Source organism: Bos indicus x Bos taurus, chromosome 7 (assembly GCF_003369695.1).
Source record: "Bos indicus x Bos taurus breed Angus x Brahman F1 hybrid chromosome 7, Bos_hybrid_MaternalHap_v2.0, whole genome shotgun sequence".
Taxonomy (NCBI): domain Eukaryota; kingdom Metazoa; phylum Chordata; class Mammalia; order Artiodactyla; family Bovidae; genus Bos; species Bos indicus x Bos taurus.
In genome coordinates this window covers 69,340,946-69,413,034 of record NC_040082.1, presented here as the reverse complement: position 1 = coordinate 69,413,034, position 72,089 = coordinate 69,340,946, and the positions used below count along the sequence as shown (strand labels likewise).

Genomic DNA, 72,089 nt, shown 5'->3' with positions numbered 1-72,089 from the left:
GGGTGACCACAGTGTAAAAGACAGAAATAATCTTGTTGATATCTGGTGACAGGGGGGCACTGGGGCGGACATACATGGAGATCATGGTTCCGTAGTAGATAGTCACAACAGCTAAATGGGAGCCACACGTGGAAAAGGTTTTCATTCGGCCAGAGGCTGAAGGAATTCTCAGTACTGATGATACAATAAAAACATAGGACACCAGTGTAAGAATAAAGCAAATGCACAGCACAGCAATTGACAGGATAAAGATTACCATCTCAGTGACATAAACACTGGAACATGAGAGCTGCATGAGGGGAGGGAGGTCACAGAAGAAATGATTGATCTGGTTGGGCCCACAAAAATCCAACTTGGAAATCATTAGAGAGGGCAGAAATCCTGTGCCAACTCCTGTCAACCAAGAGATAGCCACCAACTTGGTGCAGATCTCAGGCCTCATCAGGAAAGAGTAGTGCAGTGGACTACAGATTGCCAGATATCGGTCATAGGCCATCACAGCCAGAAGAAAGCACTCAGTAGCCCCGAAGAACACAAAGAAGTAGAGCTGTGCTATACAGGCGTGGAAGGAGATGGCTTGGCCCTGGGAGACCAGAGTGGCTAGGAGAAGGGGCACAATGGTGGATGTATACCAGATCTCCAGAAAGGAGAGATGTTTAAGGAATGTGTACATAGGTGAGTGCAGCCGCTGGTCCTGGCTCACCACTACAATAATGACAATATTCCCTGTCATTATGAGGAAGTAGATGAACAAGAAAATGATAAAAAGCAAGGTCTGCCACTCAAGAAGGTTCTGGAATCCCAGCAGCTGAAACTCAGTAACAGTGGACAAATTTTGAGACTTCATTGCCTGTAGAAGAGGAAAACATTTTGGAAAAGTATTGTTTGCAAGGCATAAAAATATTTAGAAATACTGACATCTTGAACTTCAGAGACTAATTTTTAAATTAGTTCAGATCTCTAGGTACTGCATTTTAGGACAGCAAATGCATGATTTCATCTTGCTTTTAAAGAATACATTTTGAGATTAGAACCTGAATGTGGATATGAAGTCTTGTAAAGAACTGCAGAAAACTTCATTTGTTGGATTCTCTGAATTCTACAAGTGGTCTCAGGTTCAAAGACATAGGCCAAAAAGGACTCTGACTGAAATCAAACTTAGAAACCAACAATAAGAGCAAAGTTAAAAAAAAGTCAAGCACATAAGGAAGCAAATACCTTCCTTTTCTCATATGTGGGCTTTGTCTGAAAAAGAAATTAGACACAGCATAACTCCTAAGATACCTTGGAAAAGTTTCTCCTTTCAAACAATATTTAAGGATAACCTGCTCTCTGTGTGCATATGTGTATGTACACTTTTGTGAAGCTTTGTACTGAGCTAACTTGTACCTTCATTGCTGTCCTTGTCCAGCTGGATACCATGCTCAGCCACTGTAATCACTCCTTTCTGTATATACTTCAGTTCAGTCACTCAGTCATGCCCGACTCTTTGCGACCCCATGGACTGCAGCACGCCCGTCTTCCCTGTCCATCACCAACGCCTGGAGCCTACTCAAACTCATGTCCATTGCGTTGGTGTATATATTCAACAATAAATTTTTTCCTTTGAAAGTGAAGTGAAAGTGAAATTCGCTCAGTTGTGTCTGACTCCTTGCGACCCCATGGACTATAAAGTCCATGCTATATAGTCCATGGACTTCTCCAGGCCAGAATACTGGAGTGGGTAGCCTTTCCCTTCTCCAGGGGATCTTCCCAACCCAGGGATCGAACCGAGGTCTTCCGCATCGCGGGCAGATTCTTTACCAGCTGAACCACAAGGGAAACCCAAATTTTTCTTTTGCTTTCATTCAATTCATTGTCATAATCAGTTTTTGTTAGTCAACATTCATCTGCCATACCTGAGTTTTCTTTCTGTAAGGGAGGTGAGAGGCAACAATGTAGCCATTTTAAAATTTACAACCAATACATTCCAATGCATCCTTATTGCTTGGAGCATTCATTCTACATTTCCTTTATCTATTCACTTTCCATTTTCCTTAGTGATTGTATCATAATGTTCTTCTCTTTTCAAACTCCCAACACTTTCTTGTTGTGTATCTATACACTCAGCAAAATATTAATGCCTAGTGTACTATTAAATAGCAACAACAACAACAAAATAACCAGAAAAACAAAACTGAAATCCTCCAAAGGGAACATCCAAACTCTCAGGCCACTAAATTCCCCAACTACCTACCTGAGTTCCTGTGCATCTGCTCCCCATTTCTTTCTCTGAATAAACAGTGTAAGCCCAGATTAAGGCAAATCCCTCTACAGGTGCTTCGGGTGTTGCATCCTCCCACTTAGCTGAAGGTATTTCTGGTATTACTCCCCCTTACTCCCCTTAATAAACAGTAGCCCCCTCTCAGTTGGATCACTTCCTCAGCTTGTCAGCATGCTGACTTTCTCTCTCTTTTATAAAGGCAACCAGAGCAATAAAAGGTCTTGATGCTCTTCTTTTCTCCAAATACTACCTGCATTTGTCTGTTCATTTTAACCCCCTCCCTTCTGGAAGGGAGTCTCTCTTCACTGCCTGTATTCCCTCTTGAATCCACTGAATTATGCTTTGCCCTCTTCAGGACACCAAAATCATTCTGCTGCACTATTGCCCTTCAATCATTCATCCTCGTTCCTAATCGTCCTGATGTATTGATGGTATGGCACATTTGATTTTTCCCTCTTTCTGGGGCTACTATGCATGACCATGGGCTCTCTGAGTTCAGCTATAGATTTTTCTTTTCACATTTTATCCATTTCCTTTTTTCTAGCATCTCCATATCCTCTAACCTGTAAAATACATCACTTTGGGGCTGAACACCTCTCAATCTACCTCATTTCCCTCATGATTTCAAGCAGTCTCTTGATTTTAAATGCCGTTGCGCTTGGCCTTTAACCCCCTAAAGGGTGAATCAAGCCTGAATATAAGACTCATGTAAACAACTGCCCTATTTGAAGTGCATACTGACACATTCAATCAGCATCTGAAACAAAACAAACTATCCTGCATTCCTGCCTCACCCCCCAGTCTCCTCGAAGCAAGTCTCTCTCATCTCATTAGGTCCCTCTATCCTCCCATTTGCTCAAGCCATAGTTAAATCTGATTCTTGTTTGTCACAGACCCAGTATTGGATTTCTCACCAAAATTGCCTGGCTTCACCTGAAAGTATATCCAGAAACTGTTCATCATTTGGCAACTACATCGCATCCTCTCTGGGGGGAAAAAAAGTTCCACTTACTCTTACCTGGATTGTTCAACAGACTCCTTGCAGTCCCTCCACAGCTACCTGCCCTTCCTTCTTCAGTAAATCCTCAGTAAAGCAGCCAGAGTGAAACTTTTGGCACAGAGCTTGCCATTCCTCTGCTTAAAGCCCACAGCAACACCCAGATTCTACAGGAAACATAAATATCCCTGAACTGTTCCTGATAAGTAAATGAAACAATGTGGCCAATCAGCTTATTTATATGTTTCATAGTTCTCTATTTTTGCTATGTTTTGTTTTCACCTCTTATACTTGGCTAAAGTCACTAGGAAAATTATCTTCATTTGACAATGAAATAGTCATATAGAGTAAAAATGGTATTTTAACAAAATCCATGTTGGGCTTTCCTGGTGGCTCAGACATTAAAGAATCTGCCTGCAATGCAGGAGATTTGGATTCAGTCCTTGGGTTTAGTTGACCCCTGAGAAGGGAATGGCTTTAGTATTCTTGCCTGGAGAATTCCCTGGACAGAGGAGCCTGGTGGGCTACAGTCCATGGGACTGCAAAGAGTCGAACAGGACTGAGGGACTCACATTTTCACTTTCATGCATTTGTTACCAGGGACACACTAGTGGATCTCTCTTTTTTATCTTTTTTTTTTTGTAAGTATATTACCATGGGACTCAATTAAATATAAACAATGAGTAGATTAAAAAAAATAAACATGGAGAACAATAAGGGCCCACAGGGAGCTCACAGGGAAAGCAAAGGAGCATTGTATTATGACTGACTAAGTTTATAAGGCATTTGGCCCAATTTCCTAGTCATATAAAATTTCTCCAGTAATGCGCATCCAAGGGAACAAGGAAGCTGAACTTTACTAATCACCTTTCTTTGGTTAAATACTTTCAGAAATGAGGAACTCAACCCCTAATGAAATAATGATAATTTACTGATTATTTCCAAGAGTTAGAGTCACCTTAACTGCATTAAGCTTTAAAAAACAAAAAAATCTGTTTTCTAAAATGCTGTACTGAGTTTACTTAGCACTAGAATAAACAGTGTAACCTCGGATCTAATGCTATAGCTTTATTATGAGAATTATACATATGAAATTATACACAAATAAATATAATCAAGAATGTTATTGTTTTTATATGCAATGTCGCACAGTCATCTAAATGGCCTTTGGCATCTCAAGACATTTTTGATTACTTTTCAGCTATTACAGTTTTATATGTTAAACAATTTAGGTAAGATCATTTGTCTCAAAGTAGATAGAGTATCAGCAAAGGCTAAAATTGCCTTGGTCATGAGGAATAGTCTTTAGAATTCAATATATTCACTCACAACAACCAAAATAAATTTGTGTCATCAACACCAAATGTACCATTTAGATTTCTTTAGGAAAAACTTCGAGTCTGTCCACAAGAACCTCCCCTACCTGTCAATAACCACAGCATGAAGAGCCCTAAATCATGGGTACCACATGCACCTTGCCCTCCTGGAACCCAAATGCGGGCTGTGCTTTTTTCTTGAGTGGAAATTTGCCATCTTCTGTTGGAGTTTGATGCTGTAGGAAGCAGACTTTTCCTTTCAATAACTCTGTGTTTCTTAGGGACCTGGCTCTTCTGAGTACTCTGTTCCCCAGATATATATATATAAATATATATATATATTTTTTTTCCCTGTAATTTGCCAATCAAGCTAGTAAACAATGGAACCAACCTTCTGAGATTCAACAGTTCCCACTGAGGTTTATATGTCAGTAACACTCAGGATAGATGCAATTCTTAAATTCTTATGAAAGTATATTTTTAAAATTTAACTTAATATCAATCCTAATGATGTTTGACTAAAAGTTAAATCAAATTAAAAAGTATTTTTTAAATCTAACAAGCAGGTAATTAGTGAGAGGACTGAATGTATGACAGTTGGGTTTTGTTGCATGGTGTTTCTTCATCAAATTTTAATTACAGGTGTGGCTAAATTAAAAAAAAAAGTCATGACTGAAATAATTGTCTTCATTCATTCAATTAAAGCAATCTATATACAAGTTCCAGAGAAGGCAATGGCACCCCACTCCAGTACTCTTGCCTGGAAAATCCCATGGACGGAGGAGCCTGGTGGGCTGCAGTCCATGGGGTTGCAAAGAGTTGGACACAACTGAACGACTTCACTTTGACTTTTCACTTTCATGCATTGGAGAAGGAAATGGCAACCCACTCCAGTGTTCTTGCCTGGAGAATCCCAGGGACAGGGGAGCCTGGTGGGCTGCCGTCTATGGGGTCGCACAGAGTCGGACACTACTGAAGCGACTTAGCCGCAGCAGCAGCAGCATACACAAGTTCATTCTGAGTATTACTCTGTCAATCTAACAAAAAATATACAATATGTGAATCTGAGAATTAGGAGATGAGTTGAAAAAGAAAAAGGTTTTAATTCATCCATAATATAGCAGGATTAAAAAGCCAAGTGTATTAAAGTCTATTTAATTAAGAAGATCTAATTTATTAAGATCCCCTGGAAGAGAGCATGGCAACCCACTCCAGTATTCTTGCCTGGGGAATCCCAAGGATAGAGGAGCTTGGCAGGCTATAGTACATAGCATTACAAAGAGTGGGACATGACTGAAGCAATTTATTAATATTTATTAACATCACATGCAATTGATTAATATTTTAGTTGTTTATATCTTTTAATTTAAAATAACATATTAAAAGATTGAACAAATGAAAAAAGAAAAACAAATTACAATTGCACATGTTTTGGATGGGTTTATCATTAATTTATTCAGCAAATATGCATTTGGAACTTACTATGTGCTTGGAGCTCATCCAGGCATTGGAATTCACCAGTGAATCACACAAACACTATAGTCCGATGAAGTAGGCTGACATAATTAATTATTGGTGTTTGACTTACTTAATATAATTTTAAAAATATTTAAACTAATGATTTTAAAATAATGTGATTCCTGTGTATATATATTTTAGAAGACATTGAAAAGGGAAGAATATACAGATTAAAAACGTATCCTTTTAAATACCTATAGTACTGTCTCCCAGATTTAAACACCTTATATTTTACCTTCCATACTTTTTTGTGTCCCACAAGTGGAGTAGTATAATTGAGTTAGTACTATATAGCCTGGGCTTCCCTCCCGGTTCAGTTGGTAAAGAACCTGCCTGCAATGCAGGAGACTCAGGTTTGATTCCTGGGTCAGGAAGATCCCCTGGAGAAGGAAATGGCAACCTACTCCAGTATTCTTGCCTAGAGAATCCTATGGAGTGTAGCCTGGGGTCACAAAAGTCGGACACGACTTAGCGACTAAACCACAACCACCAACACTGTATAGTCTATATCTCGGCATGCACGCATGCGTGCTAAGTCAAGTTGTGTCTGACTTCAGTTGTGTCCGACTCCGAAACCCTATGGACTGTTGCCCGCCAAACTCCTCTGTCCGTTGGTTCTCCAGGCAAGAACACTGGAGTGAGTTGCCATGCCCTCCTCCGGGTATCTTCCTACTCAAGGATCAAACCTGCGTCTTTTATGTCTCCTGTATTGGGAGGTGGGTTCTTTACCTGTAGTACCATCTAGGAAGCCCCAATATCTTGGCGTATTGACAGATAATTTTTTAAGCCTGAATCTTGCCCCTTTTTTGCAGAAAATTTTATGGATAATTTACATTATAGGTCTTTTCACATGCTGTTGAATTTTGGGAAAATAATTAACATTTATAGACTACATGATAGTTCACTCTTTGGGGTATGGTTTTCATATCTAATCCTAAATCCAGATCTTGTAATCCCTGCATGTTTATGGAAAGATATGAGACCTGATAGGGCATGTAGAGCACACCAGAAGCATCATCAAACACTACACCTAGAATTAGAGCTATCAGATCAGATCAGATTAGTCGCTCAGTCCTGTCTGACTCTTTGCGACCCCATGAATCACAGCACGCCAGGCCTCCCTGTCCATCACCAACTCCCGGAGTTCACTCAGACTCACATCCATCGAGTCAGTGATGCCATCCAGCCATCTCATCCTCGGTCGTCCCATTCCTCTCCTGCCCCCAATCCCTCCCAGCATCAGAGTCTTTTCCAATGAGTCAACTGTTCGCATGAGGTGGCCAAAGTACTGGAGTTTCAGCTTTAGCATCATTCCTTCCAAAGAAATCCCAGGGCTGATCTCCTTCAGAATGGACTGGTTGGATCTCCTTGCAGTCCAAGAGCTAAGACAGGGTAAATTTGTATACCTTGCATTTGCTCACATCTCAAATTTCTCATATTTAATATACAAATGTGGTTTACAACACTTCTTTAGAGAGTGATTGCAAATCTCACACAGGACATTGCATATATTATTTAATTTATTCCATAAGCTATAGGGGGCCCTTACTCTATGAAGCCCAGAGTAAAAGACTCTGGAATAAAAATGTGAATGAGATAATATTCTTTTCCTTAAATCTATCAAATGACCTTAAAAATTCTTAATGTAAATCCATTGTAAAGTATAACATTAGGGAGTAAATCTACTTTTGTTAACATGTACATGTGATGATTGGAGCTCATATGCACAGAAAACAGCCCACGGGCAAGCATTTTTTCCACTGCACAGATCAGTATGTTAGAAACCCTGGGTTCTCACTCACAGTCACAAGGAGACTTCTCTGCTTCACATTTTCTTTCTGAATTCCCTCCAAAGAAACAAAGAAGACTCTGGAGATGTCAGCACCCCTTACAAAGCCAATGAATTGTGTCTACAGAGGATATTAGACAACCTTAGCTCAGTGAATGATCAATATAGACTCTGGGGAAAAGGAACAATAAAAATGAAGGATATAACTGCTGAAATGAAAATCAACAATGGGATACTGCTTAGCCATATAAATGAATGAAATAATGCCATTTGCCACATCATGGATGGATGTAGAGATTATCACACTAAGTGAAATAGGTCAAACAGAGAAAGACATATATCATATGACATCACTTATATATGGAATCTAAAATAAGATACAAATGAACTTATTTATAAGACGGAAACAGAGTCACAGACATAGAAAAGAAATTTATGGTTACCAAAGGGGAAAGAGGGGGATAAATTAGGAGTCTGGAGTTAGTAGACATAAACTATGATATATATAATAAATAACAATGTCCTACTGTATAGCAGAGGGAACTATATTCAATGTCCTATAATAAATCATCATGGAAAAGAATATGAAAAATAATAGTTATGTATATGTATTTATCTATATCTATACTATATCCATATCTAGCTATCTAGCTGAATCACTTTGCTGTACACCAGAAACTAGCACAACATCATAAATCAACTATATTTAAATAAAAGACAAATTTTTTTTTATGGATTGAAAAACTGAAAAAAAAAAAAAAAAGTAAAAACGAAAAACAGAGATCCTTTTAAAAACCACAAGCAGGAAGGAAAGTGATGGCTCAGTTGCTTTTGAGGTTTGTTCTGGCTGGCTTTTTTTTTTTTTTTTTTCAGTACAGGGTGGGCTGAATTTGGGACTGCTGCTACTGCTAAGTCATTTCAGTCGTGTCCGACTCTGTGCGACGCCATAGACAGCAGCCTACCAGGCTTCCCTGGGATTCTCCAGGCAAGAACACTGGAGTGGGTACTAGGAGATTATAAATTCTCAAAGCTGAGGTAAGGGTATGGTCATAAAACGCTGGGAGCCTTGTTTAAAAAGACTCAGACTAGGAAAGAAAACATGGATGCCCTGGAGAGATGGTTTCAGGAGCCCAAAGTCACTATGTCAGGAAGTCAAGAAAGAAGCAGAGAGAAATGGTCAGAGGAGGAGGATCCTATATCCTTAGAGAAGGCAGAATACATGTGAAGTGTAGTATTAGAGAAGGATGATGGCAGGAAGCGAGGATGTTAACGAAAAGATTTAGAACTGTGCAACCTGAGACTGAGTCAGAGAATGGAGTTAGGGTAAAGGCGTAGGTGCACTAAAATGTGATTGTATCAGCACAAAGGCATGTTTTATTCACCCAGGAAGAATGATTGTGAGGAAATATAAATTTAATTTGCTTCTCTGGAGGCTCAGACGGCAAAGAATCTGTCTGCAATTCGGGAGACATCTGGGTTCAATCCCTGGATTGGGAAGATCCCCTGGAGGAGGACATGGCAACCCACTCCAGTGTTCTAAAGTAGGTGCATCAAAATTCGATTGAATCAGCACAAAGACATGTTTTATTCACTTCAGAAGAATGATTGTAAGAAAATACAACTTTAATTTAGACCAACTCTATTAAACAAGAAAGTATTCAGGGAGGCCTTTCACATAGCACTTGTAAATACAACGACATCTGAGTATAATGCAGCTTACTACTTACCACAAATGGGCTATAAGGAAATTTTGCTTTTTTTAAGGACAATCCTACAGAGGTCATTCTTATCCTCCCAAAGCTAGAGACAAAATAGAGTTTAAATTCAATGACTGAAGAACAAGTCAGGGAAGAAGTACCATCTGATATTAGCTCACTCACTCTCCTGAAAATCACTTTGACCTCCACATGCAAGGCTAGTGACCTTCCCTTAGCCTTTGGCGTGTGTGTTCGGTTGCCCCACTAGTGTCCCACACTTGCAATCCTATGGACTGTAGCTCTCCAGGCTCCTCCCTCTGTCCATGAAGGTCTTCAGGCAAGAATACTGGAGTGGGTTGCCATACCCTCCTCCAAGGGATTATGTTGCATTATAATGTTTTCAAATAAAAGAGAAATGTGCTTCAGCATCTTTGCAAGTCACAGTAACATAAATCAAAGTCAAAATCATATATGAAAATCATATATGTTAATTGTAGACAAATATGAATCTCACACTGAACATATAATGGTCATTGAAAATTTTCCTTCATTAGCTTCTAGGATGAACTGTACTGATTCTATTCATTCATTCATTCACTTGTTTATTCAACCAGTATTTATTGGGTATCTTATGTGCCAGTCATTCTTCAAGTTAATGGGGATACATTATTGAGCAAAATAGAAAAAAAAAAAAAACAACTCCTGCTTACTTTCTAATTATCCATCCCTTTTGTTACTTGTTTTCTTTTTCTTTAATTAGATATATTTACTACACACCAGGACCTGTATCAAATGTGTGACATTGTTTAGCCCATTTAATCCTTTGAACAGCCCTGTATGAGAGGCATTAACAAAGTCAGTCCTCATATTTTAGAGGAAATTTGGTATAGAAACTTATTTCAAGCCTCTTATCTAGCAAGTAGCACAGTCTTCAGCCTGGAGCCAGGGTCTGCTTTTCTACTAAGGAGCCCTCTGCCCTTTTCCTTTCTTTTATAAATTCACATCTTTAATGTTCTACTCATAACTGTTTCTGTTTGTTCTCAAAGAGTCTATTGTATTTATTTTTAGAATCTATTTTAATTATCCACCTGGAACTTTCAGCAGACAGCCTCAAACTGTTTAGACCTTTCCATTTGCCAAAGTTCCAGGCCAAGCCCTGGTCCTTAGAACAAGGACCTGCAAACCTCTCCAGCCTCTTCATCACACCCTTTTGTCGTGGTGAAGGGGCTTGAGTAACTCAGTGAAGCTAGGAGCCATGGTGTACAGGGCCACCCAAGATGCACAGGTCATAGTGAAGAGTTCTGAAAAAAAATGTGGTCTGCTGGAGGAGGGAATGCCAAATAGAAGGGGGGAAAGTGGAAGCAATGACAGACTTTTATTTTCTTTGGCTCCAAAATCACTGAGGATGGTGATTGCAGCCATGAAATTAAGACACTTGCTCCTTGGAAAGAAAACTATCACAAACCTAAACAGTGTTTTAAAAAACAGAGATATCACTTTGCTGACAAAGGTCCATGTAGTCAAAGCTATGATTTTTCTAGTAGTCATATACAAATGTGAGCACTGGACCTTAAAGAAGGCTGAGCTCCAAAGAACTAATGCTTTTGAATTGTGGTGCTGGAGAAGACTCTTGAGAGTCCCTTGGACAGCAAGGAGATCAAACCAGTCAGTCCTAAAAGAAATCAGACTAAATACTCTTTGGAAGGACTGATGCTAAAACTCCAGTTCTTTGACCACCTGATGTGAAGAGCTGACTCATTGGAAAAAATCCTGATGCTGGGAAAGATTGAAGGCCAAAGGAGAAGGCAGCAGAGGATGAGCTGGTTAGATAAGATCACTGACTCAATGGACATGAATTGAAGCCAGGCATGCAGCAGTCCATGGGGTCATAAAGAGTTGAACACAGCTTAGTGATTGAACAACAACAACAACAAAACCTCTCTGAAGCTGCAAGGACCTGAGTCATCTGCCTCTGCCACTCACTCGGAACTTATCTACTGCCACTCATCCTCATCGTACACATACGTCAGCCTGCCTGGCTGCCTCATGTCATGGGGTACATCCTGCTCCCTCTAGCAATAGTTCAGCTTATATACTCTGTGCCCTCTGACTGTTCTCCTTGCCAGAGCTCCCTTCCTTTCAACTTCTATTCACTCTTCAGTTATTAACTCAGAAACTCCCAAGGGCCCAATCTGACCACTGCCCACCCTCCACAACCCCAGCTTGTTCAGAGCCCTGTAATATTCTTGCAGCACTGGTGAGTGTCTTTTCTCCCAGTTTTTAGTTTAGAATTGTATGAGTTCTACTTATAGATCTTAAGACTCCCTTGAGCGATGAGCCATTTGTTTTTTGCTTACTCTTGTGTCTGAGATTCTGGCAGCTTGTGCTGAGGAACAAATTGAATGATTTGCTATAGGCATGTCCATCATCCCTTCAAACTCAACGAAATAAAAATTGCATTTTGCATAGATGACAGATGTTTCCCACATTTGTCTACTTTCCTGATGACCTAATGACCTCACCATATTCATCCCAAGTAGGGATCACACCCTTTTGTCAAATCATCTTTCTTCTATGTGTATCTCAGCCTCCCCCAACTCACAAGTGCTGCAGCACTGATAGGCTGTAGTTAGATTATTTTTCCTAACCAATGCCTTAGCCTACAGCTTTGCCACTTCTAAAATAACACATGTGCAGTCATTATGGGACTCACTGAAGTTGACCAGATTTTATTTAAATGCTTTGAATTGTTGTTAGGCTATAGACTTATCATTATTATACACACATTTTTTGGGGGGGGAGGGGGCATCTCCTTATAACTTACCAATATATTTCTTTATTAAGAGCTAATTAACAGGAAGTAAAAAAAATATGCAGAGTACATCATGAGAAACGCTGGACTGGAGGAAACACAAGCTGGAATCAAGACTGCTGGGAGAAATAGCAATAACCTCAGATATGCAGATGACACCACCCTTATGGCAGAAAGTGAAGAGGAACTAAAAAGCCTCTTGATGAAAATGAAAGTGGAGAGTGAAAAAGTTGGCTTAAAGCTCAACATTCAGAAAACGAAGATCATGGCAGCTGGCCCCATCACTTCATGGGGAATAGATGGGGAAACAGTGGAAACAGTGTCAGACTTTACTTTTGGGGGCTCCAAAATCACTGCAGATGGTGACTGCAGCCATGAAATTAAAAGACGCTTACTCCTTGGAAGGAAAGTTATGACCAACCTGGATAGCATATTCAAAAGCAGAGACATTACTTTGCCAACAAATATCCGTCTAGTCAAGGCTATGGTTTTTCCTGTGGTCATGTATGGATGTGAGAGTTGGACTGTGAAGAAGGCTGAGCACTGAAGAATTGATGCTTTTGAACTGTGGTGTTGGAGAAGACTCTTGAGAGTCCCTTGGACTGCAAGGAGATTCAACCAGTCCATTCTGAAGGAGATCAGCCCTGGGATTTCTTTGGAAGGAATGATGCTAAAGCTGAAACTCCAGTACTTTGGCCACCTCATGTGAAGAGTTGACTCACTGGAAAAAATTCTGATGCTGGGAGGGATTGTGGGCAGGAGGAGAAGGGGACGACAGAGGATGAGATGGCTGGATGGCATCACTGACTCGATGGACGTGAGTCTGAGTGAACTCCAGGAGTTGGTGATGGACAGGGAGGCCTGGTGTGCTGCTATACATGGGGTCGCAGAGTCGGACACGACTGAGCGACTGAACTGAACTGAACTGAGAAAAAATAAATTTTGACAAAAAAAAAAAAAAAAACTTTAACAAATCAATATGTCATAAAAAGATAATAAGGTCATGGGGCAGTTTAGAAAATAATTGAAGGAAGGAGCTTAGCGATTCTTGAAATTTACTGACAGTGAAAACATGAGAGTACAGGCTCCAATAAGCGACCTTACGAGGGATTTCGTTAGAAATGATCAGTTTCCTAGGAGGCTAGGATTGCTAGAATGTTAATTTTATGCTTGTGGTTTACTGTGTCTGAGTTGCAAGTTTTCACTGGGCGTGGCTCATTTGGACGCTTGCCAGTGGATAAAGCCCATCTTGTGTCTGCTTCTCATGAGGCTGTGGGGTTCCTCCCTTCTGCGTCAGAACACCAGGAAAGATAGTGCAGGCAGCTGGGAAAGACAGCTGTACTATCTTAGGGGCCAGGCAAGGCCCAGCAGGCCATGGCCTCGGGGTCCCCTGGGGAGCGGCTCTGCGAGGAGGCCCGGTGCCCAGTGTGCCTGGATTTCCTGCAGAATCCCGTCAGTGTGGACTGCGGCCACAGTTTCTGCCTCAGATGCATCTCCGAGTTCTGCGAGAAGTCCGACAGCGCACAGGGCGGCATCTATGCCTGTCCGCAGTGTCGGGGTCCCTTCAGGCTGGAAAGCTTCCGGCCCAACAGGCAGCTGGCCAGCTTGGTGGACAGCGTGCGGCAGCTGGGGCTGGGCGCGGAGCCTTCGGGGGCACGCTTGTGTGTGAGGCATGGCGAGGAGCTGACCCGTTTCTGCGAGGAGGACCAGGAAGTGCTGTGCTGGGTCTGTGACACCACTCCAGAGCACAGGAGCCACCACACAATATCGCTGCAGGAGGCCGCCAGGTGCTACCAGGTGAGAGGTGTTACCATGTAATGTGGAGGGCTGTGACTCCTGATCTGGAAATGCTGGTCTGTAATGGAAGACACTGACTAGGTCAGAAGTGTGAAAAATCCCTTGCCAGAGACAGAGCCAAAAGATAACCCCTGATCTGAATGAGCAGTGCCCTCCACACCAACCACCCTCCTGGCTCACATTCACCTTTGCTCCATGGAAATACCATCGTTTGGGACTCCTATTCAGGAGCTCAAACATACTGTTATTTTAGACTGCTCTTCTCTGCCATGAAACTCCCTTGTCATTTCATTTCATGCTGGTCTTAATTTTCCTGATATAGGTAATCTGAGTTTCACAACTAGAGCTCCCTGGTGTAGGAGGCTATGTTGTCCAATTGCCTCTTAGTTACAAGTGCATAAATGTTCTTGGAAACACTTCCTAATAACTATCATTTGTATAATATTTTGCTTTTGCATAATAGTTATATTAATTAATGCTACTGTTGTTTAGTCACTAGGTTGTGTCCAGCTCTTTGCAACCCCATGGACTGTAGCTGATCAGGCTTCTCTGTCCATGGGACTTCCCAGGCAAGAATACTGGAGTAGGTTGCCATTTCCTTCCCCAGGGGATCTTCTCAAACCAGGGATCAAACCCAAGTCTTGTGCTTAGCAGGAGGATTCTGTACCACTGAGTCACTTAGGAAGCCCATGATAATTAATATTGTCATTTTATATTGGAATATAGTTGATTTACAGTGTTGTCTTCATTACAGGTATACAGCAAAGTGATTCAGTTATACATATACATGTATCCATTCTTTTTAAAAATCTTTTCCCATATAGGTTATTTCAAAATATTGAGTAGAGTTTTCAGTGCTATACAGTAGGTCCTTGTTGATAATCTATTTTATATATAGTTGATAATCTATTTTATATGTATATAGTAGTGTATATATGTTAATCCTAAACTCCTAATTTATTCCTTCCCCTCACCTTTGCCTTTTGATAATTTTAAGTTTGTGTTTGAAGTTTGTGAGTCTATTTCTGTTTTGTAAATACTTTCATTTGTATCATTTTTTTTTTAGATTACACATGTAAGCAATGTGTGTGAGTATGTGTGTGCTAAGTCGCTTCAGTCATGTCTTATTCTTTGTGACCCTATGGACTGTAGTCAGCCAGGCTCTTCTGTCCATTGGATTCTCTAGGCAAGAATACTGGATTGCCATGGGTTGCCATGCCTTCTTCCAGGGGATCTTCCCAACCCAGGGATTAAACCTGTGTTTCTTATGTCTCCTGCATGGCAGGCAAATTCTTTAATGCTGACCACCAGGGAAGCCCACATAAGTGATATTATATGATATTTATTTTTCTCAGTATGACTTACTTTACTTAGTATGATAATCTCTAGGTCCATCCATGTTGCTATAAATTACTTTGTTTCATTCTTTTTAAGCCAGAGTAATTTTACATAGTGGGCTCCCCTGGTGTCTCAGTGATAAAGAACCCACCTGCCAATGCATGAGAAGCAGGCTTCATCCCTGGTTGGAAAGATACCCTGGAGAAGGAAATGGCAACCCACTCCAGTATTCTTGCTTGGGAAATTTCCCAGACAGAGGAGCCTGGTAGTCTACAGTCCATTGGGTCACAAAAGAGTCATACACAACTTAGTGACTAAACAACATCAATAACAAAAATATTCATATATATATATATGCCACATCTTCTTTATCCATTCATGTGTCAATGGACATTTAGGCTGTGTCCATGTCTTGAAAGAAAGTGAAAGTGAAGTCACTCAGTTGTGTCCGACTCTTTGCAATCCTATGGACTATAGCTTACCAGACGCTTCTGTCCATGGGGTTTTCTAGGCAAGAATATTCGAGTGGGTTGCCATTTCCTTTTACAGGAGATCTTCATGACCAAGGGATTGAACCCAGGTTTCCCGCATTGTAGGCAGACTCTTTACTGTCTGAGCCACCAGTGAAGACCATGTCTTGGCTACTGTAAATACTGCTGCAATGAATATAAGGGTGCATAAAACCACCTTCATGTTTGAATGTTTGCTATGAATGGTGTCTGGATGGGCACAAGGCTCTGGTCCCCTTTAAAGTTGCCAATACATGTTACTATGACGTAGGAATCCAGTGGTTAAGCCGACAGATTCCTCTCTATTCAACACATATTTCTGGACTTATGATACGAGCATCCTCAGTGAAGAGGTGACTAATATTGGAGTACCTGGCTCACAAAAGTGGCATCCATGCAACTCTGTGAAAAAGATTCTTCCTACTGGTGGTCATCAAAAGTTTTTGGACATATTCAGAACATACTTCGGAGAAGGCAATGGCACCCTACTCCAGTACTCTTGCCTGGAAAATCCCATGGATGGAGGAGCCTGGTAGGCTGCAGTCCATGGGGTCGCTAAGAGTCGGACACGACTGAACGACTTCTTTCACTTTTCACTTTAATGCATTGGAAAAGGAAATGGCAACCCATTCCAGTATTCTTGCCTGGAGAATCCCAGGGACGGGGGAGCCTGTTGGGTTGCCGTCTATGGGGTCACACAGAGTCGGACACGACTGAAGTGACTTAGCCGCAGCAGCAGAACACACTTAAATTCCCAATATTTGGAACAGCTGCTTGCACAAAGAGAGTTAAAGTCATCTTTAATCTACTGACCTTACCTGAAGTACTATCACAATGAAAATAAAGTGAAGATATTAACTTTATAAAATAATAATAAATTTAATAAATTATTAATAATATAGAGCCTATACTAATTTTGTATATTTATATCATACATTTTAACTTAGAATAATTAATAATGTAATTATTATTATTATTTTAACTTTGTTTTAAATCAAGGTTGTGATTTATTTTTTCCCTCAAGTACCCTCTGGACCTACCTAGAAATATCTTTTTTAGGTTTTCTTCTTGATTTTGGTTGTCTTCTGCAAAATTCAGGTGCTAACTATTTCTTAACTAGACTTCTAGAGTATATTCCTGCCTTTTTTCTTTAATCCAGCGGGTACCATACAGTGCATGGATAATGTCATATTCTAAGGAAGTTTTCTCTATTTCAGCAGTCCTTCAACTAAATACCAAATAAATATCTTCCAAACTCCTTAGCCTGTCAATCACTTTTAGGACCCTAAGTGCTCTTACTGTAACTCTTGTCTTAAGCATTAATTTTTAGATTCAGCAAAGCTAGCTTAATCACTGTTTCCCCAAACGTGACACAACTTTCAACCTCTTTGCTTTTGCTTACAATTTTTTTTTTGTCTGTTAAGTGTCGGAGTGTTCTAGTCCTTCCAGATTCTAAAAACAATTGCCATTTTCTTCATCTTATTAAATGTCTCATTGGTTTCTACTGCTATTTTATGTGTTCTACCTTAGAATGTTATCATTAAAAAAAAAAAGAAAAAAAAAGACTGGTGTGTGGGACTTGTTGAATGACTGTGGGAAGAATTTAATTTTTTGTTTGTTTTAATTTTTTCCTGAGACTTATTGAATGACTTTGGGGAGACTTTTAAAATGTGTATATGTGTCTATCTTTGTGTGTGTTCTCTGTAAATAAAATATATGTGCTTACCTTTAGCAGGAGTCCTAGGGTTGAAAAGAGATTTAGTTTTCCTTAAATTATTTTTCTACCCCTTGTAAGATTTATGACTTTCTGTATTTCTTTTTCATATAATAAATACTAACTTACAAGATTTCTTCTTTAAAATAATAAGAAGTACACTTCTGGTTATAAAGTAATGAATAACTTTAAGAAGTTGAAATATATAGATAAAAGGAATAGCATCACCTTTTCAGCCAAGCATAGAAGATGAGATTTTGTTTATTGAATATATTTTCATTTCATTTTATATATTTATTATAAGAACTTTTATTTTTAAAAATTGGTATCAGGTTACATAAAATATGCTTATTTTAATTTTCATTATAATTGTATTTATTGCCATTAAAAATTCTGAAGCACCTTGTTTTAATTCTATCCAGTGAATAAAATAATTTTTTCCTCACTGCCCTATTTTTAATTGCCCTATTTTGATTATTTACTGTTTTGCTATTTATAATACAATGAACACACTTTTTAGATACATCCTTTATTATATCTGGCATTAACATTTAAAACATATCTATGTTTAACAGTCATTAATATTAATGAGATCGAACATTTTTGTATGCTTTCTACTGCCCGTTATAGCTGATCTTTGTATTTCTTCCTGTGCTTGGTCAGTTTAAGTACTGAATGAGAGTATCCTTAATGGCTGCAGCGTATCTTCCCAAACAGATAAAGCTCCAGGTGGCACAGGAGCTTGTGAGGAAAGAGCTGGAGGAAGCCTCAACTCAGGAGGCCAATGTGGGGAAGAAAACTGTTATTTGGAAGGTAAGAGAATACTGGGGCTTCAGGTGGCTAACCTATCTGAAGGATCCTTATTTGGATCATTAAGTCGTTCTTCTACCATCGTCCCTGCTTTTGTTCCATTTACCGAGGTACTCAAGAAAAACTGATCTCAGCATCATCCTGGACCATCTCATCCCCTCAGATTATATTTGTACAATTGTGTTCTTTCTAATCTCTGTAATACTATCCCCAATCCAAATTATAAAAAAAGACTTTATTCATCTTGATCTTACTAACTCACTTGATCTTAACTCACTGATCTTCACTCACTGCATCACTTAGAACAGAGTTGTACTGTCACTACTAGTTTAAAAAATGTGTATTTGTTGAATGAAATTTTTACTATTTCACAGCATATATATATATACATACATATATATATATATATATATATATATACACACACACACACACACATATATGAAATACAGGCTTATAGTCATCATATATAAAAATAATCTGAATTTTCTTTTTTCAGTCAATATATTGATATAAATATATGTCTTTTTTCAGTCAATATGTTGATATATTTCTGCCATCATCAGCTCTTTTTTCCTTTACCTATTTATACATACACACACATACATACGCAAAGTGATTCTGAACCTGGACCAATGTTGCCTTCCAAGAGATATTCTGCAATATCAGTAGATATTTTTGGTTGTCACAACTTGGGTGCCTTACTAGCATCTCATATGTAAAGGCAAGAAATGCTGCTAAATACCCTATAATACAAAGGACAGTCCCCACCCCCCCAAAAAAAAATCACAACAAAAAATCACCTGGTCAAATATCAATAGGATCAATACTGAGAAACTGTATATAGAAATGACATAGGTGTTTATATTTTTATATTATATATTACAATATATATAGACTTTATTTCCAAATACTTCTCTTTCCCCAAGAAACCCTTTTTCTCTGATTATTCTCTATAATTTTGTAATTCTTTCTTTTCTTGAAAATTTTGACTTGTATTCTATCCTCTGGCAGATATTTTCATAAGGGTTTTTGCTATATTTTTCTCCGTGATATCTTATTTTTTCCCATAGTTATGTATATCATATGTAAAGTTAATTAATAATGACATTTATTAATAATTTTTTAAGTTAGTAATCTAAGTCAATTGTTTTTAATCCTGACCTGACCAGAAATTTATGAAATCAGGAACTCTATATCTGAGATCTGATTTCATGCATGTCTTGAACCCTCCACTGATTATTCTTAGAGATGTTTCCAAGAATCTTGTTCTAAGTCAAGTCAACTTGCATCATTTTTACCTTTAAGAATGTATCTATGTGAGCCAAAATGCAACAAGCATAGTTTTAATAAATGAAATTCTAAATTCTGTGGAAACCCTTAGTCCTATATTTATAGGTGTAATTATAGTATTTAAAAGGGTGATGTGAGAGAACAATGAATTGCAACTAAACCCCTTTTCACTATGTCATTCCCCATGTGTGTGTGTGTTAAGTCGCCTCAGTCGTACCTCACCCTTTGCAGCCCTATGGACTGTAGCCCACCAGGCTCCTCTGTCCAAGGAATTCTCCAGGCAAGAATACTGGAGTGGGTTGCCATGCCACTCCCCAGGGCATCTTCCCGACCCAGGGATTGAACCTGGGTCTCTTGCACTGCAGGCAGATGCTTTACCATCTGAGCCGCCAGGGAAGGCCCCCGATCCCCACCACGCTCCCCGCCCATACATGAAGGTAGAGGCCAAATACTCTGCCCCAACTGCTGGTGATTTGTTGTACTGTCACTCCAGGAAAAAGTGGAAATGCAGAGGCAACGCTTCAGGTGGGAGTTTGAAAAGTATCGTGGCTTCCTGGCCCTGGAGGAGCAACTGCAGCTTAGAAGACTGGAGGAGGAGGAGCGAGCCACGCTGCAGAAGCTTCGGGAAAGCAAAAACCGGCTGGTTCAGCAGAGCAGGGCCCTGAAGGAGCTGGCAGAGGAGTTGGAGGAGAGGTGCCAGCGACCAGCCCTGGGTCTGCTGGAGGTGAGGCTGGGTGCCTGGGAGAAGAAGGATGGGCACACCTGAGACCAAGGGGACAGATGGCAGCTTTCAGAGATAACTCCTTAAGCAGTTTTGCTCTTTAGGACAGGATCACCCTAGAATTTCCTTGGAAAGCATGTTATTAAAAATCCTCAATCCTAACATCAGAATCTGAAGGGAGCCTAGAGAATCATACATAATAGTTTATACTAAAGACAAAACCTTAAATATTTTCAAAACTAAAATTAATTTAATGATTTACATATGATTAAACAGAAAACAGACTATCTATACTATGTTGCCTAGAAAGCATTTTATAAAAAATCCCATAATGGGCCAATGATGATATTGCTGTATTTCAGTCATGGCTAATCCAACAAGTCTTGTTAACCCATTTTAATGTCAATGGTCAAACATATGAGTAATATCTAAAATTTTTCACTTTGAAATTGGCATATTAATTTTCAAAGCAAATGCTAATGTTCTAGCCCATAGTGCATGCCCATTCCAGGCATTGTGAGGAGGGATTAATTTGACTCCATACAGCTTGCCCACAGTATAATTGAGATTATAGAGAAGACAGACAAATAAATAATAATCCTCCTTAAAGGCATTAAATCCTGTGAATTGAGAAAGTCATCATTGTTGGTGGATGCTTGCTCTCATGCTAGAACTTACTTGCAATAGAAATTTTCTGGGCACGCTTCATTGTGTTTCAATCCCAATGACTCATTTAAGAATGTCTGAAATAAGTAATTTCTATCTTCATACAAGTTCTGTGATTAAATAGCACTGGTCACAGAGTAGGGGGGGTCATTAAATAAAAGCATTTGCATAGCTTTTATATTAAATATGTCCCATTTTCTTCAATATATTTATGCATCAGTAAAATGTTGTTGTTGTTATTGTTTTTATTATTATTGCTATGCCTACTTAGACTAAGCAAACTGTCCCAAAGGAATAAATTTTCAAAATTTTAAACAGTAAATAAACACAAGAACTTTGGCATTTTCAACAATATTCATTGTCACATCTTACTGTATCTTAAAATATTACATATTTGAAATTATCATTTATTAGCACTGAATAAATGTTAGAATGTCTTATAACACAAATCTTGAAGTTTGAAGTGAAGTCGCTCAGTTGTGTCCAACTCTTTGCAACTCCATGGACTGTAGCCTACTACGCTCCTCTGTCCATGGGATTTTCCAGGCAAGAGTACTGGAGTGGGTCACCATTTCCTTCTCCAGAGGATCTTCCTGACCCAGGGATCGAACCCAGGTCTCCTGCACTGTAGGCAGATGCTTTACCATCTGATCCACCAGGGAAGTCCTTAGGGAGACTATTCCTCAAATAATTTGCTTTCATTTTTATACTCATTTCTCCCTTTCTTCCTCAGTACCAGGAAACAACATCTCACCCTTAATGGACCAAAATAAGACCTGTTGTTCTGATGAAATATAAAGCTAATCATTTCCCTGTTTTTATGCCCTGTTAAAATTAATCTGACTGGTGGTCATTTTTTAGAGGGATAAGGGAAATACAGTGTAGGTGATTTGTTTAATAATCTACTTTGACAGAGACTGTTGCTGAATTTTAATGACTTCTGTTTTTTCTACTTAGATAACTTAGACAAAGTATGTTGGTTCAGAGAATAAGGAAGTTAGGGTTTTCTTACAAGGACACTGAGATTATCATTTTATGTCTATACATTTCACTATTTCCCAAATAAATTCTGCAGATATTTAGAATCTATTTTTACCTTAATTCTGTTCACAGAAAATAACTCTTCATAAAAACATCCAATTATCAGAATTATCAATTCAGAAAATAGTTAAACCAATAGATATTATAGGAATTAACCTAAAGTTTGTGTGGTCTGATTTTGTTTTAATAGAGGCAAACTGATTATATTATTTTAAATTCATGAGAAAACTCAATAACAATCTGTTTTAGATTTTTTAAAGAGGGAGTCATATCTCTTATAGTTTTACATCAATAGTTAATGATTTTCAATAATTCCTAAAGAGATGTTCCTGGTGTGTCCCCAGTCTGTCAAAAGCAGTTCAGAGGTCTAACTCACACCTGCTTGTGTTTCTCTTTCATTTTCAGGGTGTGGGAGGAGCCTTGAGCCGGTATGTTTACTTTCCAAATCAGAGAATGGTTTGGGAGAGGCTGGGGAGGTTGGTGGATAACCCTAATGAAAACTGCAGGTTTTGTGCTCTTCTCAGAAGTAAGAATGTCACACGCCTGGAACCCGAGTCCATCGTTATGGAGCTGAAGACAATGTGTCGCATCCCTGGCATGAGGGAAATGTTGAGGAAGTTCCAAGGTAGGCTGCATTTTAGACCTTGAAGAACTATGACTCCTGGAATTTGGCTGTTATTGCATGTTACTGTACCAGTCAGGCTACAGTAACAAAGACAACCCAAAATTTAGTGGCTAAAATCAGCAAAGTTTTATTTTGAGATCATGTTATTGGTTGATTACTGGATTGTGGAGGCTTTAATTTCACATAATCTCACTCCATGCAGACAGAGCCCCACCTCCTTCCTGTTGCTGATAGGCACAGAACTGAGCAAAGTCATGGTGAATCATGCACCACCCTAAGGGACACATATAGCTTTCCTCAAGATATTATTGATGAAAGTGAGTCACGTGGTCATGTCAAACTACAAGGGGGGAAGGGAGAGAGCAGTAGGCTCAGATTTTTTTTTTAAAAGAGTATTGGGATATTTGTGAATAGTCCTGAAGAATATCAGAGTAACTGACACCCATGTAAGCTACATTTGGTTGGAGTAGTGGGTTTGAAAATGATATTATCTGTGACATAAGCAATATTAGTTCCAATCTATGTCTATGTCGTTTTTTATAAAATGCTAAAAACTTGTATTGTTTGGAGGACAAATGAAACATATCTGAAAACAGAGAAAAAAATCTTCAGTATATGAAAGCATTGCAGTGTATCAGATAATATAAAGTTTGGATTCTTTCGTTATCTGGCAGTTTGATGAATTTCTTAAATTAGATAGTCAATAAAGCCAAAAACATTCAGTTAATTATATTTAAGAGGGAATAACTGTAGTGTTATAGTTAGTTTGTTGGGTCTTAGTATTTGGTTTTTTAAAACAATATAGATTCAATGTTTTTAATTTTTTTATATTCAATTTATGCCAAATAATGAAAATAGACTATGACTTAATAATGGGTTTATTACTTAGAAGGAAACTGCCGTCTGTGGGGTCGCACAGAGTCAGACACGACTGATGCGACTTAGCAGCAGCAGCAGCTTTGTCCCATGATAAGAAAACCCATTTTATCAATCCTGTTCAATGATTAATCCATGATCTTACAGGGAGATTGATATTCCCCGATAGCTCAGTTGGTAAAGAATCTGCCTACAATGCAGGAGTCCCTGGTTCAATTCCTGGGTCGGGAAGATCTACTGGAGAAGGGATAGGCTACCCTTTCCAGTATTCTTGGGCTTCCCTTGTGGTTCAGCTGGTAAAAAATCTGCCTGCAATGCGGGAGACCTGGGTTCAATCCCTGGGTTGGGAAGATCCCCTGGAGAAGGGAAAGGCTACCCACTCCAGTATTCTGGCCTAGAGAATCCCAAAGAATTAGACACGACTGAGCAACTTTCACTTAACTGTATGAAATGTTGCAAGTTATTACACTCTCATAATCAGTGTCTTTATATTCCCATTTATGTTTATTGAATTAATTAACTGGTCAATTCCAAAAATATTGTGTATTTTATGCCAGTTACTCTTCTAAGCTTTAGAATATAAAACTGAACAATAACATCAAAGATGTTACAAATATGGAGCATCATGTTGTACATTTTTGCTTAAATTATGGAAAGTACACAAAATGTGAGAAAATGAAACAGAATATTGAAAAAATAAATAAGTGTGGCCAGAAGTTCTTGAGTTAGCACATCTAATCTGGAGTTTTTGATGATCAAGGAAGACTTCGTTCATAGGGGAAAACACAGCAAATATCTGATCTAGAAGAAAGCATTTCAGGCAACAGAAATGAGTTCTAAGACCTGAGCTTAAAATATGGAAGATGCATTCCAGGAGCTATGAGGAAGTCTGTGTGGCTGTTGTGGAGTGAGTGACAGGAGAACTGTAGAGGTCAAGCAAAGTCCAGGTAGCATAGGACCCAACAAGAAGGCCACTATGCTGCTGCTGCTGCTAAGTCGCTTCAGTCGTGTCTGACTCTGTGCGACCCCAGAGACGGCAGCCCACCAGGCTTCCCCGTCCCTGAGATTCTGCAGGCGAGAACACTGGAGTAAGTTGCCATTTCCTTCTCCAATGCATGAAAGTGAAAAGTGAAAGTGAAGTCACTCAGTTGTGTCCGACTCTTCACCACCGCATGGACTGCAGCCCACCAGGCTCCTCCGTCCACGGAATTGTCCAGGCAAGAGTACTGGAGTGGGGTGCCTTTGCTATGAGCAGAAGTGAAATAAAAAAATAAATAAATAAAAAAAATAAAAAAAAAAAAGAAGTGAAATAAGGCATCAGTTATAAATGGAGGAATAGCATTATTGGACTAATGTTTCATGAAGATCACTCTGCGTGGTTTATTGAGAATAAATTACAGAGGGGCAAGGCTTGATGTGGAAAAGCTGTTAGGAGCCTTTGTAATAACTCAATTAGAGACTATTTTCTATTGGACTAGGGAAGTCGTACTGGAGGTACAGAGAAATAGACAAGATCTTGCTATATTGATATTTTGAAAGCAGAACTGGGAAGATTTGCTGTTGGATTAGATATGAGGTGTCAGAAAGGGAGAAAAGTTGTGAATAATTCCAAAGTTAAAATCTCCTGAATTGGCATAATGAAATTATTGTTTACATTGACAGGTAAAGCTGTAGGCAAGGTAGAAAAAAGGACTTGGGTCTTAGACACATCAATGTTGTGATGGATATTAAATATCCAAATGCTGATATTGGGTAGGCAGATGAATTTACATATATGGAGTTCCAGGAGAAAAGTCTAGGCTAAAAGTATTTGGGATTAGTAAAGCATATGAATGGAATTTAATGAAAGTAATATACCTGCCAGCCCAAGAACACATCAAAAGTGATCTGAGAGAGAGGCAAGAGGTCCCAATCATTAGACCATTGGTTTCTCCAATAGCAGTGATGGAGGAGGAGAAGAGAAAACAGCAGAGGAGACCAAGAAGGGGTGATCAGCAGAAAGGGAGTAAAGAGTGATGACTGGTGTCTTTGGGAAAGAGAAATGTTTTCTAGGACAAAAGGATTCTCAAAAGTGTTAAGTGCTATAGAAAAGTCATTTAAGCTGAACTTTAAGGACTGATCATTCATGGGGCACTGGGAAGAAGGTGAAGTTTGGTTAGAATATTATTCTATTTGATGATAGTTTAAGAAATTTTAAGAGTTTAAGAAGAGTTGGGAGAAGAATTAAAAATAGATGTATTCACAACCTTTTCACAGATCTATTTTCTTGAAGTGGGAATGATATATGAAGACATGACATCTGTTAAATAATTCTACCACAACATCATGGAGACCCACTTTCAGTTCCTGTTATTTATGACCTCTAGAGTTTGGAGGAGAAGGCAATGGCACCCCACTCCAGTACTGGAGGTGAAGAACCTCCAACTGATAATCAACAAGGAGATGGGGATGTCAGTCCTCCAACTGCAAGGAATTGCTTTACATCATCAGACTGAATAAGCTTGCAAGTGGACCTTTCCCTAGACCCCTTAGAGATGTCCAGTCTGGTCAACACCTTGATTTTAATCTAATAAAATCTTAAGCAGAGAAACTAGCTGATCCCATGTGATTATCAGATCTGAAGAATGGAAGCAAATGGATGTGATTTTAAGTAGCTAAGTGTGTGGTAATTTGCTATGCAGCAAAGAAAAGTAATGAAAACTGGCCCACTCCATCTTCAAAGGCAGCAATGACATATCAAATGCAAATCTCCCTGATTTTTCCTTCTACCACCAGACCAATAAGCAAAGAACTGTATCTGATTTTAAAGGGTGATTAGATTAGAACCCACTCATATAATCTCCCAGTTGTCACATAACAGAATCATGAGATAACCACCTGGGTCTAAAGGTCATGAAGTTCCTCTTAGAATTCTTCCTACCATAGTAACATAGCTTTTAAAGTGGTGTGTTTTAGATCAATGTAATTTTTCTATAGGCTTTGGAAAGAAAAAAAACCCCAAGGGAGTTATAAATTGTATTTTAAATGCAGATATTCCAAAGAGTACCCAAGTGCTGTGGATAGAGATAAAAGGAATCTAAATGGTTATGAACTTGGTTTGTCTTATCATCAATGGTTATGGTTTAATTGGGGCAGTAATTAGTCCTGGATCATGCAGACATAACAGAGGAATATACTCAAACTCAAGAAAGCATCTGCAAGATGAAATACTTATTTTTTTATCTCCATGAGTTATTAGAGGGAGAGTAAAGAATGGTGTGACAGTCATTAATATCATGGGTTCTTAAGTTTTCACGAGTCTTTTCTGTTCTTTTACATGTTCCACAAAATTGTTTCCACAGTTGACATAAAATTGGATCCTGCAACCGCACATCCTAGCCTCCTCTTGACTGCTGATCTGCGCAGTGTGCAGGATGGAGAACTGTGGAGGGATGTCCCCAACAACCCTGAGCGATTTGACACATGGCCCTGTATCCTGGGTTTGCAGAACTTCTCATCAGGGAGGCATTACTGGGAAGTCATGGTGGGAGAAAGAGCAGAATGGGGCTTAGGTGTCTGTCAAGACACAGTGTCAAGAAAGGGGGAAATCACACCATCCCCTGAGAATGGGGTCTGGGCCATGTGGCTTCTGAAGGGAAGTGAGTACATGGTCCTTGCCTCTCCATCAGTTCCTCTCCTCCACCTGGAACGGCCTCGCTGCATTGGGATTTTCTTGGACTATGAAGCAGGGGAAATCTCCTTTTACAACATCACGAATGGGTCTTTTATCTACACGTTCAACCACCTGTTCTCTGGTTTTCTTCGACCTTATTTTTTCATCTGTGACACAACGCCTCTTATCTTACCACCTATGACAGAAGTGGAATTAGAAAATTGGACATCCAGGGGTCATTCTGATTCTGCCTCTGATATCAGAGATGACTCTTCCTAAGATTGTGTTGCTGAGATACACCCCAAGCCTAGCAAAGTCTTCTGCAATAGAATGGAGCCTATAGTATATACATATGTGAAGGCTCAACAGATGTCCCCATTTAGGTCAGCTGTTTACTCCTTGTCACTATGGAAATTTTCCCATAGGAACAAAAGGGAAAGTATATGTTATATGTGTTTGAATAAAGATTGTATAATAATTTTAGAAATGGAGCAGTCTTATCACTGTTTTCCCAAATGGCTCCACATACTTTTTTGATGAGGTTTTCTTCAAATGAATGGACTTTGTATTAAACAAAGATATCTATACATTTATTTTAATTTCTCATTCCTTTTAATATCTCTTCATTCCAAGTCTTCCACATATTAAGAATTAGAAATAGAAATTCTTAAATTGGTTCAAAACAGTCCAATATTGTTCTAACGTCAGATCCCTAATTGTTTCATCTTTTCTTTCTCTCTCTCCTCTTTTTCTCACTCTGGGCCCTGCCTCTTTCTGTCTCTGTCTCCCTCTCTTTTTTCTTTATTGCTTCTATGTTTTTTTTTGCTTTATATCTCATCATTTAACCTCCATTTCCTTCTAGATTAATATATTCAGAACCATCCCTTTATCTATTCATGATTCCTATGACTATTTAATTATTCTTTAAATCCTCTTTATTCAGGGGTCAATTTCTGAGAGTGATGCAGTTCATTCCTCTGATTATATCACTGAGTCCAATGCCATACCTCTGACAAGAACATTTTCCTTTTTCTTTGGATATATTTTTGATTGCAATATAATTGGTTTATAATATAAACCAATGTTAGTTTCAGGTATTCAGCATGGATACTTTTTTATTTTTGAGCAGAAATTTCTCAGAATTATGATTCAACTAGTTATTTGACCTAGTCATTTTCTAGTTGTAAAACTTCAATTATTTCTTTTTCTCTCAGACTCATTTACTTAGTATGATTTTTATAATGTGGGACAATGATATTGACCTTACAATATTTTGGGAAATAATTGAGTTTGTGATTTATAGGATTGCTTTAAATTCAACTTTGCCTCTTAAATACAATATGAAAATGACCATAATGATGAAATGATAATAATATTTGACTTATTTTTAGTGTATATTCTATATATTCCAAACAAAATTCTTAAAAATTATTGAAAGTTAACTATGCTTCCATCTTCTATATATATATATTTGATGAATACTTGCTAACCAAATGCTTAAATGCTAAATGTTGAAATGTTAAATAATTATTCATTAATAGAAACTTTAGATGACATTACCTAACAAGACTTTTTGATTTTTAAGGAGCTTTTCTCTTCCAGAGAAGTTTCTTTGACTAAAATCTTTCACATTCTTTACAATAACATTAATGATATGGCTTTCTTTCTATAAACATATTTCTTTTCAGACATTTTTACATTTGGAGGAGCATTTATGGATTATAATAATTTTAGCAATGGGGAAATGTCATCAAACTGTATTTCCAGATGGCTTTACATATTCTAATGATGGGGCCTTGTATTAAACAACGATTTCATATTCGATACGTTTATGTTTGATCACGAGCAAACTATTCCTCTGTCTCTTTTAGAAATAGAGGTAATAATAACGTACCTTACATCCCTCTTGTTGATATTTTACATACAATGCACACCCTAGGCCTTTTCCACTCATGATCTAAGTAGAAAGCTGGGTCTCAGTTCACACTTTCCCATCATCAGGGCTTAAATGGGGCCTGGAAACTTACTATAACTCCTGAGTGTTCATGTCACTATAGGGTCTATAGTGGCATAGCATCTATGACAGGAGCTTGTGACATAGAACAAACACTCAGGACAGTAGAGCCCCTTTCCCAAAAGGATCAAGAGGGACAGGGTCACTGGTCTAAGATCATGTCACCCCTGGGGGCTCCACCCATTCACCAGGACAAGGAAGCCTCATGACCTCAGGCCTGCTACCCTCTTCAAGGGGTGAAAAGGGAATCTCAAGAATGCCTCCTCCCCAGGAAGCTAACATCCCAGTGTCTACTGTCTCTTTTTAACCCTATTATCTCATTGTGCATCCTCTTATGATTTATGTCAGTTACTAAGCCAACTTAAATCTTTCTTCATCCCTTGTATTCCACGTTTCACAAAGCTTTGTGCATCTCCTATTATAACCCCTATTTTTTGCCTTCCCAATTCCATACACACGCACACACTCAAACACAATACACAGAGGCTTTTCCAGTGGATGACAACTCCATTTTTTCAATTACTCAGGCCAACAATCTGGTTAACTCCTTTCTTGATTTTACTTTCTCATACTAGTCTATCAGTAAACTCTGTTGGCTCTACCTTCAGAACGTATCTAGAGTTCAGCCAGCTCTAACCACTCTACTGTTGTAACCATGGTCTGAACATCCATTCTCTCCCTCTGAGTTATTAGGTTCCTAATAGCAATCCTAGCTGTACTTTGGCCCCTCCATGTCCCTTTTCAATGCAGCAGCCAGGCTGATCCTTTTAGCACCAAGATTGTAGTACCATTGCTATTACCTTCTATTCATCTTAGAGTTAAAGCCAAAATCTTTATAACAAACCCTCAGACCCTAGAAGATCTGAGCACAAGTTTCTCCTCTGACTTCCTCCCCTTACTTCCCTTTTTATTCTTCTCCATCTATCCTGGCATCCTGGCTGGGTTTACACCAGACCAGGCACTTGCTACCATCGAGCCTTTCTCCCAACTGTGCCTTCCACCTGCAATTTCCTTTTCCCTGATGTTTAATTCATTTGCTTTCTTTCCTTAGTTCATGTTAGTGTTAGTCGCTCAGTCATGTCCATCTCTTAGTGACCCCATGAACTGAAACCTGCCAAGACTCCTGTGACTATGGAATTCTCTAGGCAAGAATACAGGAGTAAATAGCCATTCCATTCTCCAGGAAAGAGAAGGGATAGAACCTGACCCAGGGCTAGAACCCATGTCTTCTGCATTGCAGGCATATTCTTTACTGCCTGAATCACAAGGGCATGCTCAAATCCTGCTTTTTAGTGAGAACCATACAACCTGACCTATCCCAGAGCTCACCCAGAGTTCACCCTCCAACTTCCCTTTGTTGGGTGCAATGGAGGCACTTTTCTTCAATATACTACTTATTGGCTTCTAATGTATTATATTGTCCTATTTATTAAATATTTATTTATTTACTTGCTTTTGCCTTTTCTGGATAGATCGTAAGCATCCTGAGGAGAGGGATCACTGTCTATTGATAATGATATGTCTGATGTATCTCAAACAACTCACTGGTTTTTATGTGGTTATAACTCAATGCACATTTGTTGAATAAATAAATGATTAACTTTTGTTAGGCAGAATTAAGTGATGGATCTGAAAATATTTTATGAAATATAATATAATGGTATTATTATTATTACTAATTTATAACTAGAGAAGCACCGATCAATAAAGCTTAATGTCAAGTGTTAAAAGAGTAAACCAATTTTTAAGTGTAGAAGAAATTTGAATAAATTTGTAGAGATACTGGTTCCAGTGACATGATGAATTGCTATGCCCAGGTTCCATTGAGCCACTTGTAGCTTTGATTCCCTATGACAATACAGTGACAACTTTAACTCATTCATTGCCTTGTATGCATTCCATATGCAAATTTTCATACTAAGAATGTGGGGAGCATTATATAAGTTATATGGAATAAAAATTTTGTAGAAACCAACTTTTCCATGCTTTGTGAACTCCTTTTTGTTTTAACTGTACTATAGAGCCACCTTCTCTCCCTCCAGTACTCTCCCCACTGTCACTTCCCTTCAACCATCTATCTCTAGTTATCTGCTGGACTTTTTTTTAGGCCAAATCATTATAAAAAATGACTAAAATCATAAGGAATGATTACAAAGTCAATCTCAAACATTAGGTTCTAGCTTTTCTGAAGCTATAACTCTCCAGAGTCGTGTTTATAGTTTATCAAAAGACTAGATGATTCATTCAAATAACTAATTTGATCATTTTCCCCATGTCCCACTCCTGTGAGTGGTTTGTCTTGTGAATTAACTAGTTAGCTAATATTCTAGCATGTTGAGAAGGCGCTGAATGAAGGGAACTAGTGTGGGGCTGATTGGGAACAGGAAGTGGAAAAGTTTCATCCTCAGGCAGAAGGAACTGAGCTAATTTACAGTGGTGATATTGAGGCTTATTGTCCCAAAGGGCAGATAAATTGGGAACACTGGGATTTATTAAATCTGTCTGCTCTCCAAGAATTGACTCCTTAATGTACATTTTGTGTGTGCTTCTGGGGTCTTCTGCAAATTTACCTTTTTTATTATAAGAGGGAAGGATGGAAGTGATCTGTATCTATATAAAAAACATATTCTACAAACCTATAAGTTCCACACATTTTCCTATGTTGAATATTTCACTCTTTACTCTGTGGCTCTGTAGCTATGTCTTCTCAAAAGATCCCAGATTATTATTTTGCTAAATCCCCTAACCAATTGATTCAAACTAGCCTGGTTTTCTCTGATACTGTCTGACCATTTTCAGGGACTCAATTGCTATTCATTTATTGACTTTTATTATTTATATTTTGAAAAAAATTTAGCCTTGGGGTGTCACATCACTTAAATAAGAACATTAAAAGCACAGTCATATATACACAGTCTAATAAATCAAGAGTTCCTGGTAATTGCTTAATTTTACCCTAGTTACTTTTTGAAACTAAAGTATAAATCCACTATGCTGACATCTTCGCTTCAAATCCTAAGTAAATAAATAAAATCAGTTGCCCTACTGGTTCCTTAAATTAATAATAAAGTTCTAAATTAACCATTGCACCTATCCAATTTTTCAGCTGTCTAGGGCAATGAGTCCTTTCTTTTTCATGAAAAAAAATTCTTAGGAAAAAAATGACAAAATACTTTTGCAGTATTATCAATAGAACTAGGGGAAAAAAATTATTCTTCCAAGTAGGATGGGACTGATTATACTTTGGCTAATTTTTAGATACATGATAATTCTCAGGAACAGAGAAAGGAAGCAAATATTCTGTCTATATTTATGGAAGAAAAATTGAGTCTCCAATTTTACTTACGTAAAGTAATAAGTCCTTTTCATATCAAGGAACAAATTTTCATAGTCCTCATTTTCTGTCTGGACCCTATGGGAGATTATAGAGTTTGATGTGATGTATACCTACATCACACCTCAGTGTATGTACTAATGACCCCTGTGGGTTCAGAAATTTCCCTAGAGGTTGGGGCTGTTGAGAAAACCAGACCACTGGTCCATCTCCAGTCTTTCTCAGGAGAACTGCATCTTACTGTCATCAGCATAATATTGTGGTCCACTTCCCTTATAGAGGAATGGGCCAACCCAAGAGAAGTGCCTTTATTTCCTCCCACATCTGGAATTGCACTTGGCTGGAGCACCTGTGTGCACACAGGCGGGAGTAAGACAACTCACAATCCTCCTATAATAAGATCCACACATTTTGACTTCTGACTTTTAATGATACCTGGTAGCCTACGAGTAAAAATGGTAAGTAGACTTCTGGATTTAGGAACTGTGATATTATAATTTGTAAGTTTTATGCATTTCTGACTTACAGCTCCCTAAACCTTGGAATTTCCTAAGTGTTGATAATAAATATGTCTTTTGTTATGTTAGTGAGGTGACTCTGGAAAGTACTTTAAGGACGGGGACAGTTATGGTTGGAATTTTCAGCCCCACCTCTTGACCTCTGGGGAGAGGAGAAGGGCTAGAGGTTGAATCAATATCCAGTGGCCAATGTTGTAATCAATCAATGATATTTCATGAAACCTCCATTAAAGCCCAAAAAGACAGGGTTGGGAGAACTTCCTGGTCAGTGAACATGTGGAGATACACGGAGAATGCCCTTCCAACATGCCTTGCCCTCTACATCTCTTTCATTTGGCTGTTTCTGAGTTATATCCTTTTCAAAATATACTAATGATCTAGTAAGTAAAATGTTTTTCTGTGTTCTACGAGTCATTCTAACAAAGTCATCTAACCTGAGGAGGGTGTCATGGGAATCTCTGATCTAGAGCCATTTGCTCAGAAGCACAGGTAACAACCTGGACTTGTGGCTGGGATCTGAAGTTCAAGGAGGGGATTGATGGAACCTTCAATCTGTAGCCAGTTGGTCAGAAGTACAGGTAATAGTTGGGCTTGCAACTGGCTTCTGAAATGGTTAGGCAGTGGGAGAAGTCTTGTAAGACTGAACATTTAACCTGTAAAATCTGATACTTTCTCTGGGTAGTATCAGAATTGAGTTGAATTCTCAGACACTCTGCTGGTGTCCAAGGTTTGTTGATGTAGGGATCCCGCTATCTACCATGTTGGAAACTAAGTCTCAGAATATCCAACAAAGGAGTTCTGCTCATCAATCTGCACCCTTTTGTTGGTTTGTTAAATAAATTAAAAAAAAACAACACATGAAACGTATCAAAGAAATAGAAAAAAGAAAATGATAAACATCCTCCTTGCTCTTGGAAAATGTATGGATTATGACTGACATTTGTTGTTCAGTCGCTCAGTCATGTCCAACTCTTTGTGACTCCATGCCAAGATGCAAATCTACAGACAAATACATATATAAAGCTATTTTTTAGTCATAAGAAAGCAATAACTTTACCAATGCAAAATAGTTTTTAAAGTATAATATATAAAAGTAGTGAGGGACAAAATATGAATAAATGCAGCATAAAAGTTCACTTTTTGTACTAGGGCTGGAGTTTGTTATCTGTCAGGCAAACATTAGAAAGTAAGATCTAAGATGTGTGTTTCATTAAAAAGAATAGCATTGAAAAGATATTATAGCCTCATGGGAGGAGATGGAGAAATGCCAGCTCTAGACTGGGAAGATCTAGGCCTGCTGTCCACTCTGAAATCATCAATCCCATTTTCTTTCATATGCCAGTATAGCTACTGGAATATGAAATTTGTGTGAGTTTGAGATTATTGAATCTGCAAGGTTAGACATGCTTAGGAAATAAACTAAAATTTTTAATTGTATGACTTCCTGCTCTCTAGGAGCTGAAAAAAAATATGTTTTTTTTTTTTTTTTTTTTGCTTTGTTGTTTAATTCTGTGCATTTCTGAGGTAGAATGGTGCATTTGGGGACCACAGTGTTCACATGCTGACCAGCACCTACAAGGAAAATAGATTTTACCTCTAGGTACAGTGTCAGCGCACACTCTCCTAAATGCTCAATTTAAAACATGTTTTAAAAATCAATAGTCTTCAAGCAGGTGATCTGTTCTGCTATCTCCAACTCCATGAAAAATCATATCTGAAAAACTGTGAGTAGTCAATAATTGGATTCATTTCCTGACCTTTCTATGAGTCATCACCCACGTGGGTAGGAAGAGCTTTGATCTCTCCAGTTTAGCACTTGTTACTGCTTTTTTTTTTTTTTTTTTTTTACCATTGAGCAATGAAGAGGAAGTGTTTCTCCAAGATAGGGAAGACTTGAACTACAATAGTAAGCAATGAATTGTTTATTCTTTGATCTCCCACGCTGTGCCCATGTATATAAAATGAAAGATAACTAGGTTATTGCCCATTCTCTCCCCTCACCAAGACAGTGGTGACAAATTCACATGACATACAATAAAATTCATTGTGTGCAAAACACAAGTGCATGATTGCATTAAATATGAAGATATTCATGGTGGCTGTAAAAGGTTCTTACGAAGTATAAACCACCTGTGGAGATGTGAGAAGGTAGGGGAGGCTGTTAACCCTGAACCAGTATGTTAAGAAGGACCTCAAACAGAGAAAGGAAAACTTATTATATTCCTTCCAAAGTTTGAATATAAGGGGAGAAATTAGTTCCTTCCCAGAGCTGCTTAGAAAGTGAAGGTACTCTGGATCCCATCTGAGAGGTGGGTTTCTTCCAGGTAGAAAGGTGTGTGATAGCAACAAGGCTTGTGGACGCTGTCTCAGGTCCCCAGTGCTTAGGACAAGTGTTCCACTTGAACAGGAGAAAAGGCACAGCTTCTTGATTGAAAACTAGCAAGAGCACTCTCTTTCAGTTTTCTTTAATTTTCCTGTGAAGAAGCCATTCTTGAAGCCAGCATCAAAGTTGTAAAAGCAATTCAAGAGATTGGATTTCCAGTTCTCTTGAAAACCACTCTTGCCTTGTCACTGCATTTGGCTCATCTTCAGCTCCTCATACTCAATTTTCTCTTATATCCCAGGATTTACAATTTTAAGAGTATGAAATTGTGCATCAGTTTGTTTCAAAACACTGGTGTTATTATGTAGACTGAAAATTTCTTTCAGTCTTTTTTTTCTTCCTAACTTCCTTTCTTCCTACTTTTCTTCCTTTTTCAGTTTGATAATTACATACATATATATATATATATATATATATATATATATATATATATAAAGGGGGATGAGGCAATGATTTCTGTAAAGAAGGAATAACAAAGTTAAAAAGATACATTAACTGATTTTAAAAAAGACAGAATCATTTCTAGGGAAATTTCCTAGGTATATAATCCTATACACATACATGTATAAATATTCTTTTTAAATTTTGTAACAACTCATGATTACTATTTCCTATTTTATAAACAAAGGATGTGTAGACATTAAAGTCTCCCTTAAACTCCATCTCATGTTCTAGAAGTGAGCCTTTTTGATAATTCAATGTACATATTTCTAGATATTGGTTCTATTTTGGTATGAATATTTATATATAGATTTACTGACCAAAAAGATGGGACCAGACCACATATAACCTCACTATACATTACATTTTGCCTTTTCCTTGTTTAAAATTAATAAGATTTTTGGAAAAAATGCCAAGTGAAGCCACATACATATATTATTTTTATTTAGTAGTTATTTGTTTCAAGTTCACAAGGTTGTTATTTATTAAATCATTTCAATAACTGAACATATATATTATTTCTGAGTATTATCTGTCTCAATCAATACTATAATGAAGACTTTGGAGGAATTACATTACATGTTGTATGTTAATAAATGCAGGACAGATTCCAATATTCAGAATTAATGAGTCAAAAAAACCACATGTGATTTAAAATTTTATAAGGTATAATTGTTTTTGTTAAAATAACATGAAGAATGTCAGCATATATGTTATTCATAATTAATGATCTCTTCTAAGATTCTGCCAAAGATACTATTTCAATTTAAATTCCTATCAGGAGTTAATGGGCTCATTTCCCCACACTTTCCCCAACTCTGTATATACCACACCTATAAATACATATCTAAGAAGCAAATACATTTATATTTATACTTTATATACGCAATCATCAGTGAGAACAATTCTGATGTTTTGTCACATTATTGTAAATAATTATTTTCTGTAAAATGCTCAAATTATTATCTACATTACTTTGTTACGTATTTTCTTGTTAAGACAGCTTTCAGTTTTAATGTTGAAGTTCGATAGTATTGACATTATTCTTTAGACTTTGTTAGTTGTCTTTTTGTAGTATAGATTTTTTTAAAAATATGGAATCAAATATATATTTTGCTTCATACTTTCAAAAATTGCAACTTATCTAGTGAGATCTACCTAAATCCAAGATGATTAGGAAAAAGAAAAAAAAGAGCAAGAGAGAGGTGTATTGAGCAATGGTTGACTTTCTTATAGTGGCTGTATTTTTAACACTTTAAATATTTGATTTGTAATTAGTTTTGTTGAAAGGAGTAATTTAAGGATCCACACTCCCCAACCCCAAATGCCTTTTCAGTGATCATGTTGTTGTTCTTTTTTCTTTTTTGTTGTTTTTATTAAATATTTATTTATTTGGCTGCATCAGGTTTTAGGTGCAGCTTGCAGGATCTTTCTCAGCAGCCTGATGGCTTCTCTCTAGCTGTGGTGTGAGCTTAGTTGCCCACAGCATATGAGATCTTAGCTCCTCAGCCAGGATGGAACACATGTCCTCTGCATTGCAAAGTGGACTCTTAACCACTGGACCACCAAGGAAATTCCGATCATGTTAAATTATTATATTTTCAGTGTATGTTTGATATATATAAGGATAGTTTCTCCTCATTAGACTTTTTTTTTTCCTTCAGAATTTTCCTGCCTAATCTCATTTTTATATGTCATATGAGTTTTATATAGCATACATATAAACTTTCATATTTACCAACTTTTTCATATTAATAAAATAACAGAACATATGTGTAAGTAGTTTGAGTATTACCATATTAGATGGGAAAACTATGTAAAGGTAAGTGATCTTTCAAATAGCTTGTAATGGTATCTTGTTGGTTAAGAGATCGTAACGGAGGAGATTGGAATTGCAACTTAAATTGTTTGCAATCTACTTCTCTATATCTATCTGTAAGACTTGTGGTTTTGTCCTCAAACATTCTTTGCTTTGAATGTGATAGGTTCTTGGAATTGCAATTTGATAGAAATTCTGAACATATATGTGAATAATTGCATTAAAGTTGCATTATCCATTACAAAATGTTATATTTTTTCCTCAAGCAGTATATAATATTTTGGAAGAAAAGAATTATTCCTTCTATGCAAGACCTATCTGAGAGAGAGAGAGAGAAAGACATACACACATAGGGACAGAAAAATAGAGACAGAGATGGCAGGAAAGAGACAAAGAGAGATTAATTTTATGTGCATATTATTTAGTAATATTTTATTGTCTTATACATTATCTGTACAGATACTTTAAAATTACCTCAAGAATAATAATCAAACGAGTGAAGTGTCTTTGGGATAAAGAATAGACAAATATTCTGCATAAAATGGATATGTCTTTGGGCCTTTGAGGTTACAGCAGGAGCTTAAGAACTTGTGTCTCAAGAAGAATCAATAGTTGGGCCATGGGAGGATTTATCTTTCCTGACTTTGGGATTAGAGGCACTACCATCAGTGAAAGATAAAGACTCTAAGCCCCATTTTCTGTGTTCAAAATTCATTCTGCCCCTTCTAGAATACGATAATTTACTTAACATACATCTGTCTCAGTTTCCGTTTCTGTAGGTCAAGGATAGTAAGAGTGCCAACTTTGTACCATTCTAGTTGGAGTTAAATGAGTAAATAAATGTAAAAAACATAGAAGAATGCCTGTAAACATTCATAGTAAACACTCCATTTTATTGGCTGTTCACATTATTAGTATCAATATTCCTCTTCAGGTGCAGTAGAGATGGATGGGACCAATGAGAGCAACCAGGGAAATTTCATCCTTTTGGGATTTTCTGATCGGCCCCATCTGGAGAGAATCCTCTTTGTGGTTATCTTGATCGCATATCTCCTGATCCTTGTGGGCAACACTACCATCATCCTGGTGTCTCGGCTGGATCGTTACCTCCACACTCCCATGTACTTCTTCCTTACCCACCTCTCCCTCCTGGACCTTAGTTTCACCACCAGCTCCATCCCTCAGCTTCTGTATAACCTAAATGGACATGACAAGACTATCAGCTACACAGGCTGTGCCATCCAGCTCTTCCTATTCCTGGGTCTGGGTGGTGTGGAATGTCTACTCCTGGCAGTCATGGCATATGACCGGTTTGTTGCAGTCTGCAAGCCCCTGCACTACATGGTGATCATGAATCCCCGGCTTTGCCTAGGCTTGGTGTTGATAGCCTGGGGCTGTGGGGTGGCCAACTCCTTGGCCATGTCCCCAGTCACCCTACGCTTATCCCGCTGTGGGCGTCACAGTGTGGACCACTTCCTGTGTGAGATGCCTGCCCTGATACGAATGGCCTGTGTGAATACAGCTGCCATTGAGGGCACTGTCTTTGTACTGGCAGTGGGCATTGTACTCTCACCCCTTGTATTTATCCTGGTCTCCTATGGTTACATCGTGAGGGCTGTGTTACAAATTCAGTCAGCATCAGGCAGGCAAAAGACCTTCAACACCTGTGGCTCCCATCTCACAGTGGTCTCACTTTTCTACGGAAACATCATTTACATGTACATGCAACCTGGAAACAGCTCCTCCCAGGATCAAGGCAAGTTCCTCACCCTCTTCTACAACATTGTCACCCCACTCCTGAATCCCCTGATCTACACCCTCAGAAACAAAGAGGTGAAGGGGGCATTGAGGAGGTTGTTGCTGCATGACAGGGAGAAGAAAAGAGTAAGAGTGAAAGGACCAGACAGGCATCTCTAGCCTGGTTATGAACTCCATCAGGCACCATTGATGGAATCTGCAATTGTTGCATCAGATCTGGGTCTTACCTTTGCTTCCCAATTTATTTACCTTTCCCTGGACTTCTTTACAACTGGTTTAGTTCCATCGAAACAGTATATGTTTTGATGAGTGAACTGGAAAACATATATCACCCAAAAACCTCTAGGTGATCCGTAAAGCAGGTATGAAGACACAGTGATATAGATATAAAGATGAGTTTCTCCAACTTTGTACCAGAGTGCCAAGAAGGAAACTTCTTTTCTTAATAAGATTTTGCCTTTGTTGTTGTTTGTTTTTAATGCACTAATGCAATGATGGGTGTTTTAGTGAGAATGATCACAGATCAATCACTTCTCTTAGTCAACAGCCATCAACATGGGAATTCAGCATAGGGATGCTTGCATTTTTCAAATTGCTATCCAAAGCTTTTCATTGAGTCATATGTGTTGTCTACACTTTGTCCCCAAACTTTGACATTTTCCCCAAAGTTTGTTGTAAGAACTCTGGATAAACCAAGAAATTAACCTATAACAATAATATGTGTGTCATTTAAATCTTAAAGCATCACTATTTCTCAGGTATGTTTTTATTTTGTTAGTGAGAAGGACCTGATGTTTATTAAGTTCCTGTTATGAGTCAGGTGCTCTTAAGTCATCTAAACTTCTCTGCATGTGTGGAGATCATATGACTTGTATTACCCTTATTTTGCCCATATGATATTTGAGGCTTTGAGGTTAAATCATTTACTCAAATAGAACTGAACCAAAAAATTTCTCCATGTTCTATGTGACTGATGATTCTATTGCTACACAAATTTTTAAAGAGTAAAAATATGTAAGCATTTAGTAAGTAAAACAAGCAGCATGACTTATTACCCTTCTTTGCATAATACAGTCCCAGATGTAGGAAAGGAAAAAGTTTTCCTGGGACCTTTTTGAGTGTCTGGATCTGAAATTAAACTTACAAAGATAGGTTAATGGGAGAAAAATCACACAAATTTATTTAATATATGTTTTTCATGGCATAGGATACTTCATGAGGAAATGCTGCTGCTGCTGCTAAGTCACTTCAGTTGTGTCCGACTCTGTGTGACCCCATAGACGGCAGCCCACCAGGCTCCCCCATCCCTGGGATTCTCCAGGCAAGAACACTGGAGTGGGTTGCCATTTCCTTCTCCAATGCATGAAAGTGAAAAGTGAAAGTGAAGTCGCTCAGTCATGTCCGACTCTTAGCGACCCTATGGACTGCAGCCTACCAGGCTCCTCCGTCCATGGGATTTTCCAGGCAAGAGTACTGGAGTGGGGTGCCATTGCCTTCTCCGCCTGAGGAAATGAAGACCCCCAAAATTGTATTTTTTTATTCCACATTTGATGAAGAGTGGACAGTGGTGAAGAAATTTGATAGGCAATGGGAGCTGAGCTATTGGTAAGAAATTGGGGAAAACTTAGCAAGGCATGTGTATTTAGATGCCTCTCAATGTTCCTCCATCTTTGAAATAAAAATATTCCTTTCCTCAAGGAACACGAAATAAGAAGGGTAACCTCATTGAAGGGTTTTATGAACCACTTCAGATGAAGGTCAGAAAGTCCTTCCTGCTCCTGCCTTTTCACAAATGTCTTCAACTCAAATATGCAATACACCAAAACGCCATATTTTGAGACAATATGTACTGAACCCCATCAAGGGTTTCTTCCAATTAATGTGCAAATGAATTACCCAGGATCTTTATAACATTTAGTTTACTAGTCTAGTAGGATCCTGAAATTCTGCATTTCTGCAAATTTTCCAAGGGATGCCCTCACTCCCTTGCTGCTGCCTCTCAGATCACACTTTATTTATTTATTTTTTTTTTCAGATCACACTTTAATGCCATAGGAAATTAATCACCTACCAATTTTTTTAGCAGGATACACACACTCTGGAAAAATCTGAGATAGAACTCACAGATTAAGGGGAAATAAAATGGGGAAGAAGTAAAGAGAAGAGGCTGACTGAGTGCTGCCATCCTGTCTATTCTCAGTTCCCTCAACTTCACAGCCTCTCCTTCTCCACAGTGAGCCTTGTATTCTCACCCTCCCTTTCTAACCTCTTCACTCTCTCACCTTATCTCCAAGGACAGAGTCCCATTGGGGTCATTTAAGTATATATGAGCCAGGGACTACTGGAAGGGAGATGTCTGTACTTCAAGGGGATCAGTTTGAACATTCCAAACTGCTTTTTTAAAGAAGTAATGATTTGGGCTTCTGGGGTGGCTCAGTAGGTAAAGAATCCACCTGCAATGCAGAAAATCTGGGTTTGATCCTTGGGTTGGCAAGCCTGGAGGAGAGCATGGCAACCCACTTCAGTATTCTTGCCTGGAGAATCCCCATGGAAAGAAGAACCTGGCGGATTGCAGTCCATGGGTTCGCAAAGAGTGAAACACGACTGAGCAACTCAGTACAGCACAGCACAGTGACACAATTGGGCTGACGAAATAAGAGAATGAGAGCTACTTGTATGGGAGTTAGAGTTTCTGCCTAGAGTTATAAAATTCCACAGTGCTTCCTTGATGCAGAACTGATGGGGGGAAATTTAAGAGATAACCAGGGCTTGTAGATGATCAACCCTATAAAATTGCTCATAGGGCTTTTCCAAACTCATTCTCTTTTTGGAAATAACTTGCTGGACACCCTAAGTGAGCTTGAAGAGCAGCCTCTTGAGAAGAGGGGACTTAAGGAATAGTAACTAGACTATCGCCAGTGTTCCTAACTTTGGAAAATACCCTAAACATAGCAAAGAATGTTCACAAAACTCTAAGGAATGAAAGTAGTCGAGTGTGCACTGTGGTGATTTTTATTATGCTTCTTCAGTTAAGGGACAGATTTCAACTGGGTAAAATTTAAAGATTTTATTGGTTTTATTCAGTGATTTATGCTCTGGCATCATCCTTCCAGCAGAAAGGAAGCAACTAAACAACTGTGCAAAATGAAAGATGCTTATAGGCAGAAGAGGGCAGAGACTTGTACTTGGCAAAAACACATTTGTTTTTGTGCTATTACTTGTTACTTTCCTTATAGGAGAGAAAAGAGTATCTAAGGTAGATTACCTAATTAATGCTGATCATGCAATCCTAATTGGCTGGCTTAAGATTCCATTTCTAGGAAAGCTGAAACTATATTTTAAAAGTCTGATGATGTGGAGTTTATAATAAGCAACTCCATTTAGATCTGTTGTCTATAATATCTCTGATTATTTTATGACATGGGGGAACCAACCAATATAGTTGCTATGGAATTGTGTAAGATACTCCACTCACTGGGTCTAAGCCAGAACAAAGTTGATTTTACTGGAGTCCCATTCTTCCAGAAAATAACTACAGATAAGAAATCCCCTTACTCTTTTTATGTGCCAGTAAAGGGCAAACTGTGAAGAATGACTCATCCTCACATAACTCATATATGTCCCCTCTCTCTTCTTCCAAAGACTCATTACTCCCTTTTTCAGCTGCTAAGTAAGATCCTCAAGCCATTTTCTTTACAAGGAGATTTTCCTCATGTTGAAATATATGTCAATGCCCAAGATGGAGATGCTTATCCCTAGGGCGCAACATCAGCAAACTGAAATTCTGTGTTCTGCTTGATGAGAAATGCAGTATAACCAGGCAGCCAATCTCCAAATGCTCCAAGGTAATCCTGGACTTTATTCTTGGTTGGTCCTTGGTTTTTAAAATAACGTCAGATATGCATTAGAAGAGAAACAGGCCCAAAATGGAGCCATTTGTGCTAAGACCCATGTCAGCAAAGTAAGACTTAATATCCAGTTTAATTGCAGTCACAACCTCTTTCAGGAATACAGTCTCAACAGCTCAGTTTGGAATTTTCTCATCAGAACTGATGAGGAAGTCCACCATGTAACCCTCTTCCATCCCCAGGAGGTCCTTTACCTAAGCCTGAAGTCACCCACTCTTTCTCTTCTGCCTATGTAGGCCTTCCATTTTGCACAGCTCCTCAGAACTCTTCTCTACTTGTTGGATGGAATGTTGCCTGTTTCATGAATTATTTGATAAAGCAAATTAGGTCTTTCAAATGCTCAGCTGAATTTTTGTTATTTATTGGGTTGGCCAAAGATTCATTTTTTACCCCCATAAAATGGCTCTAGTAGTGCTTTGTTGTCTTTAACTTCATTTGAATTGTTATGTTAGATTGTTCTGTGGCAGCTATTAGCATGCATTAAAAAAAAAATCAAAATTGATGAATTTTTGTGTATCTATTTTAATATTGAAGATGGAAGAAAAAACATTTTCAGCATATTATGCTTTTTTATTTTAAGAAAGGTAAAAATGCAACTGAAATGAAAGAAAAGATCTGTGCAGTGTATGAAGAAGGTGCTATGACTGTTTGAATGTGTCAAAAGTGATTTGTGAAGTTTTGTGCTAGAGGTTTCTGGCTAGACAATGCTCCCTGATCAGTTAGATAAGTTGAAGTTGATAGCAATCAAACCGAGACATTAACTGAGAACATTCAATGTTGTACCATGCGGGAGATAGCCCACATACTCAAAATATCCAAATCAGGCATTGACTATCATTTGTACCAGCTTGATTATGTTAATTACTTTGATGTTTGGGTTCCATATAAGTTAAATGAAAAAATCTCGTTGACCATATTTCTACATATGATTTCCACTGAAATGTAAGGAAATTGTTTCATTTTAAAAACAAATTGTTAGGCAATAAAAAGTGGATACTGTACAATAATGTGCAGTGGAAGAGATTGTGTGAAAAGCAAAATGAACTACCACCAACCACACCACAGGCCAGTCTTCATACAAAGAAGGTGATGTTGTATATGTGGTGGAACTGGAAAGGAGTCCTCCAGTATGATCGCCTTCTGGAAAATCGAACAATTAATTCTGACAAGTACTGCTCCCAATTAGATCGACTGAAAGCAACACTCAACAAAAAAGTGTCCAGAATCAGTCAACAGAAAATGACTAATTTCCCATCAGGATACTATAAGTCCACATTTTTTTTTTTTTCTTTTTTGATGACTAGGCAAAAACTGTTACAGCTTGGCCAAGAAATTGTGATTCATCCGCTGTATTCACCAAAACATTGCATATTCAGATGTCCATTTAATCTTTACAAAATTCTCTTAATGGAAAACAATTCAATTCCTCAAAAGACTGTAAATGGTACCTGGAATAGGTATCTTTTCTTTGCTCAAAAAGACAAAAAGTTTTGGAAAGATGAAATTACAAAGTTGTCTTTAAAATGGCAGAAGGTAGTGGAACAAAATGGTAAATACATTGCTCAATAAAGTTATTGATGAAAATGAAAAAAAAATGTGTCTTCATTTTTACTTAAAAAAAATTAAGGAACTTTTTGGCCAATGAAATAATATGTGCAACCTCAGCTGATCATGCACTCTTTTTGCACTACCATTTCTAATATTCTATACAGCTCACTCTTGCCCAGACATCATTGTGGAAGAGTGTTCCACTGTTTGTCAGGCACTGAACTCCAATCCTTGAATCGTTTTCCCTGAAATAAAGGGCATAAAACTTGTTACTAATTTATTTTTGTCATTTGACTCTCTTTAAGGAATGCCCTTTATATTGCAGTAGCTTGAAAAAGTCATCTCTTTAATTTTGCAGCACATTTTGCTTCACAGTTATTTCTCCACATGTTGAAAAATTGAGATTAAAATTTTGTCAACATGTGACATAGGACAGAATAGGATAAATTGGCTTCTCTAGTGGGTGAATGGTTTCTGTTCCAATCATTGCCTGTTGACTGCAACTTTCTTCAGGTACTCCTTTTTTATTCTCTCTTAATGGTGCCTCTTCTTTAAACAGCCCTTATGTTTTATTTTTTGTCTACCTATTTTTTATTTTCTGTCTCTATTTTGATTCTTGTCTAATCAACTCATTTTTAAACTACAGCCGGGACTCCCTCTCCTATTAATACCACAATTACCATGCATACTTTAAAAAATAACTTTCAGTAAAATCATGCCTCATAAATATAAGTGAACTCATGTTAAAGGTTTTTTTTTTTCTTTTACTCATGGGATCTGAGGTGTTCAGGCAGATGCTATAAAGAACTTAATGGAAATTGAAGCCACTAAAACTTTACTAAGTTAAGAAATGTTGGTTTGAAGTGAGAATACAGCAAAACTGTTTTGTCCACTGGGTGGAAGGCAGTCAAATAAATGTCTAGTAGACACAGCATGACATGCATATCTATTAATTGCCTACAACTTACAAAAAGTACAAATAGCTCAAATTCAATGAAAGGGGGCTAGAATCTGATAGCCAGACATGTGTGCCAGAGATAATAGTTTTCTTCAGAAACACAACTTTTTTTTCTACTCTGCTTAAATAATTAGGGTTTTCCAAGTGACAGAGTGCTGGAGAATCCACCTGTCAATGTAAGAGATGTGGGTTTGATCCCTGGGTCACGAAGATCCTCTGGCGTAGGAAATGGCAACCCACTCCAGTACTCTTGCTTGGAAAATTTCATGAACAGAGAAGCCTGGTGGTCTACAGTCCATGGGGTCACAAAGAGTTGAACACACTGAGCAACTGAACACAAAAGCAATTAGCACTTTTGGGGTCTTTGATGTGTGGCTGCCACTATTAGGGTTTTACCTGCATTTACTCATTAAATCCTCATTAAAGATAGTGAAGTGGGTAGTGTCACATCTGTATTACAAGAGAGAAAGTTAGAGCTCATCTATTTTAATATCCAGTTCCTGGGAGAGTAAGAATGCAGGAGTTTAGCCACTGTGCTATATCACTTGTATGTAATCCTGAGTGGACTAGTGGGGTTCAGGAAATGTTACTCCAAAACATGGTGCTTTAGCATGTTGAATAGTTTAAACAGAAAGAGTTTGAGAGAATGATATATGCTAAAAGACTCTGACCTTTCCCTCACTCATGTCCCCTTGAAATATGTCATAAAATTCCCATGTGAGAGGTACCCTCCCCAAACCTTGAGTAATGGGACATTCTTATCTCTAAAAACAAAGGGCTACTAAGAAGAATTCTAGCAAACAGGCTATGCTAAGTTTCCCAGAGTTTACTACATTTACCTCATACTCCTTAAACTATCACATTCAACCATGACAGTCCACTCTTCATCAAACCTAACATAAAAATATTCAGAGCCAAGTCTTTTTTTGTGGGGGGGAGTCTCATTTCCTTGTGAAGTTCCATGTCACATAAAACTTAAATTAGATAAATTCATGTGTTTTTCTTTTGTTAATTTGTCCTTGTCACTTTAATTTTCATACCTAAGAGGACCCAGGAAAACTTTTTCCTGTTCTGTAAGTTGGAGTCCTCATATTAATAAGTCCTGCAAACACTGCAATTTCAAGTACAGTATTTCTCCACTTGAGAAACTAATTGCTTTTATTTTGCTTTTTTAGCCACAATAAAGTTTCCTCTTCTGTTAAAATAAAAATTCAACTGAATATAAAATAAATTTATTGCCTTTATTCAAGGATATTCATGAATCAAGCAGTTTCCTATATAGCAGATGGAAAGGAGCTTTGAAGAGCCATACAGGGCAAGATATTTTATAGCCATGTGGCGAGTTAGTACTCCACAATGAGTCTCACCTATTAGACCGATCCACAATTTTCATCTTCATGGTAGGTGTTGCAAAGGGGACCAAAACTGCACCCTTCATCTACTGATTCATCGTCAATTAAATATGGTGAGCACCTGTGAGCACCTATTATGTGCCAGCTAATTTTTCAGGAACTAGAGTTAGAGCAGCAGATATGACTACAAAGATTCTTACAATTGAATAAAATTGAACATACAGACACATAGATATACAATACAAATAGTGAAAGTGAAAGTTGCTCAGTTGTGTCCGACTCTTTGTTCCATGGCCTATACTGTCCATGGGATTCTTCAGGCTAGAAAACTGGAGTGGGTAGCCTTTCCCTTCTCCAGGGGATCTTCCAAACCCAGGGATCAAACTCAGGTCTCTCGCATTGCAGGCAGATTCTTTACAATATAAAAAGTAAAATAATTAAAGATATGACAACTGCTAGATGAAAGAACAGGTATTATATTTGAGTCAAGTGTCTATGTGCAGGTTACAAACTCTGAATTTTAATTTGAACATTTTGAGTTGAAGTTCCTTTTGGAGACTCCCTTTCCTAAAGAAGAGTCTGAAATTCTATGTAGAACATATATCAGGTATTTATTTGGAAAAATCTGAAAATAATTATGGTCAAAATCATGAAGAAGACAGATATATTCCAGGAAACGATAAATGCTGAAGTGGTCAATTGAGGCAAAGGACTTTATGAGTGGCAAAAAGAGAGAGAGAGAGAGAGTGAGAGAGAGAAGAGATGATTGAAAAGGAGGAATAAAACTAGCTGAGGTGAATGAGGAAAGTTGCCAAAAGGGAGGAGCACATATCAGTGAGATCAGAGAGTCATTAAAGGAAACTGCAAATGTCCATGTGATGTGACAATCCCGGGGATATTAGAAACCTCTTTGAAAGCAGTTTTAGGAAAGCATTAGGATTTCTAATGAGCTGACAATTTAATACAGGGCAAGATAAAACTTAATCCTCATTTTTATGGTGCTTGTCTAAGAAAGGAAGAGGGCTACAAAAATAGTCCAGAGTTAGAGATGGGGAAGGAATGACCTCTGCCCCCAATAGACTTTTTTTCTTGAAAAAAGTTAGTTGAGAGTGTTAAAGTCTTCTGAAAGCATAATTAAAACAGGAAAGATATCAAGTCAACAGCATGTGGATTTTTAAAAAAAGTTTTGATACATTTGACCTAATTCACATTTAAAGTCAAATAAAAAAATTAAAAAATAAATCACAAGAAACTGTGATTTATTTATTATCCCTAAAAAAACAAAGTTCTTCCTCATCAGAGAGAAAATTGGTGCATGCAAACTCTACAAATATAGGGTCTTGTCATTTCGTCATCTCCAGAAGCTGGCAGCCATTCTTCATGAAATATTTTTGAATAGATGAATGAAGTAATAACACAATAAGGGAATGTTGTGTAACTGACACTAGAGTATGTAATTACTGATGCAATGGATGTGACAGAAAAGAAATCATTCAAGATGAAGAAGTGTGTGTGTGCTCAGTCGTGTCAACTCTTTGCGACTCCATGGACTGTAGCCTGGCAGGCTCCTGGAATTCCATGGAAATTCAGTCCATGGAATTTTCCAAGCAAGAAATGGGATGGGTTGCTTTTCCTCCTCCAGGGATCATCTCAAATCAGGGATTGAACCTGAAACTCCTGCACTGGCAGGTGGGTTCTTTACCACTTAGCTACCTGGGATGCAATAGATATAAGAGACAAGAAATCACTCAAGATGAAGAAGGAAGAAAGATAATTCTCAAAGGAGACAGGAGACAAAGCAGATCAGAGCACACGTGGGGAAAGCAGTCTTCTCTTAAATGAGGAACAATTCTTGCTCTGCAGTTACAGATAGAGGGAGCAAAGGAGCACTTAGTTAGAAGTAATAACAACAGAAGTTATCCAGGAGATAAGTTTCTTGTCCCAATATTTTGTTAAGTGCTTTACTTATTTTATCAAAAAATCACAAGAAATTGATGTGGCACTCATAACTTATAGTAAACAGTAACTTTACCTGTTAGAATCTACTCGGACCCCATGGTGAATGCTTGTTTGTTCTTTGTTGCCATCCACTGCACATTTACTGTAGCAGAACAATGACAACCACAAAGGCCACAAATAACCTTTCACCTCCTGTCTACCTCGAACTAACCTATTCAACTTTAGTTTCAAGAAAGCATTGAGGATAGGAAAAAGCACTTATCATTATGTCTACACTGTCAAGCTCTTCATATACCACTTGTTTCTGGTTATTACACTGTTATCACAGACCATGTGATCATGGCTATGACAAGCAAGACACAGGGATGATTGTGCATTCACTCTCAGAAGCAGGATTATCCTCTATTCTAATTGAAAAATTCCTTGGGATACACATGGGCAAATTAGGTCCCTATTAACAGTTGATTGATTTCAATCGTATTCTAAATAATTGACCTGGGAAATAAAATAACTAGAAACTGCCAATCAAAAATAACAAGAGTGATGATATCCATTTAATTAGCAAAATCTTTTTTTTAAGTCTACTTAATTAAGAGGATAACCATAGGGTGAAAAATGTTTCATTTCTTCGTCAAAGCAGCAGAATATTTAAGGAATGCATACATACTGGAAAAAAGCCAGAACAGAGATTCATTTATGAGTCTGTTTTATCCTATTTTATAACCTTAAAGAGAGCCAAAGCCAATTGTTTCTATACTTTCTCCATCTGTGGAAAGTTGACGTTTATCAAGCAGGATGGCTCTTTCAAAACAGGATTAAGATATGGAAAATAATTACCTGAACATCAAAGAAAATCTTGACAATGTGGTTGTTGTGACAGATTCTACATGATTCCCTGTGATGTTCTTTCTCAATGCTCACACCTTCACATCTTCCTTTCCCCCACAGTGCAGGTGGGAACTAACACTTCCTTCAAATCAGCAGAATATGGCAAATGTAGTGGATGTCAGTCTTTTGATTAAGTGATGTTGTATAATAAATGTGAAGTTTTTTGCAGGTGTCATTAAGCTTTCAAGTTTATTGATTTTGGATTAATTTAAAAAAGATTATCTTGAGTTCAGTTCAGTTCAGTCGCTCAGTCGTGTCTGACTCTTTGCAACCCCATGAATCGCAGCACACTAGGCCTCCCTGTCCATCATCAACTCCCGGAGTTCACTCAGACTCACATCAATCGAGTCAGTGATGCCATCCAGACATCTCATCCTCTGTCGTCCCCTTCTCCTCCTGCCCCCAATCCCTCCCAGCATCAGAGTCTTTTCCAATGAGTCAACTCTTCGCATGAGGTGGCCAAAGTACTGGAGTTTCAGCTTTAGCATCATTCCTTCCAAAGAAATCCCAGGGCTGATCTCCTTCAGAATGGACTGGTTGGACCTCCTTGTAGTCCAAGGGACTCTCAAGAGTCTTCTCCAACACCACAGTTCAAAAGCATCAATTCTTCGGTGCTCAGCTTTCTTCACAGTCCATCTCTCACATCCATACACGACCACTGGAAAAACCATAGCCTTGACTAGATGGACCTTTGTTGGAAAAGTAGTCTCTGCTTTTCAATATGCTATCTAGGTTGGTCATAACTTTTCTTCCAAGGAGCAAGTGTCTTTTAATTTCATGGCTGCAGTCACCATCTGCAGTGATTTTGGAGCCTCCCAAAATAAAGTCTGACACTGTTTCCACTGTTTCCCTATTTATTTCCCATGAAGTGATGGGACCAGATGCCATGATCTTCGTTTTCTGAATGTTGAGTTTTAAGCCAACTTTTTCACTCTCCTCTTTCACCTTCCTCAAGAGGCTTTTTAGTTCCTCTTCACTTTCTGCCATAAGGGTGGTATCATTTGCATATCTGAGGTTATTGATATTTCTCCCGGCAATCTTGATTCCAGCTTGTGCTTCTTCCAGTCCAGCATTTCTCATGATGTACTCTGCATATAATTTAAATAAGCAGGCTGACAATATACAGCCTTGATGTACTCCTTTTCCTATTTGGGACCAGTCTGTTGTTCCATGTCCAGTTCTAACTGTTGCTTCCTGACCTGCATACAAATTTCTCAAGAGGCATGTCAGGTGGTCTGGTATGCCCATCTCTTTCAGAATTTTCCATAGTTTATTGTGATCCACACAGTCAAAGGCTTTGGCATAGTCAATAAAGTAGAAATAGATGTTTTTCTGGAACTCTCTTACTTTTTCGATGATCCAGCGGATGTTGGCGATTTTATCTCTTGTTCCTCTGCCTTTTCTAAAACCAGCTTGAGCAATGGCATGAAGAACTAAATAACCAGGATAAACTCTCAGCTTTCAACTGAACAGAAACTTAGGTGCTTTCCTGGGTAAATGGTCCCTCAAAGGACACCAGGTCCACCATACCCTCTAAGTCCAATAAGATGTTTCTGAGCCCAAAAATGCTTCCAAGAAATAATTAAGTGTAACAGTGAGTAGGGTTACCTACAATTCCTCCTTGTATCTGACAATCTAGGTAAGGGAAGGTCAACACCATGCATTGGCTATTGTTTTAAAGCGTGTTGCACATTAGGCAGATGGGAATCAAACTTTGCAGTGTGCACTCTCAAAGCTGGTGCCAGAATTGACCTTCAGGAGAACATTGCATTGCTCTATCAAGCCAACCCCTTCTAGGTATGACTGGTGTAACCCAAGAATTTGAGCCTGTTGCTCCATTTCATTGGCAATAAAATGTGCCCATTGATGGGAGGCAATGTTAAAAAGACAACTGTTTTGGGTAGAACACCATGTGTTCTGTATCTCAGTCATATCCAACTCTTCGTGATCCCATGGACAGTAGCCCTCCAGGCTCCTCGGTTCACAGAATTCTCCAAGCAAGAATACTGGAGTAGGTAGGTATTCCCTTCTCCAGAGGATCTTCCTGATCCATGGATCAAACCTATGTCTCCTGCATTGTAGGCAGATTCTTTACCATCTGACCTACCAGGGAAGGCCAGATCACCATGTAGGGCTACAGAAAATCAAGCAGGCAGAAATCACCCTAGCAAGTGATGACAAATATGCATGTGGATTTTGCAACTATACTTGAAAAGATAAATCACTACACTATATGATGGAGTCTAGAGCAGTCTGCTCTCCATAGACTGTGTTCATCGGGGAATGCTGCTATTCAGCAGCTCTGTAATGGCTTCCAGTGTTACCAGATGGGACATGCAGCAGTTGTAGCATAAAAGGTAAAGATGAAACTGTAGACCAAGTGTAGGTGGTGGATCATATAATTAAGCACATGACTGTCCCTTTCACCGACACCTTGGCCACTATGTACCTGGGCCCATGGAGCAAACAGTGCATTGGCTGTGTGTCAAGCAGACTGTATGACATCCACAACAATGATATAGATTTGTCACTATTATAATTCCCCGTATACATAAAACAAAATAGAAGAATATGTTTGTTAAGTAACTTCTCATGTCTAGAAAAGAGCAGAACTTGATATTTAAATCTAAAACCTTTAAAAGGTACTTTATCAATTTCCTTTTTATTCTGAAAATGTATATGAGAAGTTATAACTGAAGGAGATTCTCAGATTCCCTAGGAATGGAAGAATAGACAGATTCAAGGCCAGGAAGAGTATCATGGAGACAGGCTTATATATTTATTAGACATTGAAGACTGTGTGCATCCAAAGACTTCTGACTATAGTTAGCTAATCTTGACATGGTGGAAATTAAATCTTTTGGCCACCTAAGGGGTCCTTATATAATCTTTCAAACTAACAATAATCTGGATAGACAAAACCCTGACTTGAGCCAGCTAAAGGAAAAATACGATCTTCCACTCATTTTTGGATTGTCATCAGTTCCTAGATAAAAAGAATTAGACTATCAGTGAAACAAGGTGCACTTGATAAATTCTTATTCCTTAGTCCCCCAATGTTTTACTGAAATTCCTGCTCCTGAATATATCCAAGGAAACTTCTAACTATTACACAGATAAATAATGCCCAGGGGAAAGTGCATACTTTGGCAGGGTAATAAATGTTACTTGATAAAACACAGGCAATAGGCTGTTTATGAGCATTAGGTAGCAAACAACTTGAATCTGGCATAAAAAGACAATGTGTTATCATCCACTTGTTATTTTCCCAGCTCAGAGGAAATAACTGAAACACACAGACTTAGAAACTAGTGAAATGTTCATATAAACATGTGAACACGAGTGTTCCTGGCCCATGCCATGCCATGCTAAGTCACTTCAGTCGTGTCTGACTCTGTGTGACCCTATGGACTGCAGGCCACCAGCCTCCTCTGTCTTTGGGATTCTTTCAGGCAAAAGTACTGGAGTGGCTTGCCATGCCCTTCTCCAGGGGATCTTCCTGACCCAGGGATCGAATCTGTGTCTCTTAAGTCTCCACCATTAGCAGACAGTTTCTTTACCACTAGCGGTCCTGGCCCATAGAGAAGTCTATTATTGTCACAAAGCTAAGCAATATTGCCATCCAGAGGAAGCATAAAAAATTAGAGCTTCATCCCATAGTTCAAAATGTATGTGTTTTGAGATAAGGGAGAGGGAATGGGAAGGTCCATGTAATATCATTTTCTTTCTTTCTTTCTTTTTTTTTCTTTCTCTCTTTTATCTCCAACACAGATTAGTTTTTATAAGTTACAGTGTGCTATCAATGCAAACTAGTACAGCCACTATGGAGAACAGTGTGGAGATTCCTTAAAAAACTGGAAATAGAACTGCCTTATGATCCAGCAATCCCACTGCTGGGCATACACATTGTACCCCAATGTTCATCGCAGCACTATTTATAATAGCCAGGACATGGAAGCAACCTAGATGCCCATCAGCAGATGAATGGATAAGAAAGCTGTGGTACATATACACAATGGAGTACTACTCAGCCATTAAAAAGAATACATTTGAATCAGTTCTAATGAGGTGGATGAAACTGGAACCTATTATACAGAGTGAAGTAAGCCAGAAAGAAAAACACCAATACACTATACTAACGCATATATATGGAATTTAGAAAGATGGTAACAATAACCCTGTGTACGAGACAGCAAAAGAGACACTGATGTATAGATCAGTCTTATGGACTCTGTGGGAGAGAGAGAGGGTGGGGAGATTTGGGAGAATGGCATTGAAACATGTATAATATCATGTATGAAATGAGTCGCCAGTCCAGGTTCAATGCACGATACTGGATGCTTGGGGCTGGTGCACTGGGACGACCCAGAAGGAGGGTATGGGGAGGGAGGAGGGAGGAGGGTTCAGGATGGGGAACACAGGTATACCTGTGGCAGATTCATTTCGATATTTGGCAAAACTAATACAATTATGTAAAGTTTAAAAATAAAATAAAATTTAAAATGTTAAAAAAAAATAAAGAGGAAACAAAACTTTGGGCTGAAAAAAAAAAGAATATAAGTAAATTGTTATCCCTGTTACAGCACCAGTCTCATATTTAGGAGCCTTACTGGAATAAATGAATAAATCTTGAAACACTGACTTAATCAAGGAAATAGTGCATCTTTCAGGAAGCAGTCGTATAAACTCTTAGACATATATGCAGTATCCAGAAAACCCAAGAAAATCTCGAGGAATATAGGCAAGAAAGGAGACTTACAGCTTGCATATGAGAAACTCATCCAAGAGACAGAATTTGCTCAGTTGTTTGATTGCTTCTCTTCAAGAAACTAGAATATGCAGTAAGTTCAAACATCTTTAGATTTCCAAGAGGCATCTTTTCTAAAACTTCTGAATTGGCTTAAGCTCTATTCTCCCATATACTATCTTTATTTGGTGACTCTTTCTCACATAGTATATGTTTCTCCAGAGATATTTATACCAATATCTAGGTATAATGTAGTCAAAGTACTGTAAACCTAATGTCCTAAGACCAAAAGGAGTTTTACAAAATTACTCAATACATGTCAGATTCTAGGGAGATGAAGTAATTTTTTAGAAAGATAATAATTACAACAAAAGTTATGCTATTTGCATAATTAATTACATTTATATGTTCAGAAATAAACTCCTTAAAGGTAATTTAGAATTTTAACTTTGTAAGAATTTTTGTTTTTTTATGGAAGTATGATTTCTTTACAATGTTGTGTAATTTTCTGCTATACAACAAAGTGAGCCAGCCATGTTGTTTAATTGCTAAGTCGTGTCTGACTCTTTGTGACCCTGTGGACTGTAGCTTGCCATGCTCCTCTGTCCATGGGATTTCCTAGGCAAGAATACTGAAGTCAGTAGCCAGTTCCTTCTTCAGAACCAGCTATATGTATACATATATCCACTCCCTCTTGAACCTCCCTCCCATGTGCCCATCCCACTCCTCTAGGTCATCACAGAGCACCGAGCTGAGCTCCCTGTGCTATACAGCAGGTTCCCCTAGCTATCCATTTAACATATGATAATGTATATATGTCAGTGCTACTCTCCCAATTCATTCCACCCTCCCCTTTCTCCACTGTGTCTACAAGTTCTCTGTATCTGCATCTCTATTCCTGCCCTGGAAATAGGTTCATCTGTACCATTTTTCTAAATTATATATATATATATATATATATGCATTAACTATATGATATTTGCTTTTTCTGTTTCTGACTTACTTCACTCTGTATGTCAGACTCTAGGGCTTGAATGGTATAACTGGGATGAAGAAAGATTTTTTTTTAATATAAATTTATTTATTTTAATTGGAGGTTAATTACTTTACAATATTGTATTGGTTAAGAAAGAGATTTTGTTGTTCAGTTGCTGAGTTATGTCTGACTCTTTTGCGACTCCAGGGACTGTAGCCTTCCAGCCTCATCTGTTCATGGAATTTTCCAGGCAAAAATACTGGATTAGTTTGCCATTCCCTTCTCCAGGGAATCTTCCTGATCCAGGGATCAAATCCACATTTCTTTCATTGACAGATGGGTTCTTTATCTCTGAGCCACCATGTAAGGAAGAGAAGCTAGAGATAAAATAAGTAAAATATCAATTTTTTTATGCTAAGGTAAGAGTTTAACCAATACATTGTTTATTTGACCAATTTTAACTTTACTGGTGAAAGATATTTGGTTGTATTGACAAAGTTCTAAAATAGTTCAAAAAGTAAAAGAATAGAATTAGATAACCTTGGAAGATGTGATATAAATTGTATATACCTTTTCTTTAAAGTATATTTTTTCCTACCAAAGATTGTATTTCATTTTAAAATACTCTTAGAAAATTCAGTATCTGATAAGATAGTTTAAAAATAAAACAAATATCTTGAAAGATAAATGCATATCTGAGTCTATTAACTTTAAAGGAAAAAGAAGACACCAATGAATAAATTCACTTACCTTTTTACAAAGGAGATAAAAGTCAGATATTTTAAAATGTTATGACAATTCAAATGTTATGAATTCTGTGGTTATGCTAAACTTAGGAAACTAGTATTCTGGATAAGTTGAAATGTGTGATGAGGTATATACATATATTGTGAAATCAAGTCTTATTGATTTGACTGGTTAATAGTGTTATATTTAGTGGGGAATGCCCAACCAGATTACAGGCAGTTTATGGTCCTTTACTTGTTTGATATGGTTATAATCAGTTATTTAAAATGACACTGATGTATAGAACAGTCTTTTGGACTCTGTGGGAGAGGGAGAGGGTGGGATGATTTTGGAGAATGGCATTGAAACATGTATAATATCATATATGAAATGAGTCGCCAGTCCAGGTTCGATGCACCATACTGGATGCTTGGGGCTGGTGCAGTGGGATGACCCAGAGGGATGGTATGGGGAGGGAGGAGGGAGGAGGGTTCAGGATGGGGAACACATGTATACCTGTGGCAGATTCATTTTGATATATAGCAAAACCAATACAATATTGTAAAGTTAAATAAAATAAAATAAAAAAAAATTTACATGTACATATATCCACTCTTATTTAGATTTTTTTTCCCTCCATAACTTTGATTATACAGACCTTTTTCAGCAAAGTGATATCTCTGCTTTGTTTTTTTTTATTATTATTTTTTTTAATTTAATTTTATTTTTTAACTTTACAATATTGTATTGGTTTTGCCATGTATCAAAATGAGTCACCAGTCCAGGTTCGATGCACCATACTGGATGCTTGGGGCTGGAGCACTGGGACGACCCAGAGGGATGGTGTGGGGAGGGAGGAGGGTTCAGGATGGGGAACACATGTATACCTTTGGTGGATTCATGTTGATATATGGCAAAACCAATACAATATTGTAAAGTTAAAAATAAAATAAAATAAATTAAAAAAATAAATAAATAAAAATAAAATAAAACACAGTATTAAAGTTTTGTATATCCTAGTCAACTAGTGTTTAAATTAAAAAAATGTTTTATTTATAAGACTGATCTTATAAATTTATATATATATATATATTTGTGGCTATATGTATATATATATATTCAACTTAATAGGAGAACTAAGGTTGAATTAAATAAAAAATCTCTTTTGACATAACTTAAGTGGCGCTAGTGATAAAGAACCTGCCTGCCAATAAAAGTGATGTAAGAAACTTGGGTTTGGTCCCTGGGTCAGGAAGATCCCCTGGAAGAGGAAATGGAAGCCCACTCCAGTATTCTTGCCTGGAGAATCCCATGGACAGAGAAGCCTGGCAGGCTACAGTCTGAAGGGTCTCACAGAGTCAGACACAACTGAAGCGACTTAGCACACATGCAATCATGAGGAAGATAAGTAATCATTACATTAAATAAAGAAAATGAGTATACTAAGACAGAGGTTTCCCACCCCCAGGCTGTGGACCAGTATTGTCTAGTGTAGCAGGAGGTGAGCAGTGGGCCAGTGAAGGATACTTCATCTGCAGCTCTCCATCCATCCCCTTCACTCCCTCCTCACCCCCACCCATGGAAAAATTGTCTTCACAAAACCAGTTCTTGGTGCCAAAAATGTTGGAAGACCACTGTACTGGGACATGGGATTTTAAGGGCTATCTTAGAATTTGGAGTACTGAACTCAATCAGAAACTCTGTAGCCCATAACATGTTCCTGTTTGCTGTTTTTTTATTACTGACCTTCAGTCCCAATGTGGTCCCCAAATTTGACCTTGTTACTTTAAGATGTTTATTTATATGATGACATAAAATTTGGTTAACTTTAACTGATTTCATTTTCATTATTTTAATTTTGGAAAATTCATATAAAGATTCAGATTTAGATGATTGACAGTATTTTGTGGGAATTCAAAGCTTCTTTTTAGAAGCTTTGAGCCAGAGGTTAAGTCAATTGCATCCACAGACAGATGACCAAACTGACAACAGAAGTGTATGTAATCATTCTCATACTGAATTGTAGAGCAATTTAGTCCCATTTGTTTCATTATTCTGGCAGTCATTCTAATACTCCTTGGAGAAGTAGTTGGAATTTTCTCTACATAGAAGCTGACCAGTTCAAAAGAAGAGAGCCAAAGATCATAGTAATTTAGATTTCTCACATAAAAGCATTATCTTCATTTGATACATATATTCACTGATTTTTAAAAATATTTTGCCTCTTCTTAGAACTTCCATTGAATGACACTCATTTGTATGAACAAAGAAGGGTCATGAGGTATACTAGGAGATTCCTTTTCATGAAAAATATAAACAGAACAAACAAAATTATGAAACATGGAAGAAATATAAACAGATCAGGAAGAAGAATTAACCTTAGAGGAATTACCTTCAAGAAATATAAAAGAAGATATAAACTGCAACAAATATAAGATCCACAGAAATATTCCTTGACAAAGCTAAAATATATTCTTTCTACTTAAAAATATGATAAACAGTTTTAGAAAATCAATAGAAATGTTAGATGACCAAAATGAGGAAATGGTAAAATAAAAACACAAAAGAATAAAAACAAGACATAAAAGAGGAAAAACAGAAAATTAGTGTAGCAGACCCAACACTGAGTAATAGCACTTCTACAGCTAGAGAATAGAGGAAATGGAAGAAAGACTATCAATGCACTAAATCAAGAACATTTCCTAAGTTGTGATTTCTGAAAGTCATGTAAGTTCACATTAAAGTGCTTCCTGAGACTTCTTAGGTCAGTGGATGGCAATATTATGATATTTGGTATGCTCAAGATAAATAATAGAGTCATAAGCTTTTACAGAGGTAAAAAAGTACCAGAAAGTAGAATAGTTTTTAACTTCTTAATAATGAACTGAAGTACAATTGAGAATTTCCTGAATGTAATATTATAGCTAACTAAAATATCCTTCATGTAAAAAGGTAAAACAAAGATATTTAGCTTCTCAAAAATTTGCACGCTCCAGAAAACTGTTTAAAGCACAATATTTCTCTAAAAACAAAGAGCAAACAATGAAGGAAGAAGATATGGGCCACAGAAGACTGCAGATTCAATACAACATGTAAAGATCGGCATTTGAGGTGACAGTTGTCAGTCTTGTACCAGAAGGAGAAGATGATCAGTTCAGAATCTCCAACCAGACACGGATGTCTCTAGGTTGCTATGCAAGATGTCTGGGAAACCATGAACTCTGACTGCGACTTGAACCCATGAGGCCAAAGCCCAAAGCCCACGGTCTTCCAACTGAGATCACACATCTGGTTTCAGGACTTAAGGTTTGTGGTGTCTCATCATGGAAAGAATTCAGTGAGAGACAAAAGTGATAGGTAGGAAGTGGATTTGTTTAGAGATAAACACTCCACAGACAGACTGAGCCACCTCAGAAGGTAAGAACAGCCTTAAAATATGGTTTTGTTTGTTTTTATGAGCTGGGTAATTTTATAGGCTAATGAGTGGGACTCCAACTATTTTAAGGAATGGCCAGAAGTTTACAGGAATTGGGCAACTAACCATTTTTGATCTTTGATGATCGGCCTCAGAATTGTCATGGTGTGTATGGATGAGTCATTTAGCTTGCTGATGTGTTACAGTGAGTGTAAACTGAGACTCAAGGTCTAGTGGAAGTCATCTCTTCTACCATCTTGGACATATTAGGTTCTAATCAGTTTATGCTGTGTCAGTGTAGGAAGTTCATCCCACAGCTAAAGAGACAGAGAGCGCTACACGTGAACCTGTATGGGGAGAGTGAATTAAGATCATGCATTCTGAGACAAAGCGTGCAGAGCAAGTTTAGAATTAAACATGTGCAGAGTCTCTTGGGCAGAGAGTCTCCTGGGCAGAAGAATTTTCAGCACTGGGACTCATTAAATTCATTAAATTGCTTCTGTATCTATCAGGCAACTACTATATTTCCTGTGTGCTTCACAGCTCCTAATAAACCTTATGTTTTGTACCAAGAGAAGAAATGAAGCAAAGATATCTTTTATTTTCTTGAAAGCAAAAGATTAACAAATGGAAGATTTTAAGTGATTTATTTGGTTAATGTTGCTCAAGAAACTCTTTGTATGATGATTTCATTTCATGAAATTATTTGGATGATTGATGCACTGTTACCAAATTGATATCATGTTAACAAATTCCTTTAATCTCCTATTTTCACAAACTCTATAAGAGAACCAGGAATATATTTACACAAAAAAGTTACTGCACAACAGAATAGATCATTAGTTCAAATTTACCCAATGAACTTTTGGAGCTAAAGTATTAATGCGTATGTGCTGACACTCCCTTTTCAAATACAGAAAACATTAAAACCAGCAAGTCATATTCTTTACCAGAATCTATGAACACAGACTGCTATGTCATTCCCCATTAACTGCTCTATGGAAGAGTTTCAGGTTTCATTTGAAGCCTAATCCTACTGTGGTAAGAAAATAGAGAAATGAGACAATACTGTGCTGTATCTTCTTATAGGTGGATGCTTATGTCTTGCTTGACTAGGATAGTAAAACATTTCTTGGAAAAAAGAGGAAAATTAAATGATTCATTATCTTTTATAAAATTATGGGTTAATTTTGTATTTTTAGCTAAAAGTATGTTATAAGGACATTTCCTATTAAAAAAAGAAGGGAAAAATAAAATAAAAAAAATCTTCAGTTTTGCTCATTTTCTGTTTCAGAGTGAGAAAAAAAAAAATGTAGTTATACCAAAGCACAACAGACATCCCCTGTGACTTCTGCCTCTCAACCTTCCAATTTACACACTAATGGTTCAAGGGGCTTTGAAATGCCCCAGAGCATAAAGATCCCTATTGTTCTAGACCCTCTTTGCCCTGTCATCCAGGCTTCTCTCCAGAGAGACTACCCTTGCCTTGTCATCTCCATAAAAACCCCCTCTTCAGGGCAGTTGAGGTCCTTTGGTGTTAACTAGGAAAGGACCAAGTTTAGGAGAGATTCCCCCTTTTCCTCTCTCACATGGATTACTCCCTTTGTTTATGACATTGGAGGAAGTCACCCACAGCCCACTAGCTTCAGGCTGGACCTTCCCTGGGCACAAGAGGAAGAGGACAAAGGACAGACAGAAATTACAGAGCAGAGTGTTTTGCTGGAATTAGACTATCTGTCTCTTTTACTTTTGTACTCAGACAACATTAGTTTCTTTGACTCTGCACTTGGCAACCTGCCACTAAAATAATGAGTAAGAGTTTTCATGTCTTATTTCCTCTGACCTTTTTCATTTCTTAGTTTGTTCATTAAATTGCTAATTAGTATTTTTTTTTTTTTTTTGGTCTTCCAGAGAATGTAGATATACAAAGGGCTAAAGAAGAATCAGCTCTATTCTTAGGGGCATCCCTGGTGGCTCAGAGGTTAAATGATGCTAGGGCACATTCACATGCCACATATTAGCAAACTCGAAGTTAAATGGACCACAAAACTATACAAAATCAAATGCTTAAACTATATTAGAGTTCTCTAATAGATATCCCACAGAAAATAAATTTTGAATAAAATAACAGGCAGTTATATGTAAGGGCATACAAAATAAAATAGATAAAATATATTCATATCCTTGACCCAAAAAGTAAAGATGATTGTGAACTACAGAAAGTTATTCAAATAAAAATGTCCTGAAGGAAAAAAAAACAGTCTGAACTAAATTAAGTAAATATATATGTAGAGATATAGAGAGAAAATAGAAAGACATGGCAAGAGAGAAGAAACGAGATGGGGGAAAAAAAAAAAGACCAAGAAACAGATAATAACATAGAAAACCACCCCATCATCCAATTTAAGCCCAAAACAAGATGATTTAATCAGCTGTAGTAGGATAGGCGTATATAGAAAAGCCAAAAGTTGAGGTGGTAAAGATTTAAAATTGAATATGAATGAATGTCCAATCGAAATTTTTATTTGATATGACAGCAGGCACTAGGAACCCACTTCTGCACTGCCACCGAGCTAATTGTGTTCTAAGAATGGCAATGAAATATGGCATTTTTTGATATTGTATGTATAAAGATAAGTATGATACACAATTTAGTCCAAAGAATTAGGTAGAGAGTTTACGGGCATAAAGTGACTATGTTCTAAGTTGAATCAATTTGGTATTATTTATTATACATCTCTTATGTAAGTGTTCAACAGCAATGCAAGAAAGAGACTAATAAATTAATCCTAAAACGTCCATAAAATATAATCATAATCAAAAGGTAGGAATAATGCAAGGTTTGGTGAAATAAATGCCTATATACATGAACAGAGGGTATCTTAAGAAGAAAATAAGTATGTGGGTATGTATATGTATATATATATATATATATATATATATATATATACACACACACAAACTATCAGAAGAGAAAGATAAGAAAAATATTGCAAATAAAGAATGATAGAACCTTCACAGAGGAAGGCTGAATCTTGCCAAAAGAGTGAAAAATTTTCCTGGCAGTAATAAACCAGGTAAAGAAATTGTAACTTTTCCCAGTATTAAAAATCCAGATTTAAAAATAATCTTTTCTCCAGATCCATTAGGAATTCAGTAACTATTACAATAGCTAATTAAAATGTGAATCATTGTGGTTCTCCTACTGAGTGAAGTGAAGTGAAAGTCGCTCAGTTGTGTTCGACTCTTTGCGACCAAATGGATAGTCCATGGAATTCTCCAGGCCAGAATACTGGAGTGCGTAGTCGTTCTCTTCTCCAGGGGATCTTCCCAACCCAGGGATTGAACCCAGGTCTCCCACATTGCAGGCGGATTCCTTACCAGCTGAGCCACAAAGGAAGCCTTCTTTTACTGAATACAAGTCAAATATCCAGGTACTGGAATTGTAGGATGAACCTGGATGTAATTTTCTACATCTTTCATACATGGATCTGGAGGAGAGAGTGGTAGTAATTCAAAAGAGCTACATTCACAAGGTGCTATATTAACCTGTGTAAAGTATGGGCTATGGATATGACTAAGTAATGCATTGTTTCTAAGCTCTATTGATCATAGAGGACAACTGAAGTCATCATCTGTGGTGGCATCTAAGAGGTGGATAAATCACATCTGGCCCAGGTATTTAAAAACCATAGAGACAAGAGACCCCAAAATGTTCTATCAAGTCTGAGATTTTGGGGAGTAATTTCAGAGAAGTTGAACTTTATCAGGATTAATGAATGCCAATAGCTATCAACCACTTCCAACCAGCTTCAGAAACATTCAGGGAATGTATTCACAGAAAAGGAAAAGAAGTAAATTTAATCTTAGAATGACACCCCAACTTTCTCTCCAGGGTAAGGTATTGTACAAATGAGCAATTTTTTCTTTATGTGTATCATGGTACAGCTACCTCAGAATCTAAAGGAAGAATATACAAATTCTAAATTTTAAGAATTATTTTCCCACCAACAGTGTAAGAGGGTTCCCTTTTCTCCACACCCTCTCCAGCATTTATTATTTGTAGACTTTTGGATCGCAGCCATTCTGACTGGTGTGAAATGATACCTCATAGTGGTTTTGATTTGCATTTCTCTGATAATGAGTGATGTTGAGCATCTTTTCATGTGGGAATGCAAACTAGTACAGCCACTATGGAGAACAGTGTGGAGATTCCTTAAAAAACTTGAAATAGAACTGCCTTATGATCTAGCAATCCCACTGCTGGGCATACACACTGAGGAAACCAGAAGGGAAAGAGACACGTGTACCCCAATGTTCATCGCAGCACTGTTTATAATAGCCAGGACATGGAAGCAACCTAGATGTCCATCAGCAGATGAATGGGTAAGAAAGCTGTGGTACATATACACAATGGAGTATTACTCAGCCATTAAAAAGAATACATTTGAATCAGTTCTAATGAGGTGGATGAAACTGGAGCCTATTATACAGAGTGAAGTAAGCCAGAAGGAAAAACATAAATACAGTATACTAACGCATATATATGGAATTTAGAAAGATGGTAACAATAACCCAGTGTACGAGACAGCAAAAGAGACACTGATGTATAGAACAGTCTTATGGACTCTGTGGGAGAGGGAGAGGGTGGGAAGATTTGGGAGAATGGCAATGAAACATGTAAATATCATGTAGGAAACGAGTTGCCAGTCCAGGTTCGATGCACGATGCTGGATGCTTGGGGCTGGTGCACTGGGACGGCCCAGAGGGATGGTATGGGGAGGGAGGAGGGTTCAGGATGGGGAACACATGTATACCTGTGGCGGATTCATTTTGATATTTGGCAAAACTAATACAATTATGTAAAGTTTAAAATAAAATAAAATTAGAAAAAAAAAGAAAAAAAAAGAATTATTTTCTCAAAGATTTATAAGATTTTCATATTTAATTTTTATAGGAAAATTTCCTCAGCATATTTTGTTTTCTCTATTCTTTTATTCTCTTTAAAAATTATTCTATTTTAAATTTTCACTAAAACTTATTTTCTTAAATGATATTCATGTTTTGTGTTTTGCTTTAAGTAGTTTTCCTATAGCCAGATTATAAAATTTCTATGTACTTTTTCTCTGTTTATTTTTAAACTTTTAAGCTATGGTCACATATTTTCACTAAAAGTTTCAAAGTTTATTAGCATGATAGGCATACAGAACAGTTAGAGGCTGTACATTATTTTTTTTTTTTTCCAGTTTTGCTGAGTTGCAGTAGAGATGGATGTAACCAATGAAAGCACCCAGGGAAATTTCATCCTTTTGGGATTTTCTGATCGGCCTCATCTGGAGAGAATCCTCTTTGTGGTTATCTTGATCGCGTATCTCCTGACGCTTGTGGGCAACACCACCATCATCCTGGTGTCTCGGCTGGATCGTTACCTCCACACTCCCATGTACTTCTTCCTTACCCACCTCTCCCTCCTGGACCTTAGTTTCACCACCAGCTCCATCCCTCAGCTTCTGTATAACCTAAATGGACATGACAAGACCATCAGCTACACAGGCTGTGCCATCCAGCTCTTCCTATTCCTGGGTCTGGGTGGTGTGGAATGTCTACTCCTGGCAGTCATGGCATATGACCGGTTTGTTGCAGTCTGCAAGCCCCTGCACTACATGGTGATCATGAATCCCCAGTTATGCTTGGGTTTAGTGTCCCTTGCCTTGGGGCTGTGGGGTGGCCAACTCTTTGATCATGTCTCCAATGACCCTGTGGCTACCCCGCTGTGGGTACCAGAAGGTAGACCACTTCCTGTGTGAGATGCCTGCCCTAATTCGGATGGCCTGTGTCAATACAGCTGCCGTTGAAGGCATTGCCTTTATTCTTGCAATAGGTATTGTGCTGTCGCCCTTAGTGTTTATCCTGATCTCCTATGGCTACATTGTGAGGGCTGTATTAAGTATTCAGTCATCCTCTGGGAGGCACAAAGCCTTCAACACCTGTGGCTCCCATCTCACAGTGGTCTCACTTTTCTATGGAAATATTATTTACATGTACATGCAACCAGGAGCCAGCTCCTCCAAGGACCAAGGCAAGTTCCTCACCCTCTTCTACAACATTGTCACCCCGCTCCTGAATCCTCTGATCTACACCCTCAGAAACAAAGAGGTGAAGGGGGCATTGAGAAGATTGACTTTGGTAAATCTCAGTTTAGGAAGAAATTATAATAAAAGACAATGTTAGGAATTCCCTTTTAAATGTTTTATTCTTAAAAAACTTTGGATGTTTATTATTTTTCATTACCACCATCTGTCAGTGTTTTGGCAAAATTCTTCACACTCTGTGACACATTCCTACTCTTTGTCCAAATCATGAAGTATACCAATTCTGATATTCAAATAATTCAAAATCAATATTTCTCAATGTAAGGTCTATTGATCCCTTTTGTTGTTCAGTGGCAAAGTCATGTCTGACCTTTTGCGACCCTGTGGACTGTAGTCCACCAGGCTCTTCTGTCCATGGATTTCCCAGGCAAGAATACTGGAGTGGGTTGTCATTTCCTTCTCCAGCTCTCAATCACTGCTGATGTACAAATATCTAAGAAATCCAAATACACGCTGTTCTAAAAAGGTAGAAACAGTAAGTAAAACCACATTTCTATTAATAATAAATCTGGAAGGAAAACTTTGGAAGAAGAAATGAAATCTATTTTACTAGATTTTCAGAAATATTTGATCACTAAGAGCACACTGAGTAATGGAATCTAATTACCCACTTTTTAGAAGTCTTGATAATATGCTATTAGGAAAAAGGAACAAGAATTTGCATCTTACTTTCATTGTCCTACAACAAAAATAAAAGCTCTTTAAGCAAAGTGTGGCTATAATTCCTTTTTATCTGTTCATTAATTCAATGCCAATTATTGAATGACTTTTCTGCTTCAAGCACTATATTCTAGGTGCTGGAATTAAATTTCTGATCAATATTGACTAGGTCCCTGTGTTTGTAAAATTTCCCTACTGTGTGTGCCAGTAATAATAAATGACAATAAAAATATAAAAAGCACTCATTTAATGTTGTGAAAAAATACAGAATTATATGTTGGAAAGTAACCATTTAGCCGTTTAAATGAGATATTCCCTGGAAATATCTAGTGAGATATTTCAGCTGCATTTGATCATGAAAAGGGAGACCTGCAACAATCATGCCAGGAGAAGGGATGTCAAGTTCAAACTTCCTAAGGTAAGAGTAAGCTTCACATGCATTCAAATCAGAATAATGAGCATTATATGTGGATTCTATCATTGACAATAAGCGTATATACTACTATCAGAGAGTTTAGAAAAGGCCAGAGCATTAAAATTTTACAGGCAATGTTAAAGAGTAGGAATTTTAGTGTAAGCACAGAAAAACTGTTTAGAAAGTAAACAATCTGACTTACAGTGTTACACATCCACTTCATCTGCTCTGCAGAGAATGAATGTTATGGAACAAAGGTGAATCAAGAATCTACTGCAATAAATCAGGCAACATTAGGTGATGTTTCACAGTAAGCATTAACAGTGAAAAGAGAAAAATTTAAATCAATGGTGTGTTTTATAAGATCAAACCAAGGGTTTTCTGATGCAATTTACGGAGTGAAAAGAGATAAGAATCAAGAATAATTTCTTGGCTTGTAAATTGAGCAGTTAGTGCTTAAAGGAAGTGACTGGTATGTGCCTGTTAAGTCACTTCAGTCATGTCCAACTCTTTGCAACCCTATTGGCTGCAGCTCACCCAGGCACTTCTTACTATGGGATTCTCCAGACAAGAGTACTAGAGTGGTTTCCCAGGGTCCTCCTTTGAACCTGTGTGTGACTGGAGTAAAAGCAACCATCTCATCCTCTATCATCCCCTACTCCTCCTCCCTTCTATCTTTCTCAGCATCAGAGTCTTGTCCAATGAATCAGTTCATCACATCAAGTGGCCAAAGTATTGGAGCTTCAGCTACAGCATCAGTCCTTCCAATGAATATTCAGGGTTTATTTCTTTTAGGATTGACTGGTTTGATCTCCTTGCTATCCAGGAGACTCTCAAGAGTCTTCTCTGGCACTACAGTTTGAAAGCATCTATTCTTTGGTGCTCAGCTTTCTTTATGGTCCAAATAATACATTTGTACATGACTATTGAAAAATGATAGCTTTGACTATACAGACTTTATCAGCAAAGTTATATCTCTGCTTTTTAATACATTATCTAGGTTTGTCATAGCTTTTCATCCAAGGAGTAAGTATCTTTTAATTTCATGGCTGCAGTCACCATCTGCAGTGATTTTGGAGTGCAAGAAAATGAAGTTTCTCACTGTTTCATTGTTTCCCCATCATTTGAAGTGATGGGACCAAATGCCATGATCTTAGCATTTCAAATGTTAGGTTTTAAGCCAGCTTTTTCACTCTCCTCTTTCACTTTCATCAAGATGTTCTTTAGTTCCTCTTCACTTTCTGCCATTAGGGTGGTATCATCTTTATAACTGAGGTTGTTGATATTTCTCCTGACAATCTTGATTCCACCTTGTGATTCATCCAGGATTTCTTATGCTGTACTCTGAATATAAGTTAAATAAGCAAGGTGACCCCAAAAAGATGTCCTTTTCATTATTGAGGACTGGAATGCAAAAGTAGGAAGTCAAGAAACACCTGGAGTAACAGGAAAATTTGGCCTTGAAGTACAGAATGAAGCAGGGCAAAGGCTAATAGAGTTCTGCCAAGAGAACACATTGGTCATAGCAAACACCCACTTCCAACAACACAAGAGAAGACTCTACACGTGGACATCACCAGATGGTCGACACTGAAATCAGACTGGTTATATTCTTTGCAGCCTAACATGGAGAAGCTCTATAGAGTCAGCCAAAACAAGACCAGGAGCTGACTGTGGCTCAGATCATGAACTCCTTATTGCCAAATTCAGACTGAAATTGAAGAAAGTGGGGAAAACCACTAGACCATTCACTAGACCTAAATCAAATCCCTTATGATAATACAGTGGAAGTGAGAAATAGATTTAAGGGACTAGATCTGATAGACAGAGTGCCTGATGAACTATGGACCAAGGTTCGTGACATTGTACAGGAGACAGGAATTAAGACCATCCCCAAGAAAAAGAAATGGCAAAAAAGCAAAATGGCTGTCTAGGGAGTCCTTACAAACAACTGTGAAAAGAAGGGAAGCTAAAAGTAAGGAGAAAAGGAAAGATATACCCATTTGAATGCAGAATTCCAAAGAATAGCAAGGAGAAATAAGAAAGCCTTCCTCAGTGATCAATGCAAAGAAATAGAGGAAAACAATAGAATAGGAAAGACTAGAGATCTCTTCAAGAAAATTAGAGATACCAAGGGAATATTTCCTGCAAAGATGGGCTCAATAAAGGACAGAAATGGTAGGGGCCTAACAGAAGCAAAAGATATTAAGAAGACATGGCAAGAATACACAGAAGAACTACACAAAAAAGATCTTCATGACCCAGATAATCACGATGGTGTGATCACTCACCTAGACCCAGACATCCTGGAATGTGAAGTCAAGTGGGTCTTAGAAAGCATCACTACGAACAAAACTAGTGGAGGTGATGGAATTCCAGTTGAGCTATTTCAAATCCTAAAAGATGATGGTGTGAAAGTGCTGCACTCAATATGCCAGCAAATTTGGAAAACTCAGCAGTGGCCACAGGACTGGAAAAGTTTCGTTTTCATTCCAATCCCAAAGAAAGACAAGGCCAAAGAATGCTCCAACTACTGCACAATTGCACTCATCTCACGTGCTACTAAAGTAATGCTCAAAATTCTCCAAGCCAGGCTTCAGCAATACGTGACCTGTGAACTTCCAGATGTTCAAAATGGTTTTAGAAAAGGCAGAGGAACCAGAGATCAAATTGACAACATCCAATGAATCATTGAAAAATAAGAGAGTTCCAGAAAAAGATCTATTTCTGCTTTATTGACTATGCCAAAGCCTTTGAATGCATGGATCACAATAAACTGTGGAAAATTCTGAAAGAGATGGGAATACCAGACCACCTGACCTCCTGAGAAATCTGTATGCAGGTCAGGAAGCAACAGTTAGAACTGGACATGGAACAACAGACTGGTTCCAAATAGGAAAAGGAGTACATCAAGGCTGTATATTGTCACCCTACTTATTTAACTTCTATGCAGAGTACATCATGAGAAATGCTGGGCTGGAGGAAGCACAAGCTGGACTCAAGATTGCCAGGAGAAATATCAATAACCTCAGATATGCAGATGACACCACCCTTATGGCAGAAAGTGAAGAAGAACTAAAGAGCCTCTTGATGAAAGTGAAAGAGGGGAGTGAAAAAGTTAGCTTAAATAGCTCAACATTCAGAAAACTAAGATCATGACATCTGGTCCCATCACTTCATGGCAAATAGATGGGGAAACAGTGGAAACAGTGGCTGACTTTATATTTTCGGTCTCCAAAATCACTGCAGATGGTGGTTGCAGCCATGAAATTAAATGACGCTTACTCCTTGGAAGGAAAGTTATGACCAACCTAGACAACACATTAAAAAGCAGAGACATTACTTTGCCAACAAAGGTCCATCTAGTCAAGGCTATGATTTTTCCAGTAGTCATGTATGGATGTGAGAGTTGGCCTATAAAGAAAGTTGAGCACAGAATAATTGATGCTTTTGAAGTGTGGTGTTGAAGAAGACTCTTGAGAGTCCCTTGGACTACAAGGAGATCCACCCAGTCCATCCTAAAGGAGATCAGTCCTGGGTGTTCACTGGAAGGACTTATGTTGAAGCTGAAACTCCAATACTTTGGCCACCTGATACAAAGAGCTCACTCACTGGAAAAGGCCCTGATGCTGGAAAAGTTTGAGGGCAGGAAGAGAAGGGGACGCCAGAGGATGAGATAGTTGGATGGCAACACCAACTCAATGGGCATGGGCCTGGGTGGACTCTGGGAGTTGATGATGGACAGGGAGGCCTGGCGTGCTGCGGTTCATGGGGCCACAAAGAGGCAGACACGACTGAGTGACTGAACTGAACTGAACTCTGAATATAAGTTAAATATGCAAGGTGACAGTATACAGTCTTGAAGTACTCCTTTCCCTTGTTTGAACCAGTCCATTGTTCCATGTTTGGTTCTAACTGGATTTACTTCTGGGCTCTATTTCCATTGGCCCCATGCCTATGTTTGTGCCAACACCATTTCATTTTAGTTTCTGTAACTTTGGACTGTTTTATGAAATCTGGGAGGGTTATGCCTCTTGCTTTGCTCATTTCTCTCTGAATTGCTTGGCAACTCTGCATCTTTTATGAGTCTATGTAAATTTTTGAATTATTTGATCTAGCTTTGTGAAAAATGTCAGGGATATTTTGACTGGGATTACATTAAATTTATCGATAGATTTGGTTTTCATGGACATTTAATAAATATTAATTCTTTCAATCCAAGTACTTGATATCTTTTTCACCATTTTTTGAATTCATCTTCAACTTTCTTTATCAATGTTTTATAGTTTTCAGTTTATAAATCTTTTATCTCCTTGGTCAGGTTTATTCTTAAATATTTTATTATATGATGTGATTTTATTTCTTAAAATTTGTATTGGTGTAGAGTTGATTTACAATGTTGTATTGATTTCTGTTGTAAATTAAAGTGAATCAGTTATACATATACATATATCCACCTTTCTTTAGATTCTTTCCCCATGTAGGTCAGTGCTATACAGTGTGTCCTTATTAGTTGTCTATGTTATGTGTATAGTAATGTGTATAGTTCAATCACCTTTCTGATATTTCATTATTAGTATGTAGAAATATGACAGATTTCTGTGTATTAACTTTGTATCCTGCAATTTTACTAAATTTTTTGATGGTGTCTTTAAGATTTTCTTTGTTAAGTATCATGTCATCT

The 72,089-nt window shown here is 37.9% G+C and overlaps 4 protein-coding genes across 5 annotated transcripts in view; 3 read left to right on the top strand and 1 right to left on the bottom strand.

Moving 5' to 3' along the window:
* The window catches only part of LOC113896299 (olfactory receptor 11L1-like), a 3,389-nt gene extending 2,542 nt beyond the window's left edge, over window positions 1–847 (bottom strand). The window contains exon 1 of the mRNA XM_027548536.1: window positions 1–847. This exon is cut by the window's left edge and continues 4 nt beyond it. Within this exon, the coding sequence (XP_027404337.1) occupies window positions 1–847 (847 nt within the window).
* Window positions 848–13,692: 12,845 nt separating this feature from the next.
* On the top strand, window positions 13,693–31,423 carry TRIM58 (tripartite motif containing 58). 2 transcript variants are annotated; one of them, XM_027546752.1, is made up of 6 exons: window positions 13,693–14,189; window positions 18,468–18,563; window positions 20,347–20,577; window positions 22,687–22,709; window positions 22,806–22,906; window positions 27,124–31,423. In XM_027546752.1, the coding sequence occupies exons 1-6, from the start codon at window positions 13,767–13,769 to the stop codon at window positions 27,711–27,713; spliced, it is 1,464 nt and encodes a 487-aa protein (XP_027402553.1). In that variant the 5' UTR covers window positions 13,693–13,766; the 3' UTR covers window positions 27,714–31,423. The 2 variants fall into 2 exon arrangements, with proteins under 2 accessions (XP_027402553.1, XP_027402552.1); XM_027546751.1 differs by having other exon boundaries at window positions 13,697–14,189; window positions 22,788–22,906.
* A 6,986-nt stretch (window positions 31,424–38,409) lies between these two features.
* On the top strand, window positions 38,410–40,916 carry LOC113896603 (olfactory receptor 2W3). The gene has a single exon (XM_027548833.1). The coding sequence runs from the start codon at window positions 38,889–38,891 to the stop codon at window positions 39,858–39,860; it is 972 nt and encodes a 323-aa protein (XP_027404634.1). The 5' UTR covers window positions 38,410–38,888; the 3' UTR covers window positions 39,861–40,916.
* Window positions 40,917–65,445: 24,529 nt separating this feature from the next.
* On the top strand, window positions 65,446–66,409 carry LOC113896298 (olfactory receptor 2W3-like). Its single transcript, XM_027548534.1, is given in 2 exon segments — window positions 65,446–65,898; window positions 65,900–66,409. Coding segments are annotated over 2 exon segments (963 nt in total).
* The last annotated feature ends 5,680 nt before the right edge of the window (window positions 66,410–72,089 follow it).

Coding starts and splice junctions, on each gene's coding strand:
- TRIM58 (XM_027546751.1), top strand. CDS start 13,767: ATGGCCTCGGGGTCCCCTGGGGAGCGGCTCTGCGAGGAGGCCCGGTGC. Junction 14,190..18,467: donor AGGCCGCCAGGTGCTACCAG/GTGAGAGGTGTT, acceptor CTTCCCAAACAG/ATAAAGCTCCAGGTGGCACA. Junction 22,710..22,787: donor GTGGGAGGAGCCTTGAGCCG/GTATGTTTACTT, acceptor TGAAAACTGCAG/GTTTTGTGCTCTTCTCAGAA.
- LOC113896603 (XM_027548833.1), top strand. CDS start 38,889: ATGGATGGGACCAATGAGAGCAACCAGGGAAATTTCATCCTTTTGGGA.